This window comes from Gastrolobium bilobum, unplaced genomic scaffold (genome assembly GCF_033153095.1).
Source record: "Gastrolobium bilobum isolate Gb01-03AN ecotype WA unplaced genomic scaffold, APGP_CSIRO_Gbil_v1 utg5066, whole genome shotgun sequence".
Classification (NCBI taxonomy): Eukaryota; Viridiplantae; Streptophyta; class Magnoliopsida; order Fabales; family Fabaceae; genus Gastrolobium; species Gastrolobium bilobum.
Genome location: NW_026896494.1, coordinates 104433 through 173420, shown reverse-complemented (window position 1 = coordinate 173420; position 68988 = coordinate 104433). Strand labels below are relative to the sequence as shown.

Genomic DNA, 68988 nt, shown 5'->3' with positions numbered 1-68988 from the left:
GTGATTGAGTGAAAAAGTCCCACATTGGTTAAGAATGGACTAAGTGAGCACCATATAAGTGGAAGGACCCATGCACCTAATGCCTTAAGGTTTTGGATTTGGTTGTGGTGTTTCGAACCCACTTAATGTTGCTGCTCACTTGGCCTATGGTTGACGGTCTCTCCTCGCCATGAGCTCCCCGTGCATGGCCCAACACCTACCTTTGTTGAAGGATAGAACATTCTATCATTTTAAGGATGTAAAGTTGTGTTATTTTAAGTGGGAGAAAGAGATAGATAAAGGAGGAGAGAAAGTGGACAAAAAAATATAAAGGTATAGGTCTCACCTCTTTGTTAGAGTGAAATGACATAAGTTGTTTCATTTAAAAAGATAAATATTTTTTTCATTAACTAATTGAGTGAAAAATTACTACAGTATGTGAGATGTGGGAGAAGCCCAAGATCTAAATATTTGATTACTCTCCCATTGGGCCGGCCATCCTCGTACAATTATTGCATTTTCACCGGCTTGCTTCTCCATGCTTAACCACCATATTGGCCAAATAATTGGCACTTCATGTTGTTAGTAATTGCTTGTTTTGTAATATGATCATATGCCTCCTACGTTTCAACACACGTAGGGGTTTTCGTACATTATTTCTTGTCATTATTTTCGTACAAAATTTGATTTCAGTGTAGGCATAAATCCACGAGCATAATCAAGATATATAGGAGTTTTTCAGTTTATCAATTGTATATATAAATGAGGGAAAAATTGTTTGTCATTTCAAATGGTATAATTTTGTATAATTTTAAATGAAATGACGTCGTTTTGATGTATATTTGATAATTTTTTATATTCTCTTCCCTCCTTAAGATTAGGAAAAGAGAGAAAATAAAAGAGAAAGAAGATAAATAATACAAACTATGTACCAAAACAATATCATTTAATCTAAAATGAAATAAAATTGTGACATTTAAAATGATAAACATTTTTTTCATAAATGAGTGAGGCTGAGGTGAGTATATAAAAAAAAAATGTTCATATCATAGCAATATAAAATCCATTTTTAAGACTAAAAATAAAAGATAAAGCTTGATATTATTCTTCACATGGAATTCCTCAATTAACTTATCCGGTAAAACTTTTACTAGGACAAGTGGTTGAATTATCTTTCAACAAAGAGGAAAAGATTTTAGTAGAAGAATAATTTTAAATCTCATTATATAACCAAGACTCGTGGATATATAAAAATATATTCGATAATAGTGAATATCCTACGTATTCCGTAAGTACTTTTTAATTTAGGTAAAATTTACTGAAAACATATATTAAAATAAAGAAATTAAATTTAAAAATATTATATACATAGTTAAATTAAAATTTATTTTGAATTTAAAATTTTAAAATATTAAAAATGTAATAATCTAGTTTTATAATTTAAAACTTTATTTTGAATTTTGAAATTTGAAATAAAGTTAAACATGAGTCCATGTGATTAAAAAAATCATAGTACGTGCTACATATTGAACTAAAATAAATATTAATTATATGCTACAAGTAAGTTTTAAACCATAAATTAAGATTAAATGAGATCGAATTGTAGTGTCGTAATTTCCGGCTATTTCCATAAATGTGTTTCTATCCTTCACATTAAAAAAAAAAAAGTTTTGCTACCTAAAAGTATATTCCATCTCGGTCACCAATTGAGAAATCTTTAAAAAAAAAAAAAAAGAGAGTATATTCCACCAAATATCCACAAACGCATTCAATTATAACAGAAAAAAAGTAACGATTTGCTTGCTGAGGCTTCTTATTCTCTGTATCTGCTTCTTCAATTCTTTAGAATGATAATAAAGATGTCCCTCAATATGTGGTTCAAATTTATCGTGCAGCTAGCCATGAATTGTTAAACCAAATCCATGCTTTATATGGGAATGGGCGTAATAGACATGGTTCTTCTGGATTAATAATTTACAAGTTAGTTGTCATGTTGATCTGTTTTTTAAAATGGATGCTAATTAAGGTGTTGCATCCTTGTCTCTTAATGTGATAATAACGGGTTAAGGAAGAGATTTTAGTGCTTTTTTAGGTAGAGTGTAGTCTTCTGAGTAATTTCTCCAATTCTTTAAGGAAAAACATTTTCTCATGGCACACTTGTACCCCACGTTCGTTCCAAAAAACCTAAGTTGAAAGAGATTCAAACCCTCCCTTATAATCTAGGGGAGCGTTAGATGTTGAAACTTGAAAGTCAATAATGAACTGCACCCTTCACTCCAAATGTTAGTCTGTACTCAGAAATTAATCTTCCTTTCATTTTCAAAAAGCATCAGCTCACCATTCACTTTTATTTTCTTTTTGTTACTTTCTATTTATTTCACGTACATAATTCATTTATATTTTACACAGAAATTAGCTTTTCCAAAAAAAATATATAGGTTTTTTAATCTATGAACATGAATTACGCTAGGGAAAATATTCATCTTAATTACTTCCGTAGTTCCGTAAGTATCATTCATTCTGTTTAGTGAAAATGAATTCTGACCATATATTTATCCATATAATTGCAGAAAAAATGCATTATTTAATAATTTAATTATAGATTACATCATATTTAAAAAATTATTTATCAGTAGAATTGCAGAAGAGTAATGTTACTTTGTATATACTAATATAAGGTGAACTCACATAATTCACATGAGGATTTTGCAATAAATTAAGGACATAATTTTATGTCATTTTAGATGAAACGACATAAATATAAATGACGTTGTTTCATTTAAAATAACACAAAATTATATTCTTTAAAATTATAAATATTTTTTCAATAAATAAAATAGAAAAACGAATTGGTGACAAGAGTTAGTAGCATTATTAATTGTAAAATAAACTGTCATACTAGGCAATTCTTTGAGTTGACCTTTTTCTTTTCCTTGAAGATTTTCATGTATGTCACTCGTATCGTAACATATTCAAGCAACTTATTTTTACTACTATTTTCTTTTAAAACTAACTATTATCAATGTTTTTAAAAATGAATCAGTTAATAAACTGGTGAAAACACTACTTTGCGATTTATTATCCAAAGTAATAATATTATATATATATATATATATATATATATATATATATATATATATATATAAATTTATATAATATTAATATATTTTCGTAATCAAGGAATATGATAATTAATATATTCAAATTCAACAATAAACATAATATTATAAATTTACAACATCAAGAATTGTACTTGAAAATAAATTAAACATAACATAATATTTAAAATGACATTGTCTAAGCTTTAAAAAAATTTCTAAAATGGGCGTCATAATGAATTAATGACCTTTTTTTTAAGCTTTAAACGGTTTGACTAGTTTTCACTTTATTGGTTTTTATCAGTTTAACCGATTCTTTGAAGTGTCTGGCTTTTTAAGTACATGATATGAATCGAACACTTAAACAGATTCTCCAATTTTTCAATCGAATTAGCTGGTCCAGTCTGGTTTTAAAATAATGACTCTTACTTCCACATAAAAGAAAAATTAAGTTTCTTTAATTCTGGTAAGGTTACAAGGAGTCCCTACACGTACCTTCAAGACCAACCCACTGTCAGTAGTGGAATTAAACCTAGGCACAAGGTGCATGAAGTTTCCTTCAATTTGATTAAGTGATTGTAAAGTAGTAAGACCACAAGTAATGGAACTATTGACGTTTGTGGTATCAGTTGTATGTTGTGAACTTGAAATGGAATAACCTAAGCTTCTAATAAATTATTTTGTAACAAGAAAAAGGGACCACACACAATGAAACTAGTTAGGTTTCTTGCGATGAAGATCAATTAGAGCAAGCCAACAAAAAACTGAAAGTGGGTCAGGAAGTATGGTCCTGGTTTGCAGGAACTGTGTACCCAAGATTCAGTGGTACACTGGTACATGCAGAGCAGAGACTAATATTATTAGGTTTACGCAGAAAAACCAAAATAGTTTTTTTGTACAACGAGGTTCTCGCTGGTTTGTCTATGGCGGTTCAGATGATGAAGATGAGAGAAAGGAAGCGTTGCCCAGTTAAAATGTGATATAAATATGAATATATATATAATATAAGAAAGATTGATTTTATTATATATTATAATTTAATTTAAGTGCATTACAATAGAAGTACATAGAAGTTTTTTGATTTTGAAGCTGACACTATGATTGCCATTTGGATTCACTTTCCTAGTCTCCTATTTTAATGAATTTGGATGAGAGATATTCTCACTACCAAAATTTTCTACTACCAACTTACTACCTATCTAATCACCATTAGATTAATATTTTCTCTCTCTTCAAAAACTTTTTAACATTCTCTCTCTTTAATCCAATGGTGATGTGATGGGTAGTAAATTAATAGTAAAATTTTTTGGTAGTTAGAATATTCTTACTCTACTTTTACGTGAAAAAGTAATCATGTTATTTGATCCAATCATTCGTTTTCAATGATGAGAAAAGAGGAAAAAAATGCATAATTTTTAATTAAATGATTGTGATCAAATAATATAATCAGATTATTAGTTTTTTACACTAGAGATCCAAATCATATTTTAATAAATCAAGTATTACAATTATAGTTTCCCTTGTCATTTAATTTGGGGAAGAGAATCGGTGGTACTTTCAAGGTTAATACTACCTCGATTGTACGTGGAGGTGGGCATGAGAAGGACACGTGTCATGACATGGTCCAATGCTATAAGGAAATAGGGTTTGGTTTTGGGGACATGTGGGGGGGTTTGTAACTTAAATTGCATTGCTGATTTAGCTTCCAAATCCATCTGAGAAGGCTTGAAGCCTCTCATTTTTTAGTTTGTTTCTGCTATAAGTTTTCGGAATTGGATGCGTTTTGCTCACTTCCTTCCAGAGGAAATGTGTCTCGAGAAATATTGGTTAGCACCTTGCCTCCTAATCCTTGTTATGCGAGGACAAAGTTATCCGGGACCAGTCATGATGCGTTTTTTTTTGTTTTTGTTTTTGTTTTGTCAATCCGGTTATAGAAATTAATACCAGGGGTCTGTTTCAATTTGATTTTTTTTTTAGAATAATTTATGAGATACAATTTAAAATCCAAAAGAAAAAAAAAATTATGATACGAGTTGTTTACAATATGCCAACTCGCCTAACCTATCAACGTGCCGGAAAAAGTTTACATGATACCGGCTCATCTTATTTTTTTCTGGTCCCACTCACAATCAAAAAAAAAATTTGACCATTTTTATCCTTGCTTTTTTTTTATTTTCTTTTTTACTCTTTACATGTGAGAGGGAGCATTTATACATTCTATGAGCCTAGATGGATCATGGAAATATTTCTCCAACCTGCCATTGAGTTGGTTTAGTTTCTCAATCCACTTTCAAAAGCGAGGCGAGACATGTTGGCTCATTTTTATTCAGGTTGATGGTGGGACGAGTTGTCCATTTTGCCACCATGCTCTTGTATCATAAATTTTACTAATATATCATTTACTTTTAATCTTTTATCTCAAAACAATATTATTTTCTGTAACAGGAGAAATGTTAATCCCGTAAAAATTTATGTTAAAAAAATAAAATTAAACTTCAATACATAATATATTATCTGCAATAATTTTTTCTAGTTAAATAGTTTTTCTTAGTCTCCATCCACTGTTTTCCTAAAACATAAAAAAAAAAAAAAAGGTTTCAGTTTTTTATTTAAAAAAAATGGATGAGTAGTCCTATTTTTAAAGATTCAGCAAAAGAAATGCACTCGAGTATATGAGTTTGTTTGATTGTGTTTTTTTTTTTTAATTATTTTGTAGAATAGTTAATGAAATGAATTTTTTTTTTTTTTGTATTTTTGTTTTGAAAGTTAAAAGTTAAAACACAAAATAAAATTAACTTAAATATATTTTTTAAATTTAATTCTAAAAAATTAAAAATAGAGAGAACTTTTAAAAAATCAATTATAAAACAAGACTTATCAAATATTTTTAATTTTTTTCTTTAAAAAATAAAAACTAATTTTAAAAATAGAATTCAAACACGTACTATACTTTTTGTTCTTTAGTTTTTAAAATCACCAACCAAAGTATGTCATGGTTTTATCTTTAGTCTCTTATGTCCTTTAGGCTTTGTTTGGGAGTTTAGAGGAGAGGAAAATGAAGGGGATCCAAGGGAGAGGGAGGGGAAGGAAGGAAAGGAAATTGAAGAATATCCTCTTCCCTTGTTTGGGAGTTAAAAATATGATAAAGAAGAAAAATTGAGGGTTAATGAGATATTTTTACTATTTTACCCGTTTTGTAAAGTAATATAATTATTATATTTTACAAATTAAATTAAATTTAAAATTTCTAACAAAATTATTTATGTACTTTTCACAACACCAAAAAATATCATATTTTCGATGAAATTTTTACGTTGTAAACGATGAAAATTTCATTAAAAAATTATTTTTTTCGTCGGAATACTTTTCGTTGAAAAGCGACGGAATTTTTCAATCGATGAAAATTTTTACAAAAATAAATTTTCTATCGAAATTTTCGACAAAATTTAATTTCTATCAAAAGTTTTGACGAAAATGATTTACTCCATCAATATTTTAAACAAAAATAATTCTATCAAAAATTTTGACGGAACATTTTCCGTTCAAAATTTTGATGGAAATGTGTTCTAACGAAATTTCGACAGAAATTGTTTTGTTAGAAATTTTGAGGAAAATGTTTCATTCGAAACTTTCGACGAAATTTATATTCTTTAAAGAATTTTGACAGAATATTTTTTTCGTCAAAATTTTTTATCGAAATATTTTCCGTCAAAATTTTTTTTTCTGGAAAAATCTTTTGACAAAAATGTGTTCCGTTGAAAATTTTGATGGAAATGTTTTTTATCAAAAAAGTTGACGAAAATAGTTTTCGTTAAAAATTTTGACAGAAATTTTTTTTGCCAAAAAATTTAACGAAAATGTTTCCGTCAAAAATTTTCGGCAAAATTTAAATTTTGTTAAGAAATTTGATGAATTTTTTTTTCGTCAACAATTTTTGATAGAAATGTGTTTCGTTGAAAATTTTGATTTAAATATTTTTCGTCAAAAATTTCAATAAATATGTTTGTTTGTGAAATATTTTGGCAAAATTTAGATCCCGTAAAGAATTTTGACAAAAAAAAATTTCCGTCAAATTTTTTTACAGAAATATTTTAGTCACAAATTTTGATGGAAATATTTTCCGTAAAAAATTTTGACGTAATTGTTTTACGTCGAAATTTTTCGATGGAAATGTGTTTCGTCAAAATTTTGGACGGAAATATTTTCATTAAAAGTTTTGACGGAATTTAGATTCTATCAACAATTTTGACTGAATTTTTTTCCGTAAAAAATTTATGTGAGTGATTATGGCAAAATCTGGTTCCGTCTCTAATTTCGTCTTTAGCTTTGATGGAAATTTTTTGACGTATATAATTTTCATTAAAAATTTCATCACTATTTTTAACGAAATATTGTTCGTCGATAAATTCTATCAGTATTTGAGACTTTTCTAATAATATCGCATTTAAAAATGATTCACAATTATGTAGTTTTCACATTTTAATACTAAGGGAATAAGTAATTTTTAATATTTTCCCTCTCAAACTATCCAAATTGGGGGAACTTTGATTTTAAGAAGAAAAAAGGTTTTGGAGGGTTAAGTAAAAATCCTCAAATTCGTCCCCTCCTTTTTTTAAACTCACAAACAAAAAAAGAGCTTATTAAAATCCTCTATTTTCTTTCCTTCTCCTCTTAAAACCAACTCCCAAACAAAGCCAAAAAAATTAAGGTTGAGATATCTATTTTGGTGACTAATCAGCAAGATGCCAAGATGGTGAATGAAGTGATGTGTGTGGTACTACTAGTGTTGTTTGTTCAGCTAATCTCAACTGCATAATTATAAAGGGTTTTATAAGAGTTATGTTGTAGGAAAAGTGATTATGTTATGTTATAGAGATTCGTTTTGCGTGCCGAAGTTTTTTTTTTTTTGCTGCGGGCCCCACAAAATATTGTGTGTGTAGGAAACTTTTTGTTGTCATGTTAAATGATAGATGATAAACCCAATTATAAAAAGATCTCATGATTCCGTTACAACTCACTCCAATGGAGCCCACCACTGAATTATGGGCCAATCTTGCCTCGTTTTAGCATCCCAAACACAGACATAATTTTAAGCACAAGTTAGCTCAATCAGATCCAGACGAAAAAACATAGTTTATTCATTCAGATTATCTTCTTTTTTTAAAGTTTTAAAATATTATTTTCGTTGTTGTATATTGTCGCTTTAGATAATTTTAGAACTCGCGTTGCTTAGGTTAGCCATGTGGCTCAAAATTAGGACTACCAAATGACAGAGATAAAGGCCATGACGACAAAGCCAAATTCACCATCATTAATTATTAATATTTATAGAGTTAGAACACTTGGGCTGCTTGAATGGGCAAATTAAAACTTCTTTTAATGTTGAAATGCTTGTTTAAGTTTGCTATTAAAATAATTAAATTGAAAATTTAAATTTACAAATATCATAAAGGACAGTTAATTGAAAACATAACTATAAGAATCATTTTAAAATTGTTGTATTCCACTTATTTATATATTGTTAAAATACTTACAATACAAAAAAAAAAAAAAAAACTCACTTTCGCCTCTTGTAATTGTAGAGTGTGTTAGAGGGTCTGATACTACATTATGAACGAGCTCTCTCCAAAAAGTTAATTTGTTAAGGTGCAAATAAAAGAATGAGTATATATACATGGAAAAAAGTATTTGTCATTTCAAATGACATAATTTTATATCATTTTAGGTGAAACAACGTTATTTTAGTGCAAATTTAATAATTTTTTAAAATTATCTCCCGCCAAATTAGGAAGAGAGAGAAAATAGAGGAAAGAGAATATAAAAAATATTAATTATGCAACAAGATGGCATCGTTTGATCTAAAATGATAAAAAAAACTGTCATTTAAAACAATAAATATTTTTTCTATATATATCCAAAAAACTATGTCATTTATATATATAGAGAGAATTTTTTCTATATATATATAAAAGTTCATTTGACACCGGTGTCAAACGAAAAAGTTTGACACCAAATCTTAACCGTTGATTTCCGTCAATCTAATGGTTATAATTTATTGAGAATTAATAATTAATCAATAAGTATGATCCAATAAATTGTAATTGTTAGATTCACGAAATTAATGGTTAAGATTTAATATCAAATTTTTTAGTTTGACACTGATGTCAAAGGATCCCTTCCTATATATATATATATATATATATATATATATATATATATATAGAGAGAGAGAGAGGTAGGATCCTTTGACACCGGTGTCAAATTTGAAATTTGACACCTCATCTGAGAGTCGTTCAATCAAAAAAGATCAATGGTGTTACATGCTTACAAATCAGAGTCGTTGATCTTTTTTGATCTAACGGCTCATAGATGAGGTGTCAAATTTGACACCGGTGTCAAAGGATCCTACCTCATATATATATATATATATATATATATATATATATGGGTTTACATTTCTGTAGCTGTTGTATGTGCAGCAATCAAATACTTGCCATATATATACTTGAAAGCATCGAATGTGGGAAATAATAACCATACAAAGGATGAAAGCACTAAATGTGGGGAATCATAACCATACACCTGTCGTTGTTGTACGTAAAGCGGCAGCAGAAATGATTTTATCATATATATATGTTATAATCATTTTACACCAGTGTAAGTTACATTCAATCATGAGCTTTGATCCTATTTATATTTAACGGTTTAATTTATTAGATATTTGAGCTGTTAGATGCAACTAAATCAATGATTCAGATATGTTGTAAGAATTCTAATTCTTACACCGGTGTAAGAATATCATGCCATATATATATATGGGAAATGTTATATTTACAAATTTTTTGTTTACAAATTACACTGTGTCTGACCGATCATACTTTAATCAAGAGTGTGTGCCAAGTCATACTTAGTGTAATTTAAAAAAAAATTGTAAATGGATCATTTCCTATATATATATATATATATATATATATATATATATATATATATATATATATTTCTAGCTACTTGAGATAAGGTTATTCCAAGCCGCACACTAATAATTATGTACTCCGGGTAGTACATAATTATAATGTTAAATTTACTTTTATCTCTCTCTATGTCAGCTGACAATTTATGAAAAGTATCTAAAGAGAAAGAAAAAAAAATAACTTTAACATTATAACTATGTACTACTGTGGTACATAATTATATAGGGTGGCTTGAAATAAGCTTATCTCAAGTAACTGGAGAAATGTTTGCCCATATATATAGGGCTTTGGTTTCGTCCTGTGGCATCAACAAATTTCGTTTCCTGCAACAAAAAATGACAAGTTAAATAATAATAAAGAATTGAAAGAGACACTCTTTTCAATAAAAAAAATTTGTCGTTGGTGTTGCATTACAGGAATCTTTTTCCTCTAACATTATTGTTATTTATCCCATATATATATATATATATATATATATATATATATATATATATAAGTTAGCATAGTAGATTGTACTTGCATAGCCTTCTAAGAACAATTATTTAATTATTATTATTATTACTCACTTTAATTATCTTTTTGAGGCGAATCGACTACTTAGTATTATTGAAATATTCAAGTGTAATGAGTTCCACATTGGTTGATAATGGGCTAAGTGAAGTGCATATAAGTAGGAGGACCTATAAACCCAATACCTTAAGGTTTTGGGTTAAGATGTGATGTCGGACCCACTTGATATGATGATATAACTTAGTCCATTGATGGTGGTCTCCCGCCACAGGCTTCCCCTAGGACCCACCTGACAAAATCGAGTACCCCAAGTTCGAGTACAAATCGTGGCATACATCAGGCTCCCAACTGCACTAGCATAAAGAACTGACGAAGGATACATTGGTGGGAACAACGCCAAAAACTTGTTGCGATCACAACAATTATATTAGTCGTATGTGGTACTCGGTTGAGTGGGAGTATATCAATGTTGGGTTTCACACTTAAAGAGGAGTGATTGTTAGAATATTCAAGTGTGATAGTACCACATTGGTTGGTAATGAGTTAAGTGAAGTGAATATAAATGGATGGACCTATGAACCCAATGCCTTAAAGTTTTGGGTTGAGATGTGGTGTCAGATCCACTTGATGTATTTGATCTACTTAGCTCATTGATGGTGGTCTCCAACCACAGTCTCCTCCTGAACTCACTTGACAAATATCCCCAGAGGTTTTAACTCTTTGAGTCGCCTTTTCCCAAATATGTATTTAATGGGAATCGATCTCATATTCTTTCATCACGTACTTAGCATATGTTGCTAAATGAGCTATATACTCATTAAGTTATTATTAGGAAAAAGTTCAAAAACACCCCATGGTTTTGCTTTGAATCACTTTCATCCTTATGCATTTTTTTAATCACTTCCATCCAAATTCATTCTTAACACTGTAAAAAAAGTTAATTAATCTACCTATTATACCCTTCTTAGAATAAAAGAATATACTAATATGACCAAAAAAATAATAAAACTTACAATATTTACAAAGAATAAAAAATGACAAAAAATTAAAAATCAATAACACTTCATATATTGAAAATTTATAACAGTATCATAAAAGATTAAAAAAAATGAAAATAGTTGAAAAAATAAATTGAAGACAAAAAAAAGTAGAAGAAAAAATAAGACCAAATATATTTTAAAAAATATAAATTAAGGATAAAAAAAAATAACACTATAGATGTTGAAATTTTTCTTCCATTTCTTTTAACAATTAGAAAAGACTAAAAGTTTTTACCAAAAAAAAGAAAAGACTAAAAGTATATATATATATATATATATATATATATATATATATATATATATATATATATAAAAGAAAAACAAATGAAATATATCTAAATCAAAAAGAAGGAAATAATCTAAGGACAAAAAAAATTAAATAAAAATAAAACTAATTATATTGAAAACTTACATATTTCTTTTTCTTCTATTTCTTTTTTTAGTCTATTTTCTTGTTTATGATTTAGACTATTTTTTTAATTTTTTGTTTTATTATTTTCTATCACTTCAATATATTTGGTCTTATTTTTTATCCTTAATTTATTTTCTTCATTTTGATTTAGACATATTTAATCTTTTTTCTATGTTTTTTTTTTAATTTTTCGTGTTATTTGTAAGTGTTGTAACTTGTAAGTTTCCACAATATTTGATTTTATTTTTTCTTTTTTGTCATTATTTGATTGTCTTATTTTTTGTGTGGAGATATTTCAATTAGTTCATCATTTTGCGATTAGTCCGATTCGGAGTGAATTTTGGGATTAAGGCTTGAAACCTCTCCCAAAGACAGTACTGTGGAGAATCAATTCTCATCGCACCTACTCAGTTCCCTTGCGTCTAGGGGTGTTAGCGAGCCGAGCCGAGCTTTGGTCTTAACGGTCCGAGCCTGTGTTTAAATGTGTCAGACTAGCCTTAGCCTGTTACTTGTTACGAATATAATATCAGTCTGTGGCCTTGCTCATTTACAAAAAACAAAAGCCTGGTTTAGCCTGTTAGCCTGATTTAAAAAAATAAGATAACAAAAATTTATCCAAACAAAATATACAATCAACAGCACTAGTAATTCCATAAATATTCATAAATTTAATGTATATCCAAATAGCATAATATAAAATAAAATCATTCAAAAAATATGTTTAATTAATAAAATGGGATGGAATGAATTAAGAAGAGAGAGAGCTATCACAAGTAGTATAAAAAATAAAAAATAAAATAAAATAAATAATATATTAGGCAAGTCTGAGAGGCTCTAAGGCCGAGCTTTTGAATTGGAGCCTGAGGCCTTTTTATTAAACGAGCTTTTATACAAGTCCAAGCCTGGGTCCAACAATCAATTTTAGACATGTAAGCTCAGGCCTTCACGAGCTGAGACAAAGGTCCCTGGCTAGTTTAGCACCCCTTGCGTCATCTAAGTTACCATCATTTGGGGTCGATTGTCTTATTTTAAGAAGGGAAAAATAGGTAGATTTGGTTTATCAAAAATAAAAATAAAAATTGATAGATTTGTTAAATTTCTAACTGTGTTAAGGATAAACTTGCATTGAAAAAATCATAAAGGAATAGTGATGAAAAAAAAAACCTGTGGGTAAGTAATTCAAAGCAAAATCGTTGGTTTTTTGTTGTTGTTGAACTTTTCCATTATTATTATTATTATTTTGGTTAACTATTATATATGTCATAGCTAACAACAGCGGAGGTAGTTCAAATCCATGGCAATTGACAATGAGGCTTGATCTTACTTGTTCAATCAAAGACTACAATTGTGCCAATGGATAAAAGAAAGTGTGAAACATAAATTTTTTCCAGCATCATCAACTTTGAACCATAATAGCAAATTGCATTATCCTTTACGATTGTCGCAAATTGATTATCCAACAAATTATTAAAAAAAAAAAATTGAGATCAATGCAATAAATTTTTTTACTGACGAGTAACTGAGAAGTCGGACAAAAGATAATTTAGTATCATAATTTAAATATTCCTAATTATTAAAAAAATAAATATTAAATAATTTTTGCGATCCTAATATAATAAATATTTGTTTATTTAAAATTTTCCCTTGTTTTTCAAAAGTTAAAATTTTAACAGTGCACTTCTGTATAATGGAGCATTAACAAGATCACATACGCCGCTTGAGCACTAATACCTTTTTTTTTAACATTTTGTGTGTGTAAATAAATACACAGTTATCTAAATGCAATTCATCTATTCAGATGGCCAGTAACTAAAAAGCTATATAAATGTTGGGTTTTATAAGAGTTATGTTATAGGAAAAGTGATTCTGTAATGTTATAGAGATTCGTTTTGCGAGACGTAATTTTTTTTTTCTTTTTTCTTCAAAAAGTGTGGGCCCCACAAAATATTATGTGTGTAGAAAAGTTTGTTGCATCATGTTAAATAACAAATGCAAACCCCATAAATGTTATCTAGCAAATCTAATTTTTACTAATATTTTTAGATATAATTACGCTTTTCTTATTTGAGGGATAAAAATGTGTGTTTTAATTCATTTAGAAATATATATATATATATATATATATATATATATATATATGTATATATATATATATATATATGTATATGAGAAATATTATATTTACAGACTATACTAGGTATGACCGGTCATATTTAATGTAATTTGTAAGAAAAATTTGTAAACGATTTCTTCATATATATATATAATGGCGGACCTGTTTGGTCGCCCATGTCCGCACTTGCGGACATGAATCCCTGCAATTTTTTTTTAAAACATAGTCGTAAAGCATGATTTCATTAGATTAGGCTTTGCTTGGATATATAACGAGGGATGAAATGGAAATGAATGAAATACGGTGGGATGGAATGTGATACCATATATTTTATTGGATATTTTATGATGCCATATAACAAATCAGCTTGATTAAAAAATAAAATAAAAGGTGTTGAGAATAATTTTTTATGTTAAGTTGAAGTTTTTTTCTTTTATTATTTATGTTTTTTGTTTTTAATACATTTAAATTTTTTTTAAAAAAATATTTTCGGGGACGCTGCCCCCCGAACACCCGTCATTAAATGTGTGGACATAAATAATATTTTATGGATCACCGATGTGTGTGTGTATATATATATATATATATATATATATATATATATATATATATATATATATATATGAGGTAGGATCCTTTGACACCGGTGTCAAATTTCAATTTTGACACCTCCTCTGAGAGCCGTTAGATAAAAAAAATCAATGGTGTCACATGCTTGCAAATCATAGTCGATGATTTTTTTTATCTAACGGCTCCCAGATGAGGTGTCAAAATCGAAATTTGACACTGGTGTTAAAGGATCCTACCTCTATATATATATATATATATATATATACACACGGGAAATAATAGTCTCATGTTGTAGGAGACTACTATCTTATGCCATAGACACTTCGATAAGTGTGCTGCTATTTTTTTTTCTTTTCTTTTCTCTTTTTTAATGGTGGGTCCTATCATTTTGTGTCTTTGCATAAGATATGCTCTCTCCTACAACATGAGAGTAGACAAACCCATATATACGCATATATGATTGACTGTTATTATCAGTGTTTTAAAACCTCACCTCGCCTCCCGGGTTGACCCGGGTCAACCTTGATCCCTCCCCTATGAGGGTTGGGGTCACAAGTTGGACCCTATATGCACATCGACCCCTCTGACCCCCAAAACTCGGCCGGGTTTTAGTGACTCCCGGGTCAGAGGGGTCAAAGGGGGTCACTGCATGTTTTTTTCTTAAAAAAGAATTATCTGAAACAATGTCGTTTTATTAAAAAAATAAAATGAAAATGCTTACAAACCTAAATCTAATCGTTCTCTTTTCTCACAGTGACCTAGACATCTTCAATCTTCACCTCGCTGCCGTGAATCTTCTAGAAAAGGTAAGAATTTTTCCCTATTCAAATGAAATCCTTACATCTGTTGATGGAAAACAAAAACTCATTCTTACCTCTTTAAATTTTTCTTTGTCAGAGACCTTATCAAAAGAGGCTGAACCGGGTTACTGTAGTGACCCCATTAGAATATAAGTTTTGTAATTTGGTATCTTGATATTTTAATTAGGTCGTGTAATATTGACTTGTGGTTGTAATTGGTGAATTATGTTAAGTATATTTTGAATCTTTGATGATTGGTGATTTGTTTTTTAATATTTTCATATATATATATATATATATATATGTAATAAATAAAATCGGATCAGCGTAGAGATCCCGTGACCCCCTGATGGAACCCGTGATCCCATGACTCCTGCGGATTTTTAAACACTGGTTATTATGGATCCAACTATGTAACAGCTATCACGTTCGGTGTCCTGCAGCACCGGTAAATTTCGTTCGACATCTTGATTGCCAAATGAAACACATACCTCATGTTCGAGTGATTATTTATTTAGGGGAATAATAGGAAAATAATAATTTTTCCTGTAGAGATATTATATTGTGGGTTTCATGTATTATTTTTTTTCTTCTCTTTTTGCTATTTTTTTCTATTGCAGGAAAATTTTATTTTCCTTATCATGTGATTGATCGATTACCCTTTATTTATTGGCAAATTTTTGTATCATATTGCAGAAATTTCTAAAATAAAAAAATAAACATACCTTTTAGTTGTCATTTCTTGAACCCCACAAAAGTACACTTTTACGTAGTGATCTTTTTAGATTTGCAATTTAAACCATTCCCAGTTTGTACTTTTGACAAAAAAAAAAAAAAAAGTTTGTACTGATCACAAAAATAATTTGTCCTCTTTAGCTAAACCATGCCAATCATATTACCTTAGCAAGTGGGGACCCTAATAATGTATTATTAATGGTGTCCCCGGATATATAGAGTATCAGATAAACGTTCTTAAAGTCGAAGGTCTTCTAAATTTGTCAATACTTAACTATTCTCCTTCAGTTCTACCCTTAAAAAGCAAGAAATATTTCAAATTAAGAACATACTGAAATGGTGAATATTGTTGAGATTAATATTCATTACGAGTCTCAATTTCTTAGCTTTCTAGCATTGATTATGGCTATTGCTAATCATCTTTCATCCATCTCATTCCAGCTGGTTTAAATTTAAGTGTTTGATGTTTGAGCAAAATGTTTTGAAAAGAACCGAAGCAATCTTTCCATGCACCGGGTGCGCGCTACGCACATTCCTTTTTGGTCGTTGAATTTTGATGCCACGCAACATTCTCAAATTCACTTTTTGTTTTGTTTTAAAACCCAAAGAAAGAAACAAAAAAACTAATTAACGAGAATTTGGTTAAACCTAATTCCAGCCAAGCCCAATAAAGCGCGAATTTGAAAAAAAATAAAAATACTTTACACCTAAATTTAAAGAATCACTGTGCTTAACAATAACATCTCCACGTGTTTTTCCTTTCTTAAAAAAGTGTGAGACCAAATTAATTTTTAAGAATTAACTAAGAATTGTTGATTGAATATGATGGGTTTAAAAAAAATAAATTAACTGATATAATTTAATTATTTTCTTATGATATTTAATCGATCTAGTTTAAAATATAAATATAATCCAATTCAACTCAGTATAAAATAATTTAAATTAGAGCAATTTTTTAATTTTTATTAAAATTTGAGAATAAAAAGATCTATCAAAATAAGTTAAAAATGAGTTTAAATTAATTTGTCAACATACAATAAATTTAAATTTAAATTCTAAACATAAGTCGAATTATTTGTCAATAATATAATTATATAAAAAATAAAAAAATAAAATAAAAGTATAGTAACAACGTTTCTAAATAAAATAGGAACAGTATATAAATTTCTCAAGTAAAGTATTATTTTAAAATGTATATATAAAGTTTTAATTCTTTTGAACTGTATTGATTTCTAAATTTAAATTAAAAATTCGTTGAATTTAAATATTTTAAAATATTTTAATTTATTTAATTTTCAAATTTTAGCTCGATTGTGTAGTTTTAATCACTCTGCCCAAAATCAAAGGGATCTGTAATCCCATATACCACGGTATTGATGGGATAGGTTTTGTTACGCCCATTTTGAATGAAAGGGAGGACACCCCTATAATTCAATGGGATTGGTCACAAATTTAGGTCATTAGTTTTCAAATTAAAATCGATCTATAATTTGTTCTTAGACTAATATCGTATTTGTGTATTGAATTGATTAACAGACACGTCAGTGTATATGTATAGAAAGACAATTATGATAATATTATTTTTAATGACAAAATTAATATCTCTTTATTAAAAAGTAAGGAGTGAATCTTTTTACATCTCATTTCATTATGAATACGTGGAAATTTCAATTATCCAGAATTTTCAACGACAGAGAAACTTTAAACAATTAAAACGGTAACTTTAAATTTTCCGCAAGCTTAATTAAGGATTATAGATTTGTCATTAAGACTCAGCTGTTATAACCTCATATTATAATTTGTCATAAAAAATTATAAAAGGATGAAATCGTCTTACCTGAAAGGATGACATTAAAATGGAACATGTTGATTTGTCATTAACTACGTGACAATAATTGTTAATTTATAATTAAGAATTATGGACAGATCACAGATGTGAAATCTTCTCACATAATTAGCAGAATTTATTATACATAAATCGTAATAATAGTACACAGCCATAATCTATGTCAGTTGAAATTGAGTTGTCAACCTTCCCGTGCGCACTACGCACAGGGTGCACTTTACCAGCAAGGCAATTCGTTTTCAAAAAATAACTTTTTTTTTAAATAAAAAAAAAGATAAAAATAAAATTCCAACAAATTTCCCCTCCAATTTTCTCGTCCTCTTGTCTCTTGTTGTTTCTCTCTCTTGTTTCTCTCTCCTCCTTCCTCCAAAGCTCAGCTCCAGCTTGGAGGGTTCATGGTGGAGCTTCTGGATCTCACCGCCACGAATCCCCAATGCTCCTTCAACTCTCGATCCTCACCATGACTCGCCACCGTGGGAAAACCCTCCCTCTTCACCTTCAATCCTTCGATTTCAAATCTTCCTGAGACTCTTCTTTCTGTTTCGGCCAAAAAAGGGGGGTGAAGCTGAGTTCTAGCGTTCTGCAAAAAAGAAGAAGAAATTCACGACATCGTTGAGTTGGTCGCAGGATGCCAGGACATCGGTCGAAGTCGGAGAAGCATGACGGAGAGAAGCAGCTCCGGCGGGATCCCTACGAGGTCCTCGGCGTTTCCCGCAACTCAACGGATCAAGAAATCAAAACCGCTTACCGGAAAATGGCCCTCAAGTATGTTTCGTTTTGCTTCTCGCGGTGGCTTGCTTTGTTATTATTTTTGAACCGTTCTTCGTAGAGAGTAGGATAGTTTAATAGGGAAAATATAAGGGTTTTACATGGCATTGATTTTTGAGTATGCTGGAGATAATTTATAATATTAGAAGTTAAGTTTGAATATTGTTATGTTTGAAAAGTGTTCTCTTTATAATGTTGCTTGATGCTTTATAAAAAAGAGTATTTTTTTTATTGTAATTCTCAGAGTCTCAGAGAGACTTAACGTGTGAGAAAATAGCACTATGTATGAAGACGCTGCTGCAGCCACTCGGTCAAGACCGGTTACTTAGACACAGAACTGCAGAATCCCTTGCAAAAATCTTCTCCTTCGCTTGTTTTAAGCCTAGGTGAAGTCATGATTCATGAAAACGGTTTTCTTTTTATATATTTCATTCTTTCCCTCCATGCATCGGTTGGTAGGTGTTGCCGAGATTTTTGAGCCAAATTCAATCAAAAGTTTAACCAACTAGATGGATTCCAAATTATACTATATTTTAATATAGATGATTGATGGAAGTAGTCTTCGTAACTACTTATTGTGGCTGGGCGTTCGCAGAAGTACTTAATGCTTGATAATGATATTATACTTAACCTAAAATAGATAAGGATAATGCTAACTATTAAATGATATCTGGCCTAGTGGCCTTTGAATATAAAATTCTCGTATAGGTGGAGGAACTAAGAAGCTGCATAGAAGGTTGTTTTATTTTGTGCTAAAACATTTTTGGTCCTAGAATCAAATAAGATGACATAGGTCATATTAATTTGGAAAAAGAAAAAGAGAAGAGGCTGTTAAAAATAATAAAACTATTACATTGGAAAACATTCATTTTTACCCTCGTTTGATTTTAGCCAGAGCACCTTTTTGTTTTAATTTTTCACACATACTGATTGATCATCCAGATAAGCCCCAATAACCTTCCAAAGATAATGTTGGAATGAAGGCTCTGCTCATGTTGTCAGATTGGTTTCATGCATCTGATATGAGCACTTAACAGTTTAAAATAAAACTTCAAAACTTCATGGAGTTTTACTGAAATAAAGTAATGCTCCTTCAGGGGCACCTGTTTACTCTAATTGACTGTTCTTCCTGTCTTCTTTTCATATGAATAGAGTTGGTTAATTACTTAATTTATTAATTGGCTAAACCTATTCCATTTCAGATATCATCCTGACAAGAATGCTAATGATCCTAAAGCTGCCGATATGTTTAAAGAGGTTACCTTTTCTTATAATATTTTGTCAGACCCTGACAAAAGGCGTCAGTACGACTCAGCTGGCTTTGAGGTGATATAAGTTGTGTTAATATGATGAACCATTAAGACTTTAGGAGGGTCATCAATCCTCCAAGTTTACATTTTCCGTTGCTTTTTACTGATTCCAATTTTGTACCATTTTTTTCCCAAATTTCTTTTTTTCTAAAATAAAATTTTATCTTGAATCTCTTCGCATGGATCATTTAAAAAAAAAAAAACTCCCCGTTAAACCCGACTAGTGGTGAAATATTTCATGTTTTTGTGTAGGCTGTTGAATCAGATAGCCAAGAGTTGGAGTTGGATCTTTCAAGTTTGGGTGCTGTCAATACGATGTTTGCAGCACTTTTTAGGTAAGAAGGCTGAATATGCTTCTCTTTGAATTGACTTTTTAACCCCTTTTCTCTTGTTGAGTGCTTAAACATAGCTACATGTTTCCTTTTGTTTTGAGTTCTTCCTGTCGGTTCTCTAGTTTTCCCTCCTTTTCATGATCAACTTTCCCCATACATGACAGTAAACTTGGTGTGCCAATCAAGACAACTGTATCTGCTACTGTTTTGGAAGAGGCACTCAATGGTTTAGTTTCCATTCGTCCACTTCCATTGGGACAGTTTATATCTAAAAAGGTGAGCTGCTTCTATTTTTAATTCATTGATCCCTATTTAGTCACATTTTTCTTTTGTTTATTTTTTTGGTACCTTCATCTGACAGGTTGAGAAGCAATGTGCACACTTCTATTCAGTTACAATAACAGAAGAGGAAGCACGAGCTGGGTTTGTTTGTCGAGTGCAATCATCAGACAAAAGCAAGTTCAAGGTTGGAATTTAAATCTCTGCCATTCATGTATATAAAGATTGCATGTGAGTTATGATCAACCTGCTGATCTTAAAATATTTGTTCATGCTTCATGGAGTCTTGTTTCTTCTCAGAATTCTATAAAAATATATGATTTCCAGAAAGATTAGTTTTTTGGGGGGTGGGTGTTCTAGATACATCAAATGTTCATTTTATTTTCCTAGAAATAAATTGGTAGTTTGAACTCTTGGTCAACTTTTAAAAGCATTTTGAATTTACTCGAATATCCATCCATTATGCTATTGATCTCCTTCTGTTGAGCAGTTTCACATGTCCTGGATCTGTTTGAATAATTAGGAAGATTATCATTCGTCTTCCTTCCCTTTATGTGAGCACTGATTTCTATAGCTCAAGTTGACGTCTGGTCAATTGCTTTACCAGTAATTGTGATACCAGTCTTGCTATTTTTGTCATGTAGTTTTGCTTCAAAACAAAAATCCAGTCTCTTACAATGGGGATACATAGTATAAATCATAAAACTATTCTTTTGATTTTCATTCCTCATACAATTAAAGTGGTATTAATAGTATATCCCTTGTACTACTCTAGAAATTGGTAAGATAATTTGGTATGATTTGGGCCCTGATTCACTGTTTTGTTGACAAAATGCTACTCCATATATGCAGATGGGCTACCTCTGGACTCTATTATCACCCTTTTCTTGTTTATTGATAGTGATTATGATATGAAGTTCAATCATAATTCATAATGTTATCCAAGAGTTTCATTTTTTTTTTCTCAATGCAACTAGGAGACTAATTGATTTTGGAGTTGTTTCTAATTTACTGCATGTTAGGGAGCCAAACCCAAATTTACTTGAGATCTTAATGCTCACTTGACCTGCTAGATGAGATTGATTCTATTTGACTGTAATGATTTGTTCTTGGGGAACTTTGAACTTGGACTTTCATCAAAGTAATCCTGTATCTTAACTATAAAATAGTGGTTAAACTACCCCTTTAGCTGTGTAATTTATTTGTCTCCTGCTTTTACTGTTTTAAATTTTTTTTTTTTTTTTGTACATTATAAATTATTAATCTGTATATTTTAACTATTGTTCAACTTGATTTCATAAAATTTTAATCATTTCAAAAAAAATACTCTGTTATGTTTGTAAATGATCATTTTTTAATGGGTTTCCACAGTTATTATATTTTGACCGGGAAGACAACGGTGGTTTAAGTCTTGCACTTCAGGTATTTTACATTTTCCCTGTGTGTGTCTGAAAATAATGTATGTTTTCTCTCTCTCTCTCTTTTTTTTTTTCCTTTTTTTCCTGAGGAATTAAATATTTCTTATGTAATGTTTAGTCATTGCACGTTAGTGGCTCTCTTGTAATTACTTCATAATTTTTTTTTCCTCTTCTGACTTCTGAACATTCTAAGACGTTTTAATTATTATTGTAGGAAGACAGTGCCAAAACAGGGAAGGTTACCTCTGCTGGAATGTATTTTCTTGGGTTTCCTGTTTATCGGTTAGATCAGACAATGAACTCTGTGAGTTGCTTCTGGAAACGGATATTATTCACTTTACATTTTTTCTATCTTTTTTCATTTTAAAATTTGGTTCTTGAATTATTTCTCTACAGATAGCTGCTGCTAAGGATCCAGATACATCATTTTTCAGAAAGCTGGATGGATTCCAGCCTTGTGAATTGACAGAATTGAAGGCTGGTACCCATGTATTTGCAGTTTATGGTATTTGCATACTTCGATGCCCAGTGCTGCTTGTTATGTTTATTGACTAAAATTAGGCTCTATAGGAATTGACTATTACATGCTGTCAAATTTCTTCTAGGTGACAACTTTTTCAAAAGTGCAAACTATACAATAGAAGCTCTGTGTGCTGCACCTTTTAGTGAAGAAAAGGAAAATTTAAGAAATGTAGAAGCTCAAATTTTGTCTAAAAGGGCAGAAATGTCGAAGTTTGAGACAGAATATCGAGAGGTGTGCATTTTGTTGCTAGCATTCTATATATTACGTATCTTTTCATCAAATCTCACACTGGCTCTTCGTAGGTTCTGGCACAATTCACAGAGATGACAAGCAGATATGCACATGAAATGCAAGCAGTGAGTTTTTCTTTTCCTTTTCAAAGGGTTTCTATGTTTCATCCGCCCACAAAAAAATAAAAATAAATAAAAAATGAAAAATCAAATGGAAGCTATTGAACTTCTGCTATTTATTGTTTTGCAGATTGACGAGCTACTGAAACAAAGAAATGAAATACATGCATCATACACTATTGCTCCTTTAAAACGGAGTACAAGTAAGAGCAGGAGTAAAAATTCTTCCAAGGAGGCAAAAGAAGATAGTCAAGCAAGAGAGAAGAGGAATATAAGAGATCGGCCAAAGAAGAAGAAATGGTATAACATCCATTTAAGAGTAGATAAGAGAAAGGCTTGCTGAGGTGAGAATTGGAGAATTAACAAGTTCTGTCACTCGTTTATTGTTAAATAATGCTTTATTTTATTGTTTGCTTGTCAAATTTGAATGCCACGGTGAGACTAAAATCAGTTGATCTGCACTCTTAATTGTTCAGCATTTGTTCAAGCTATAAGACGAAGGCTTTGCCAAAGCAACAACCAAATGTCGTTGGAAGTTTTCATTTGTGTCACTGAAGCATGTCAAGGATGACAACAACTCATTGTTTTTGTATAATCCCTTTTGCCCTTTCCTTTTAATGTCTCAGTAGCTCATCCTCATCTTCAGAATCCGTACTTGTAAATTGTTTGATTTATTGATGAAGCATGATCAACTCTCTGCGCGGGTTGTAATTTTGTTTAGAAGCAATGGCAAAGCTTTGGAGGATAGAGCCAAGTATTTTCTTGCTCAATGGTAAATTCAAATTTCAAATAGCTGGAATTTGGCCAAACAGTCTGGTTGCATACTTATTAACTTATAATCTGCTTGTACTTCTCATGTTTTGCCGTTTTTTTTTTCTTTGTCCTCTGCCCTCTTGAATTTGCATTATATTCACGCCGTATATTTAATAAATGCAATCGATTCCTTCTCAGAACCTTGATTTTATGCTGGAAATTATGATTATGAGTGCAGTGATTGGTTGCTGAGTCCTGTGCATTTTATTATTTTATTTATGGGTTTTCGTTTTATCCTTTAACATAACACAACAAACTTTTCTACACTCACAACATTTTGTGGAGCTCACACTTTTTAAAACAAAAAAATAAATAAAAAATTAAGGCACGCAAAACGAATCTCTATAACATTACACAATCACTTTTCCTACAACATAACTTTTATAAAACTCTTTATTTATTCATTTACGTTAATCTTGGTGGAGGGGTGACAAGTTGGAGGGCTGCTTGTTTGATCTCATTAGTCATTAATACAGAAAAATGGCTTGAATTAAATATGGACCTTTACATCGGCATTGCAAGGATCTAATGATATCTCAAGACAGTTTTTGATAATTGGACACTATTTGATAGACAAGTAATGATGTAGCCAAACTGGATGCAACAACAGAAAAGAGACATAGATACTACTGTCCCGCTGCTAAGAGTGCGATAAGCCCATGGGATGTTTTGACACAGCTTCCTCAGCCCCGCTGCCTACTCAGTGTTGTATCATGTATGCAGTGTAAACCCCGAGGTGTTGCTGAAGTTGAAGAGCCTGTTGTTGAAATTTTTACAGTGAGAGAATCCAACTGCATGTGCATCAACCAGACCTACCATTTCTTGCTTGGAGAACCCTTTTGAGTTGGGGTTTGTTATGACATGAAACACTGTCATTGGGAGTGACGAGTGCTTGGATAAAGAAAGATGAAGGTAGTCGAATTTGGCATAAAAAATTTGGCAACATCAACATCAACGATCTTTATCCCAAATTAATTAGGTCGGTAATAGATGAACCCAAGTGAAAGGTACTAAGAGATAAAATAAAAATAATATATATATATATATATATATATATATATATATATATATATATGGGAAATGTTATAGTTACTATCTCTTTTTCTTACTACTAGTTATTACTAAATCGTAACCGTTGATTTCTGTCAATTTAACGGTTATAATTTATTAAAAATTAAAAATTAATTAATAAGTATGACCCAATAAATTATAACCGTTAGATTGAGGAAATCAACAGTTACGATTTAGTAGTAACATGTAGTAAGAAAATGAGATAATAACTATAACCTCTCCCTATATATATAAGTAAAAATAAAAGGGGCGTAAAAAAATAAAAATAAAAGTGGGAGAAGAAGATGGGGAAGAGGAAAAGAGACAAATGAAAAGAAGAGGAAAATAAGAGTGGGGAGATGAAGAGGAAAATGATTAAAATTGGACCATCTAGAATATAGGAATAACAACAGACTAAAAAGGGGATCATCTGAAACATAAGAATAACAACGGGTCTAATATTTCATTATGCTAATAGCTTTTCTCCAATCCATTTTAAGACACACCGTCCGTCAATCTATATGTAAATATTTTATTCTTTATGTAGAAACTATGACTCAAGCCTATGCGAATGATTTGTGGAGTTGTGGAATTGGAGGTTCTGCGAAGCATTGGAGGGTAAAGGACAGTTGTTATTGCGGAACAGAGGAGGAGAGAATTCACAGGTAGTTAGTTATTGAGGTGCAATTCGAATTCCTATTAAACCCTTCTATATGCCTTTGCAATATATGATGCAGATGCAAAAAATAAAATGATGATAAATTCAATAAATTTCGTTACTATCAACACTTGCTGTATGCAATACGGAAGCATCCTCTGCTTATTTTTATTAACTCAAATTATATCAGTTGGTATTTTTGCGGGCTTTAATCACAATTTTTTTGGGGGGTCTTTGTTGAGTACCCAAGTCACTAATTTTGCGGCCATTGGTCCATTGTACCATTAAGAGGTGCTCTAAACAATTGGTAAATTGACAAATTAGTAATCACACTCACTTGTAATTTCCTTCCATTTAATCTAGAACAAAACTGAAAATTATAACTCTTATCATTAGCCAAATCCAAGTTATTTTGCTTAACGACTAACGAGTGACCTCTGTTTCCATCCTTATAAAACCTTGGAAAACGTTTAAATACCTTACTGAAACAACTTGATTGTGTTATCAAAAAAAAAAAAAAAAACAACTTGATTGGAGTATAGATGTAGCAGTAGCAAGCAAGATAAAGATTTGTATTATTACAAAACTTCAAGAACACAACTTAATTGATAGATAAATATAACCAACATATGACACGAAGGGCACAACACGTGACCGAACACAGAAAATAGGAAGCTAAAACAAACTGGAAGTGTAGTTAATTAAATCCTCTCTTTGGCTACAAGAAAGGTAAGCATATAAGGAAGGAGAGTGATTATGAATGCAGGATAACTGAGGCTTCTTGGAGAAGCAGAAGGTGGTGGTGCAGGACCCATTGCCATTCCAGGCATGGTAGAGCCAGAGTTAGACCCACCATCATCTCCTCCATATTGAGCAGCCACAACCACAACCATGACCAAAAGACAAGCTGCGAGCATGTTGAATTTGATTGGTGAAGCCATTTCTATTGTTCCTTTGCTTATTGCAGTTGGAGACTTGTTTTGCTCTTTTGAACCAAAGTGTGTTATATAAATAGTGAAGAATTATGCATTGCTTCTGCCAGTTTGTTCTTGGAGAACAAAGAAAGAGCGAATAAAGGCCTCGGACTTAGCTCCTAAGATGTTTCTTGTTTAAATTAAAAAATATATATTATTAATATTTAAAATAAATTCAACAAAGAAATGCATTGCTTTGATCGTTAAGCTATGCTTATTTTGGATGATACTTCTGTCTTCTTGTTAGGGAAAGAATTGCACTACAAAATTACAGACCCAAGTTCATGATGATGTTTGGCCAATTATACATTATTAGTATTCCGAGCTAATTTACATCTTCCGCTTATACTTGCAAGTCTGGACACAAGCTATAAATGGCCCAGATAAAATAATTAACGACGCACCAATGCACCATCAACAAGTGATTGATAATAACGAGAGAATTTATCATCCTCCGGGATCACTATTTTTTAAGTAATCTCTTAGTGTAAACGAGAGTATAAAATTAGAAAAGAGGAAAAATAATAGGAGTAAAAAAAAAAAAATTAGTGTTGTGAGAAGAACGCCTAATTATTGAGTGATCCTGGAGCATTAAAAATATTTCCGATAATAAGTACACTGACTATAATTTATCAGCTATTACGAAGCACAAATATGTTTACGTGGCAAGAAAATTGCATCATACAATAGGTTACTTGTATCTTTTATAGAGTTAAAAACTTAGCCTTGAATACGGTTTTTAAAAACAATTTTTTGGTTTTTTGAAAAAATAAAATAAAAAACATATATGAGTTGTTTGTATTTTGTCTTTTGTGTTGCGACTTCGACAATGCACCGGTCGTACAAGTATTAAAGTGATAAAATAAGGTCGTCGATCTCACGGTGATTGATTACCAATCACTAATCTATCTATGCAAATAAAGTTGGATCTATTCTAATTGATTTTGTTGAGAGAATTAATTGTAAAAATAAAACAGAAATTTTAAACAACTTATTTTTAATTTTCAATATTTAAGAAATTAATTCAAGAATTAATAATGCGAGAAAATTAGTTTTAACGTTTACTAAAAGACGTAGCTAGGACTCGAATTCCCCAGTATTTTCCTAACAAGTCTACCCATTCTTATAAATAACATTCGAGATCAAGTTATTAACGATTCTTTCTAAATTTGATTAAATCTCAATCCCTTGGTAATTTGATCCTTTACTTCATTCAAAAGCCTAATCCCTTAGTACTTTTTCCTAAAGCAAGTATTAACGCAAGAGTTATAGAATTCGTAAGTCTATACTAGATTATACAAACTCTAGCACTCAATCAATCAGAATCAATACACCAACATCTCTAATGTCATTCAAGATTCATATGTTTATCTACGAGTGATCAATTCATAAACAAAGCTAGTCATGAAGAAACATATTGATTACATAACTTTAAATCATGAATATAAATTATAAGAAAAGATAAACAACGTTTAAGAACTCATTGGTTCCGTCTCGCCCTAACTACTTAAATAAATTTAGCTTAAGATGTTCATAAAATCAAAATAGAAAGATGATAAAAAGTAAAGAGAGTTCATGATAAAACTTGATTAATGATCAATGATGAAGCTTTGATATCCTTCTTCTCCTCTGCAATTATGCTCTAGAATTTCTCCGCTTCTGCCTTCGTCTCTGAGTTTTCGCTTTCTTTCGTCTTCTGAATATATTTTTAAGGCATCGTCTCGTTCTATTTAAAGACTTAAACTGGGCCTTTAATTTTGGGCAAATTCCCTCTCTCGCTTCTGAGCTCGCCTCACGAACTTAATTGAATATCTCGCTCATTGAAGGGAGCTGCAGAGCGAGGAAAACTTAATTTTTATTTTCCTATTTTTCCTCTATATTTAGCCGATGCCAATTGCCTTTTTCTCATCAAATTAGTGGTTTGTTCTTTGAAACAACCTAAAACAATAAAAAAAATTAGAATCTTATCTAGTTGTTGACATTTTAATATTTTTTAAGATTTTATTAATTAACAGTATACTTTTAATCATATTAATTATTATTTGAACTATATTTGACATTAAAAACATAGTGTATTTGATACTTATCATTTTAACTTTTAACTTAAAAAACAAATAAGAAAACATTTATTTCCATAACTATTTTACAAAAACAACTTTAAGAAAAAAAAAACAACACAACAAAAAAAAACCCTCAGTCTGTGCCTACAGTAAATATTCGTAACCAATTATAGCTAAATTTGCTTACGTATCTTATTGACTAATTAGATTCTTAATTAGAAACCACCAATCACATAAATTAATTGGCAGAGATTTTCCAACTTAACCAGGTGATCTTGAGTTTAGTTCTGAATATGCCATTGTATTAAAAATTTACTAAAAAGAGTTTTACTGTTTTTGTGATCTTATTTGACTCGAATTCGATAAATCGATTAATCAATAATCTCGTGGAGAAACAAAAAAAAAAAATCTTCACTATAAAAAAACTCAGACGCACTAATCTTGGAGAATCCATCATTAATGCCATGCAATTAAAATTTACCTTCATCATCAAGCAATTCGGAATAATTGAGAAATTTTTTATAAAGAAATGAAAAGAAAGCTAAGATGTTTGATATAAGGCATTAACAAATTAAGAACAGGATATCAGGTGATTTCCTTTCAAAGTTCGTATTCTATATAAGCCTATTCTAGCTATTGTATTTTGGGTTTAGTATATATCCTGTAAATAGAAATAACTTTCTTTAATAAGTCTAAAATAACGTCTTACTGAAAATTTTGCGCTTACTGAAAATAATTTTATCTACTGAGGAAACGTTTTTTTTTTTTTTATATTTTCTCTTGGTTTTTTTTTTTCATGTTATTTTTTAATGGGTTCTAACAAGGAAAGAGACAAGGAGACAAGTGATTTTATTTTATGTTAACAAGGTAGTAAGAATATATGCAGAGGTTTTACCGACTGTTTGTTATTATTGTATTATTGAGATATTACTGAGGGAAATTACCTAAATTTTTTTGGCATTTAACATCATTGATTGAAGTAATTGGGGTGCAAGTATGGCCTTACAATTCAAGAAATTGCAACGAGTCATTACCGCCTAGTCAGATATTTTATTTTATTTATTTATTTATTTTCAATACATATGTCCTTTTCTTCTGGTTGCTTCCATAAAATTTCAAATAATTAATAGTGGAAAGAAGTCATTGATTGCAAAATGTCATGAGTCAATTCCGTGACAGACTTGCAGCTTCAGCGAAATTGCAATAATACATTATTAGTGGGTTCCATGTTGACTTCGTAAGTCGACGCAAAACGGGTCCTCTCTCATATTAATCTTCTTGCTTGATACTATCACTTCATTTCGCCAATAATATATAATCTCTCTTGAATTTTCACTTAGCGAGTTAGAACAAAAAATGGCCGAGGCTGTCCTTGAACTTGCGCTTAAGAATTTGAACTCATTCATTCAAAATGAGGTGGGACTTTTTCTGGGCTTTGATAAAGAGTTGAACAGGATTTCAACCATACTCAGTGCAATCAAGGCCACTCTTGAAGATGCTGAGGAGAAGCAATTCTCAAACAGAGCTATCAAGGATTGGCTTCAAAAGCTAAAAGATGCAGCTCACATGCTTGATGACCTCTTGGACCAGTGTGCCACTCAAGCTTTGGAGTTGGAGTTCCAAGGACAATCAGAAAAGGTACAAAGCTCTTGCTTATCCTCTTTTCATCCCAAGCATGTTGTTTTTGTTGGGTTTGCTCTTTTACTAAAGCCCAAATGGGTTATTAGTATGAGAAGAGCCCAAGGAACCTAGAGCCCAATGAGCTAGGGTTTCTTGGAACCCATATAAATAGTACCTCTTAAGTCATCAGCCTCCAAGGTCTTTTTTGTGAGAAAGAGGCAAGCTCTGAATCTAATCAGTGCCCACACACTTCCCCTTCCTCCTCGAGAGATAGTTTGGAAGATCTGCTACAGTCCAGCTTCAAGGAGGTTGTTCGTGCTGCGGCGCTGAGGTGAGCTGTTCGTGAAGAGGAATCCTACAAGGGAAGATTCTACACGAGACCTGCGCACCGAGAGGTAATTGTGAAACAATGATGATTCAGTAAGCATACCAATGTACTAGGTCCTAAACCGCTTCCGCATAAATCTAAGATTTCCTACAATTGGTATCAGAGCCTTGGCTGTACATTGGTATGTGAATCTAGTTTCACTATTCATGTAATTAGTTTTGCTTCTTGAAATGTGGCACCTAGGGTTCTAGGATTATGGTATGAATCTAGCATGTGTATTTTATAATTCATTTTCATAAAAGTTTAAATTTTAATCGGTAAAAATGCTTTAATCCATGGTTAGGATCTCTCGTGTATTTCTCGATTTGTAACAAGGAGGCTAATCCCATATGATTAGGTTTCCTCCTTGCTGTTTTTGTTTATTTTTGGAATTTCTGTGTATTTTTCAAATATTTTGTAAAAGTTCAAGATCGAGAAACCGCGAGTAAGATGCGCAGTCAGAACTGTCGGAGACTTTTCGAGGTCTTCCCGATCTCGGAATGAGGCGATCTATATATGGTTGGAAAGAGGACGGAAAGAAGAACGCAACGGTGGGTGGCTTACCGCCATCTGAGTTTACACGCGCCTCCACAAGATTCTGAGAGTGGCCGCCACTCTCCGGCAAAGAATGGGAGAGTGAAGGAGCGTCCGGCCACCTTTTTGGGTGATTCCGGCGGCGGTGCACTCGTCTCTACGTGGCGGTCCTTCCCCTGGAGTTTCAGCTTGATTTGACTTCGGGTGACGGCGCGGCAGACCTGACGGCTAGGGTTTCTCTTTCGCGTCCTAGGGTTTCTCGCCAAAGGATTGGGTCTTTGGGCTTTTGGGCCCATGAAACCCTAAAGGGGCTTGAGACAGATACTATGGGCTAGACGAAAGTCGAATTCCAAAGTTGTATTATTTTATTTTATTTTCTTTAAAATAGGAAGGCCATGGATTAAAGTAATTAGATTTTATTATTTAATGTTTTTATTGATTGGTATAAATTATATGATTGATAACATGCTTTATTGCGATAACATGCCATATAGAATAGGTGGTGCCATATTGTTGCATAACTTGTATGATTGCGTGAGCATAATAGCTATTATGTCTTCAGCGACTAGTATGATAGTTATTATGGGATTATTTTGATTTTAAATCATCCTAAGAAATTAATTAATAATTATTATGATTTTTATTAAAAATCTAGATTAATAATTGAATTAATTAATTTTGGATAATTAACATCAAGACAAATAATCGTTATGGAAATTATTTTGATTTCAAATTATCCTCATAAATGATAATTATTATGATTGTTGCAATCTAGATTAATAATTAAATCAGCTATTTGGATGATTTAAATCTAGAAAAATAATTAGAGAAAATTTCCTAAGAGAATTCTTTTATTTTGCGAGTAATTTGTGGGTTTTCTGAAATGGTCATGGAATAACACACGCTGCATACAACATTCATGTATCATGATTGTTTGGAGCACACGCTGACGTAAAGTGACCGGATTTCAGGACCTTAATGCTTTCAAAATTATGTTAAGCTTAGTGCACGTTTATCGGTGCTCTTACTTATATAGTTTTTTAAATCAAACAAAGGATACTCTCAATTAAATAATTCTTGGAAATTAGAAAATGTTGCTTATGTTGAATGGAAGGAGATTTAAATTAAGAAATTAATTTAACCTTCAAGCGCATTATAAGGACCATTAATAAAATAATCATGTGAAGTCCCATCGAATAAGCATGATTGAATTTTATTAGATTGGACCTAAATAATTATGGGAGGAGATTTAAATTAAGAAATTAATTTAACCTCCAGGCGCATTGAGGGCCTATCAATAAAATAATCATGTGAGGCCCCAACGGATTAGCATGATTGGATTTTATTAGGCCTTAATAAATTCAAAATTTTAATAAAGTATTGTATGGCCCATCGTCGATAATACTAAGTTATTAAAGATAATTTTGAAATTAAACAATGAATTCGACAGGGCTTATGAAAATTCTCAAACAAAAATGCTGAATGAGTGAAGGTTTTAAAAATTAAATAATTTTAAAACCTGCGGGCTCCATTTGTGGGTTTATTAGTGAAATGGTTATCGCTGAAGCCCCATCGGATAAGGATAATCAGATTTCACTAGATTAAATCTTAATAATTTCAAAATTTTAGTAAAGTATTGTACGGCCCATCGTCGGCAATGCTTAGACACTAAGGATAATTTTGAAATTAAACAATGGTTAATTACATTCAACTTTGGTAAAATTGTTAACCCTCCCATCGAGGCTCTGGCAATGGCACTGAAGGCCCAAATAACAATTTTGGTTTTTACAAGTGACTTGCCCATCGTAAGCCTTGTAAAGATAAACTGAAGGATTGTTAACAATAAACAAGAGTAGTTATGAGAATCTACTTGCACTTCGTTTGTTTATTGTATTATTTGTTTGTAATTGTGTGCTTTATATGTTTTTCAGAAAATATCTTAGAAATGATTTTGAGTCGAAAACCTCTAGATGGTACCAACTATGAATAAGTGAAAAGCAAATCTTTGATATTGTTCTAAAACATGGAAGCTAAAATTTGTCCTGACAATGTGAGGGCTATAGCAACCTGCAGAGAAAGCGTTTAAGGAAACTAAGATGCATTTCTCAGATTGAGAAAGGGCAGATATGGTAGTTCGTTGCTATATTATTGTCAATCTTTCCAAATACTTGCAAAAGCAAGTGTACATGATTAAAGGTGGAGTAAAAATGCTTCAGACTCTTAATGACATGTTTGCTGCATCTAGCAGCTCTGCTAGACAGAATGCAGTCGGTGCAGGTTTTGCTAAGAGTCTTGTTAAATCCAAAGGGAAACCCAAGGGTGGTAACAAGAACAAAATGACTTGGTTATCAGTTGTCAAACCAGTTGCTATGAAGAAGCCGCAAGGCAAGTTCTTCAAGTACAGACTAAAGGGACACTGAAAGAAAAATTTCCCAGAGGTGAAAAAGAACCAGACATGGGCATATCAAGGCCTGATCAGTGAATGAATTATTGATTCAGGAATCACTGATTATGTTTGTTACTCTTTGTAGTTGTTCAAACATGGCATACCTGTCAGCAATGGACATAGATATTTTAAGCTTGAAAATGGGAACTTGTGTCTGCATTTGCAGTAAGACAAGTTATTTATAAGACTATGGTTTTGGGTGACTGTTTATTTGTTCCAGATTTCAAGAGGAATTCAATTTTTGTTAGTTGTTTTGGTTAAAACATGGGTTGACAATGCAATTGATTCCTCAGTTACATTTCGAAGTTCATCTTCGTCTTGTTTGTTCTGGTACATTGTTTAAATAGTCTTTATTACCTATGTCCTATAACCTTTTTTAAATTTGTTATGTTGAATGGAAAGGATGATGAACAAGGATTTTCACCAAAGAAATAAAAGTTTCAAATGAAACATAACTTTGGCCTTTGTGATTGAGTCACATTATCTCAAGTAGAAAATATGTTTTAGTTAAAAGAGATACTGAAAGTTCAAGAATCTTTTAACTAACAGCTACATGTTAGTCCTATTTGGAAGGTAAAGTGGCCAAGCAATCCTACAAGGGCCAAAAAGGTTTGCGCAACTATTCAACTGGAACTGGTACATACTAATGTATGTGGACCAATTAGCGTTCAGACCAGAAGAGGTGATGAGTACTTCATTATATGAATGTTTACTCTGGATTTGGACAGATGAACCAAGTGCGCCATAAGTCTAAAGCTTTTGGAAATTCCAAGAGGTTTAGTCTGAGGCAGAAAAGCATGTAGGTGTTCAAATCAAAAACCACTTTGGTCTACTAAAGTGTTTGGCTACCTGTCTGGTAATTTCAGGTCTTACCTGATTTAAGAGGGGATAGTTTTCGTAACTGTCAACTCTAAGAACGCATTAGTTGAATGAAGTTGCAGTATGCAAAAATCAAACATTTCTAGACTTGGTGAAGATCATGTTCAGTTATTCATCTTTGTCAATGTTGTTCAAGGGAGATGCCTAAGAGAAGGAAATGTACCTTCTTAACTTGGTTCTGTCAACGTTTGTTGTAAAGACACCTAAAGAATTATGGAAGGGGTGCAAGCCCAGATCAAACCATATTCGAATTTAGGGTGCTACGACACACGTCCTACAACAGCAGTCAAATGAGATGAAATCTTGTATGGAAGAGTGCATATCTTTTGGCTACCCTAAGAGAACTAGGGATGATTTCTTATTTAGTCTTAAGGACAAGATAATCTAAGTGAGCACTCACATGATTTTCTTAAAGGAGGACTAGATAATAAATTATAAGCTCTTAAGTTAGGTTATTCTTGATGAGATTTATCTCAGATCAAGAATTTCCAGAATCTCTAGAAGCTTCATCCACTGTTCCCTTGATTGTTCAAGAGGGGATAGATATATCTCTAAGTGAACAAACAAGAGAACCATGATTGGAAATTCAACATGATAATATATAAGTGAAACTAGTAGAAATATTAGTATCACATGTAAAGGAACAATATCAAGGATAAGCGGATCGTCAAGAAATTGAAGATCCATCATTTGACCCACTCTTTGTTTTACCTATAAATACACAAAGTCTAGTGCAGTACATTCGTAGTGGGAGAGAACCTTGTTAACTCTCAAGTTGTCTCTTGTTGAGTGATATTGATCCTACTAGTTACGATAATGCACTAGAAGATGTTGGTGATCAAGTGTTGCTCAGGCTATGAACAATGAGATGAAATACTTGTATTTCAACTCTGTTCGGACCTAGTAAAGACACCAAGAGGGGTAAAACCCACAAGGTGCATGTGGACATAAAAGGAAAAGAGAGGATGGACAGGAAGGTGAAAACCTTTAAAGCTAGCTTGGAGGCAATTTTTGCCAGACGCCATGCTTGAGTCTATCCAGATTCTCTTAGTTGCTATAAGTCTCAATTATGAGATTTCATTTTGGGAGTTGGATGTTAGGATATCTACATACAACAACCAAAATGGTTTATAGCAAATGGGTAGGAACACACGGTATGCAAGTTGTGAAAGTCTATTTCATAGACTTAAGCAAGCATCCAGGTCTTGAAACATCAGTTTTGATCAGGTTATCAAAATTTTGATTTTGAGAAAACCTTGATGAATGATGTGTATTTGTATGTAAAGGATACAACGGAAGACAATAGCTTTTCTGGTACTTTATGTAGATGATATGCTCCTTATTAGAAACAATGTGGAGGTAATATCAAGCATAAAGAGTTGACTAAGTTAGTGTTTTGGTATGGAAGTACTGGGGAAGCCAATTATATTCTTGGTATAAAACTCTTATGAGGCCGGAAGAATAAGTTGTTGGCATCACCTCAGGCTACTTACATTGACAAAACTCTTGCCAAAATTCAACATGAGAATTCTAAGAGAAGAATTATAATTCTCAGATGTGGAATTCATCTTCCTAAGGAGTGACCAAAGACTTCTAAGAAGGAAGAATGCATGAGCAAGATATCTTATGCTTTGGCAAAGGTAGACTCACGCATATCATGTTGGGCGTTAAACCAGACATCTGTCACGTAGTGGGAGTAGTGAGATAGTACCATTTTGAACCTAGAGGAATACTAGTTTAAGTTCGGCCAATGTACTCAAGTATCTTTGGAGAACGAGAGATTATATGCTGGTATATTTTAGTGGGAGTCTTGAAAAGCTGAGTTTTCAAATATTCAGTTATTTCAAGTCGATATTGACTCAAGAAAATCAACCTCGAGCTATGAGTTTTTCACTAAACTCAGATAGCATTAGAGGTGGATCTTGCAGACCCAGTTACTAAGAGTTTGCCTGAACTTGTGTTCAAGAGGCATGTTACTTCTTTGGGTCTTAAGAGGATCCCAGACTTGCATTAAGCAAGTGGGAGTTATTGGTTTCATTGTGCTCTTGGAGTAAGACCATGAAACAATAAAATAATTTTCTGAATTTCATAAATAAGGTTTTATTTATTTATTTTGCGCACTATTTACAAACATAAAGGTCCGGATCAAATTGTGGAGTATATGATCATATGGATACGTTCATGGAGGACATGATCATAGGTTCTCACAATTGATGAATGGATTCACAGCTGTTAAATAAAGTTGGGCACTTTATTTAGGCTGCAATATTTTATGAAATGGTTTTGTCCGAATCATTGGAAAATATTGGTGTGAATTAACATTCACATTGAAAGGATCAAGGAGAGATTTGATTAAGGTTGTTTTTCTGTCATAAGGTATCAATTCTCCAGTTAACTATAGTTATGTGATTGCTCTTAACCCTGAGTTTATTATAAATAGGTAATCAAATAGTTTTCATTCTTTGATTTACCAACGGGTGAGGTTCGATCTATTGACGGCCAATAACTCGGTATTTTGGGAGTGAGATTATTTGATTATCGGTATTTATGAGATAAACAACATGGAATTTGTAGGATATGTCCCCTTGATATGTTTCGGTACTTGGATATTAAAGACACTGGCCAGTGCATGTAATCCATTAAAGAAACTATCATAGTCAAGGGAATAAATAATTGATTGAGTTACAGAAAACTTGTCAATCAATTATAGACATTCTACAAAGGGGCGATGCATATTCATGTTATAAGTGTTGTTAATCTTGGAGTTCAAGTTCGGGCTTTTAGTGGAGTAGCACCGAATTAGATAATCATTCGTTGATTATCAGGAGCCTTGATTAATAACAGATGGTAGATCCCCAAGCTAGCTTGAGACAAGGGAAGGGGTATTTTTCGGATAGATGATGACTTATGGGTTACATGATCTTGGGTTTTACGACTCAAGTTTGTATCCAAAAGAGCAAGTGGGAGATTGTTGGGTTTGCTCTTTTACTAAAGCCCAAATGGGTTATTAGTATGAGAAGAGCCCAAGGAACCTAGAGCCCAATGAGCTAGGGTTTCTTGGAACCCATATAAATAGTACCTCTTAAGTCATCAGCCTCCAAGGTCTTTTTTGTGAGAAAGAGGCAAGCTCTGAATCTAATCAGTGCCCACACACTTCCCCTTCCTCCTCGAGAGATAGTTTGGAAGATCTGCCACAGTCCAGCTTCAAGGAGGTTGTTCGTGCTGCGGCGCTGAGGTGAGCTGTTCGTGAAGAGGAATCCTACAAGGGAAGATTCTACACGAGACCTGCGCACCGAGAGGTAATTGTGAAACAATGATGATTCAGTAAGCATACCAATGTACTAGGTCCTAAACCGCTTCCGCATAAATATAAGATTTCCTACAGTTTTCCGTCGCAAAACTGCAATGAAAATGAAAAGTATAAGGGAGAGATTAGATCAAATTGCTGAAGAAAGGACTAAGTTTCATTTGACAGAGATGGTCACGGAGAGAAGAACTGGTGTCATTGACTGGCGCCAAACCACCTCAATCATTACTCAACCTCAAATCTATGGAAGAGAAGAAGATAGGGAGACAATTTTAGACTTCTTGGTTGGTGATGCTTCTGATTTTGAGAATTTGTCAGCATATCCAATAATGGGTCTAGGTGAACTTGGCAAAACAACACTTGCCCAACTCATCTTCAACCATGAGAGGGTAGTCAACCATTTCGAGCTAAGAATTTGGGTATGTGTTTCAGAAGATTTCAGTTTGAAGAGAATGATAAAAGCTATCATGGAATCTGCATCTGGGCATCCCTGTGCGGATATGGATCTAGAGCCACTGCAAAGAAGACTTCGGGATCTACTCCAACAAAAAAGATATTTGCTTGTTTTGGACGACGTGTGGGATGAAGAACAAGAGAATTGGCAGAGGTTGAAATCTGTATTGGCTTGTGGAGCAAAGGGTGCATCAATTTTGGTCACTACTCGTCTTCCCAAGGTTGCAGCAATCATGGGAACAGTGCCTCCTCATGAATTATCATTGCTATCTGACAATGACTGTTGGGAATTGTTTAAACAACGAGCTTTTGGACCAAATGAGGTAGAACGAGAAGACCTTCTGGTCATAGGGAAGGAGATAGTAAATAAGTGTGGTGGAGTGCCCCTTGCAGCAAAAGCACTAGGAGGTCTTTTGCGTTTTAAAAGAGAGGAAAATGAATGGCTCTATGTCAAGGAAAGCCAGCTATGGAGTTTACAAGATGATAATTATGTCATGCCTGCCTTGAGATTAAGTTACACGAACTTGCCAGTAACATTGAGACAATGTTTTGCCTTCTGTGCATTGTTTCCCAAAGATACAGTAATACAAAAGCAGTTTCTAATTGAACTTTGGGTGGCTAATGGATTCGTCTCATCTAATCATACATTGGAGGCAGAAGATATTGGCGATGATGTGTGGAATGAATTATATTGGAGGTCATTTTTTCAAGATGTTGTGACCGATGAATTTGGCAAAATTACAAGTTTCAAGATGCATGATCTTGCTCAATCTATCACAGAAGAGGTTTGTTGCATTGCGGATGGCAGTGGTATAACTTGTCTGTCCAAAAGAATTCGCCATCTCTCAATTTATAGGCGGAAGTCATTTTGGAAAGTGGATACAATCCAGTTGCTCCAAGTCAAAGCCTTGAAGACCTACATAAAGTGGTATTACGATGATGATGGCCAACTTCCATCTCAGGTATTGAAATGTTATTCTTTGCGTGTGCTTCAGTGCAAGCGGCTAAGCAATTTGTCGGCTTCGATTGGTCATTTAAAACATCTAAGGTACTTGGATGTTTCTGATGGTGGCTTCGAAACTCTTCCGGAATCCCTTTGTAGGCTGTGGAATTTGCAGATTTTGAAATTAGACTATTGTCAAGATCTGAAAAAGTTGCCCAACAGTTTGATACAATTGAAAGCTCTGTAACATCTTGGATTGAAGTACTGCAACTCACTATCAAGCTTGCCCTCTCAGATAGGGAAGTTGACTTCGCTAAGGACTTTATGCAAGTACTTTGTTGGCAAGGAAAGAGGGTTTCTTTTGGCAGAATTGGGACGACTGAACCTTAAAGGAGAGCTTCACATCAAGAACCTTGAGAGAGTAAAATGTGTCATGGATGCCAAAGATGCCAACATGTGGAGTAAGCAACTGGACACATTGCTGCTGTCATGGGGCAGAAATGAAGAGTCCGAATTACAAGAAAATGTTGAGCAGATTCTTGAAGTGCTTCAACCTCATACCCAACAACTTCAAGCGTTGGATGTAGGAGGATATCCAGGTGCCCGTTTCCCACAATGGATGTCTTCTCCTTCTCTCGAATATTTAAATTGCTTAGAACTCAGGGATTGCAAAAGCTGTTTGCACCTTCCGCTGCTGGGAAAACTACCTTCTCTAAAGAGTCTATATATATGCAAGATGAGTCGTGTAATGTACCTGCAAGAGAAGTCCTATGATGGTGGAGTTGCGATAAGTTTCATGGCTCTGGAACTTCTGGTACTGGAGGAGCTGCCAAACCTGATAAGGTTATCAAGTGAGGATGGAGAAAACATGTTCCCGCGCCTTTCAACACTTCAAATTACTGAATGTCCTAAATTGTTGGGCTTGCCTTGCCTTCCATCTCTCAATGATCTACGCATAAAAGAGAAATGCAACCAAGATTTACTAAGTTCAATTCATAAACTCGGTGGTCTTAAATCCCTTTATTTCAATAGAAATGAAGAGTTAACTTGCTTCCCTGATAGGATGCTACGAAACCTTACTTCTCTGAAGATACTGGACATTTATTGCCTCTCCAGACTTGAGGTACTCCCAACTGAAATGGCTATCCTTAATGGTCTCCAGGAACTGAATATTGATGGTTGCGACAGCCTCAAATCATTGACAGATGAAGTATTGCAAGGATTGCACTCTCTCAAGATATTATATATTGAGAGGTTCCCTAAGTTCAAATTGTCAGCAGGTTTTCAATATTTAACTTGTCTTGAGCAATTGACGATTGAGAGGTGCCCAGAGGTTGAAGATTTGCAGGAGGCTTTACAACATATGACTGTTCTGCAATCATTAGCATTGCTTGATCTTCCAAACCTAGGATCCCTGCCTGACTGCTTGGGAAACATTGGCCTGCTTCACACATTAGTTATTTCAGAATGTCCCAAGTTGACGTGTCTTCCAATGAGCATTCAACGCCTTAGCTGTCTGAAAACATTGCAAATTTATTCTTGTCATGATGAGTTAGGGAATCGATGTCAGGAGGAAACAGGGGAGGACTGGCCAAAAATAGCTCACGTTCAACATATTCAAATAGTTAAGGGTGGTTTTTCTTGTGCACGAGGTGGTGGATATTACCGCTCCTTAGGAGGTATATACCACCAACTGCCGTTTTATGAATTGAACTTCTCATTTTCCCTTTAATTCTCCCGTTCTTCTGATTCTTCCTCTCCACTTTTCCCATCCTTCTAATTTCTATTGCTGCATTGGTACTTCCATTGAATTCTAAATGGTAGTTTATATATATATATATATATATATATATATATATAAATAATTTTCTCCTTCAATGCAGGAGCTTTAATATATTTTTACAAATCATATCCACATTGGTATCCATAATAAATAGAGAAAGGGAAGATTATATAGAGTTTTACAAAGTGAAGGAATAAAGTTTATTATTTTTATGAAATTTTCTAATGTTGGAGGATTTTAAGCACATCGAAACAAAGATAAAGAATTCATTGTTTAACTTTTCACTTCTCCTCTGTTTCGTTGTCTTTATTTTTATTTGGATTTCATCTCTTTTCTTCCCCTCCCAAGTCCTAACCTCCAAATATAACTTGAATTGCTCAAGTTGTCAGAACTGAACAATCACCGCTATATCAGTTGAGAATTCGAAATGCATTTTGCTGGAATTGAATTCCTTCTGTCTTTTGTAAAAACATTTAGTAATGCTGTAAGAGTATTAACTACTATAATTTAAATTTAAATGAGCATTAAGTTTAAAGTGATCAACGTCTATACGAACGGTCAGAGATTTGGGTCATAAAATCTATATAGATTTATGGTTTTTTTTTTTTTTTTTTTGGAGTTACCCAACCCTAATTATCTCTTTGAGACGAGTTGGCTCCCTCCGGTATCCCCACGAGCTTCGACTCTTTGAGCCGGCTATGGGACTAATCCGGAGTGCGGGGGGACAGTGATGGCTAAAGGTTCAGCCCCTCCCCAAGAATGCATTCAGCGGGAATCGAACACATATCCAACTCCACTAACTCAGCGCCGAGTATAGTTTTTATCTTATTCTTCTTTTGGTACACAATATATTTTATTCTGCAACTGAAAATTTTGTTCATCCTTGTGTTCAGGTTGGTACGGACTTTGAAAATGAAAATCTGATGCTTCCAGCAGTTGGTGTTGAAGATTTCAGTGTTTGTTCCTTTCAGCTAAGTAAGCAATAAAGTTTAGGTTTAAGCTAGACAACATGTATCTGTACAATCTTCAGAGATTTGTATTATTTGCTCCTATGTTTATTTGATCTCTTTTATCTTCGTGTCAATGTATTAAATGTATTGATATCCTGTGTTAGTAGTTCGGTTGGTAGGAGCTATCATAGGCTAAGTCTTAGGCCTCATTTTATTTTTATTTCTTTTAAAATAAAAGAGTATATAGATGGATCCTTTTATGCATTTAGGTTTATAAATCTCTTGTCTGTCATGCCAGTGTTATTCAGGACCAACAAGGGCTCCCCAAGCCAAGTACTGGTTCATAGGTATTATTCTTAGTCAATAGAATCGTAATCAAGATTTCAAAAAGCTGTTTTCTCTTCCAATTTTATGGTTTTTAGAGATACTTGATGAGGTACTCGTGCGAAAATAGTCGTAGAAGCAAACACAATATTAGTCCTTTTCTTTAACGCCGTTATTATTTTGCTTTTTATTGAAAACATATGCTTGAGCTATTCTATTTTTGAATATACCAAATGCCAAGAGTGGAATATACATACTTCTGGTTTTTAATTTATTTTTGAATAATATTTTTAATTTATTAAGTATATATTATTTTTAGTATTCAATAATTTAGTTTTATTTTCACAAAAATATATATTATAAATAATTAATGATTAATATTTAATTATAATCCCATTTTATTCAAATATAATAATGATTTATTATGTTTTATATTTTAAATAAGTGAAATACATTTTTTTTGGTAGACAGTGAAATACATATTTAAATAAAAGCTGTTGTTGAACAAGTTTATATATATATATATATATATATATATATATATATATATATATATATATATTTATATCTTATTCGATAAAATATATTAAAGGAAGGTGTTGTTGCACAGACTCACATTTATTATTATTTTTTAGTACAAAGTTGAAGTTCAATTTTTAGCCCACACTAAATGGTCCTACCCCAGGCCCAATCTCAAATTAAAATGAAACCCTAATTTTATTGTTTCATTGATTGAGAAGTGTAGCCGCCGTCTACCATCATAAGCTCGTGTCACCAAACCAGCGAGAAGGGGCAGCGCAAAGAGCTCGTGTCACCGAACCAGCAAGAAGGGGCGGCGCAGTGGAAAGCAGAGACGAAAGTCGTGGATCTGCAACAGTAAGTTAGAAATGAAGTAAGGCCGAGGGCAACCCGAGGAAGACGAAGAACGAGGCGAGGAAGAAGAACGAAGCACTCTTGGCAACGATGACGGAATGCTTGGCCGTGGTGATTGATTTCAAATTTTTTACTTTTTTGCCACTTGACCGTGTCCGACACGGTCAAAATCGCGTGTCGGAATGGTCAACGTGTCTTAAAATATTGACCACGTGTCGAACGCATGTCGGAGCGTGTCGGTGTCCGACACGTGTCGAAATTCACATTTTTTTAGAATTGACGTGTCAAAGTGTCGTGTCGTGTCACGTGTCGCGTGTCAGTGTCGGTGCAACGCAGGCTAGAAGTGCTAATCCGGTTTCCACAACATGACGGTGTTTTCTCTCAACTACACCATTTTGGTGAGAGGTGTGAGGACAAGTAACTCTATGGGCTATTCCACTCATTTGAAGGTACTGAGTAAAGGCTCTAAACTCACCACCCCAATCAGTTTGTAGAGCTTTTAAAGGTAGTTGGAATTGGTTGGTTATCATGGCATGGAACTATTTGAAGACTGTTATTGCATCTGATTTTTGCTTTAATGGATAGAGCCATGTGTATCTGGTATAAGCATCTACAAATGAGATGTAATAGCTATTACCAAGGGTTGATTTTAGAGGTGAGGGTCTCCATAGGTCACTATAGACAAGAGTAAATGGTTCCTTATATTCAGTATTGGAAGATGTGTAATGCAATCTATGAGCCTTGGCACAACAAGAAGGGGCACAGAATTCTGCCATTTTATTATTGAAATGTATATTACAAGACTTGAGTACACTTTTAAGAGAATCTAAGTGTGGATGCCCCAGACGGCAGTGCCACAAAGTGTACAGGGAATCACTTACAGGGTCAGAAGGTGTATTACTACTATCAATTACATCAATTACAGATTTAGAGGATTGAACACTGAAATCAACAGGTTTACTAGAAAAATTGACAGACTTGCTTGTAGATGAGGGACTGGAACAAAGAGTGGAACAAGGTTTACTTGCAACTGAAATAGAGTCCTTAGCCAACTTGAGATCTGGAAAACGGTACAAGCCATCTGCACCAACAGTACCTTGAAGTAGAATTTTATGTGAATCCTGACATTTCACAAGACAAACATCAGAATGAAATTCAAAGAAAACTGAGTTGTCTTTGGCAAACTTACTAACACTGATGAGATTTTTAGTGATTGAGGGAACTAAAGCAAGTGTTTAAGATGAAGATTGGTGTTAGTATCAAATGGAGATTAAAAGGAAGAAGAACCGATTGCTGTTATAGGCAAACCTTGGCCATTTCCAATCAAAATATGGTCAGTACCACTAAGCTGGTGTCCTTGTGTAATATTCTGAGAAACTCCAGTCACATGGTTTGAAGCACCAGAGTCAGGTAGCCACTCAAGAAGTGGTGTTGAGTTGGAAGAGGACGGTGCTGCCAAGTAAGCTTGTGCTTGTGCCTATGTTTGTGGTCTATTGTACTGGAAAGATCTGACATTCTGAGGTTGTTGATGAACAAAATATTGTGGATAAGAGGTGTTTTGTGGTGGAGGCAGGTTTGGAATGAAGTTCTCTTCAAACCTGTGCCAGCAATCACTTACGTAATGTCCAAAGCTGTAGCACAGTTGGCAGTGGACATTTGTTCTATTTCCACGTCCTCTTCCTCGAGTGAATCTCCCTCCAGATCTTCCTCTTCCTCTGTTTTCACCATTGAAGGTGTTAAAATGTCTAGCAACTGGATGCTCTGTTCGACTCTGTTTTCTGGTTTCAGAAACAGAGTCATCTTCTTCGTCTGCTTCAGTATTCAGAGGGATTTGGTTGCGTTGTGTGAGATTCACTGACGCTCCTTCAGCTAGCAGTTGTTCATTCTGCTTGAGCAGAAGTTGTTCATGAGCCATGAGTTATACTCCAAGATCTGCTACTGAGTATGCTCTGTCTCGGCCGTGTATCATCATTACAAAAGAGTTATATTCAGAAGACAAGCCTTCAAGTATAGTTTCAGTATGTTCCTCAACAGATACTGGACTTCCAATCGATTTGAGAGTGTCACAAATTGTTTTGATACGAGCAAGGTACTCTTTGGCTGATTTCGTCCCTTTCTTCATCGTCTTGAGCTCAGATCTAAGTTGTCTGGCTCGTGATTTCATAATGCCATGAAATAATTTGTGTATGTTCTCCCAAGCTTTGAATGAATGCTTGACTGGAAGGATGTCATTCACTACTTGTTCAGAAATCATTAATAATAACCAGGTCAGAAGCATTTGATCTTGAGTTAACCACTCTGTATATTCGGAAGTGGAGATGTTGCCTTCGCGGTCCTCATCTGACTTGAACTTCAGAGGAATCTTAGGGTTCACCAAGAAACGCTGCAGCTGGTGTGATGTGATGATAGGTTCGATGATCTGGTTCCAGAAGAGGTAGTTGTCTTCTGTAAGCTTCGCTGAGATCGTAAAATTGAAGAGTGTAGATGGATCTTTGGCTTCCATTGTAGATCTGGAAGTTGATCTCTCTGGTTGAGTTGCGCTGGTGTCAGAGTTGGTAGCGGAAGTCATGATTGAGCTTTGTTGAATGGATCAGGCCCTTGGTGAGGGCTCTGATACCATATCAGAGTTCCATCATAAAAGTGATGAGAGATAAGATAGAGAGAGGTGAGAGGTAGAGAAAGGTCAGAGAAGTGAACATTGTAATTAATGTTGAGAAAATGAATGATTGATTGACAATATTTTAAGAAAATAAAAAATAAATTAAATTAATAAAAAAATTGGGAAGCAGCATCAGCAACCTTAGAATTGTGAAATTTAGAAGATGCGATTACTTATAGAAGCTTTCCCTAGGGATGGTTGGCTTAATCATTGGAGAAGGCAACGATGATAACTGCAGATTTGGAGAGAGAAATTCGGAGTTAGAGAAGCAAATTAGCATCAAGAAAGAGAGAGGGGGGACTTACTTAGGTCACTTTAGACTGAACAGAAGGTGTGAAGGAAGCCATTGTTGCAGTAGAAGATCCAGATCTGGAAGAATGAAACCTGAGGAACAAAATTGAAAACTGGAGCTTAATCAAAATCCTACAAAGACATGAAACTTTCGTGATGATGTGAGAGAGAGAAATAGCACAAGGTTCTAAGGAAGGAAAATAACAGGAAAAAAAGAAGAAAAAAGAAAAATAGCGATAAGTGATTCTATTATTCAAATTCCAAACCTTGCCAATTCATCACCCACATTCTAAAAAAATTCAATAAAATGATATTGCCTATGTCCTCTCATCTCAAAAATGGAGGAAAACTTCTTGACATTGGAAATGTATTGAAACATAAAGCATTGAAGAAATCAAGAGAAATAAAAACATATTGTAATTGAACAAATGTAAAGGGAGCACACAGCTATACATACATTAGGAAGAGAAAGCAGACAAAAAAAGGAAGAACAAAATGGAAAATCTGAGATACATGACCAAGAACATTAAAAGCACTCAAATCAAACACAAAAGATACGTAACAGATTAAGACCAAACATCGTAACAAGAATTTTCTACAATCTCTGCTTTATATCACTATGATATGTCATTATGTTTAGACTCCTATTTTCAATTTTATCAACAACTTTAGGAGAATATAGGAGACATATTATGCATTCCATTAGCCAAGCAGACAAGATTCAATTAAAACTTTGCATAGTAATTACTCATGGGTAAAAGATATTTTTTAATCTTGATAAGTCTGATAAAAGCATTTAATTTCACAAAGATATGAAGAGCTCCCCATCAAACTCTGACATGGGGTGAGAAATGAAACTAGAATTTACAATGGATGAAGGTGAACTCAGAAGACTAAGACATATCTTTGAGAAGTATAAGATGCTATATGTTCAGGTTTAGGATAATTTATGACAGAACACTAAAAAAGTCTTGCTTTGGAGTCAAATAGCACATATAGTGAATATAAAATTAACAAATATAGCACACATAAAATTGGCACATATAGCATACATAGTGTGCACCACAGCAGGGCTATTTGAAAGTCAAAATGCTACAAGTAGCATAGTAGCTCGCTATTAATAACAATCCTCGGAGAAAAATAGTTGTCTCTTGAACTTTAAGGTAGCATGGCGGTTGTGGAATTGGCGGACTACAGAGCGTAATATATGTCCAGAAACACACCCAACTGAACCCACCCTCACCACCATCCCAAATATCTCTCTCTCTATATATATATATATATATGAGGTAGGATCTTTTGATACCGGTGTCAAATTTAAAATTTGACACCTCATCTGAGAGTCGTTAGATCAAAAAAGATCAATGGTGTCACATGCTTACAAATCAGAGCCGTTGATCTTTTTTGATTTAACGACTCTCAGATGAGGTGTCAAATTTCAAATTTGGCACTGGTATCAAATGATCCTACCTCTATATATAAGAGAAAAGAAAGAGTGTTAGGAAATCAAAGCACACCAGCCTAGGAAAGACAGGAAAATATCCTTTAGAACTTTACAATATTTTAATTTCTGAAAATAATTTCAAGTGCAAGAAACAAAGAATTTACCATATGAAACCATCCAAAGGTTGGTTTACTGATTCTAGGATTGATGACTCCACAATCTCGACACTTCCTATATTTCCGCATCAGAAACTTCCTTAGAAGTTAGAACAGACATTGCCTCACTAAATTGAAGGAAGGTCCAACTTTCTCCCAGTTGCTCAGCACTACAACACGGGCTCTTGTCACCAACACCCAGATCAATGGATTCATCTGGCCTAATTGAATCCAAATTTTTGGCTCCAACAATATCCCCTTTCATAATGAGCTCCAATTGAGACGTACATGTGTCAAAAGCATTTCAAGTATAAAAACATGTAAATATAGCATGCATATAAACATTCCCCCATGAGGTATGATGGAACCACACAATGGCTAAACCGATGACACGAAAGCTTACCTCTTAAGCAATCTATCCAACAAGAGTCCAACCAAGCTCAAAGTCCACACGCAGCAGAATCACAATCTGTTTTGGACCAACAATCATATCAACAACCAGAATTTAAAGCATATAACATAAAGACAACGCTTTCCTTTACGTTTCATGTCTTTAGGCTTCTCACAAGGCCTTAAGCCCTTAATCACTTAGATTCTGACTTTAGATTAATTATACAGAAGTCCAACTTCATCAATCTAGGGTCCACAAACTCATAGCTCAGTTCTATATGAACAGTACCGCTACTGTTCTCGGAAACCCAGAATATTCGGATATTTGTCGGGGCAATATCCGGATATCAATATCCGGATATCATATCCGGACAGAGGCGGAGACAGGGGGAGGCTAGGGTGGGAGGCCGCCCCCCCCCCCTTCCAAAAAAAATGAAATTTTTTTTAATGCAGTTGAAGGCTAACATGATACTGTTATTACTATTAAATGTGCTTCTTCTAGAAGTTCTGGTTTGACATTCAAGTTGAAATCTACCTCCACTTCACCTAAAGTGTGTGTTATGTTTAACTTTTTCTGCATTTTCTTTTTTATTTCCATATGCTATGTTTTGATTAATGAAAGCTTTGGCCTTTTTGCCACCCTTTGGCTCTCTTTTCATTTGCATGGTTGTGTTTCTCTTTGTACAATGGTTTCATATAAAGAAAAAGAGTTTGCTCTAACTTAAAAGATTCACTTTTTGTGGCAACTTGGTTGCAGTCTTTTAATTTTTTTTTTTTTAAAAAGTTGTAGTTAAAAGCATTGTTTTAGTTAAGGCACTCTTTTTTTTAAAAAAAAATTATTGCCTTAAACTACCTTTGATGTCTGTTGGAACCGGCCAACAGTACATTTTTTCAGTATTTGAAATGTTGTTAAAAGTTAATATTTTGATAAAAAATTACCTAAATGAGTTTCATGAATGTATGAGGTTAATAGGTAAAGAAAATACTGATATTATGCAAGACAAAAAATTAATTTTTGCCCCTCTTCTCCTCCAATCCTGGCTCCGCCACTGTATCCGAATATCATATTCGGATATCCATATGCGGATATCTTAAGACCGCATATCCGGATATTTCGCGACAGAATGCAGTTCTGCATTTCGCGAGATATCCTTCCCAAAGATGGTTCATTTCACGATTGCAGAAGCTTAAACATGCATTTCTAAGTGTGTTTAACCTTATTCAACCTTAAGTTATCAACTTTAGTTTATTACATGCATCAAGGTTCCATTTTTAACTAAAGAAACTCAAGAACAAGAGTGAAGGTCATACCCCAAGCTCAAAACAGAAGCAAATGGTGCTTTTGGAGCTCTCTAACCAGCCTCAAAACTCAGACCAAACAAGAACACGAAAATGAGGATCAAAGGTTGGTTCTTTGCACCAAAGATGGCTTCTTGGATCAACACTAACAAGACACCAACTCTCAAACACTCAAACAATGAAGTCAGCCTCACAACCCCTACACACAAAGGTTGAACACACAGAAAAGGCTCCCACTCTCCCTCACACGACCAACTCTTACTCAACAATGGTGTTTTGGTGAAGGTTCCAAGAAGAAATGGCCTCAAGGCTCACAAAGAAGGGGAAGAAGGGCAATGGAATAGTGTCAAGACTGATCAGCCTCCAAGTCTCACGTAGGATTAGTGTATGACCTAGGGTTTTGGGCAAAAAATGCATATATATATAGTGGTTTAAGTCTTAAAAACACAGTATTAGCACTAATAGCTACACTTAGTATTTTAATCCCAAACTTAGAATTATGAACATACTCATTTTTCTAAGATTTGTCATATTTTTATTTTATTTTTTGCAGCACCTTTCTGGTACGCGCTTTTCCATAGCAAGTATCAGTTCTGGCACCAGTTCTCATTATTTTTACCTGAAACTTGTTTTCCTAGTCCTACATATTATTTTAGGAATATTCATGCACTTATAATAATTTTCTGGAATACTTCATCGATACGTATTTATACCGAGTAGCAAAACCGGTATCTGCACTTTTCGTCCGAAAAGCGACTTTCAGCATTATTAATCACTTACTATAATTATTTAAGTCTCATAATAATTATTAGAGTCAATTATGGAATTATTTCTTAATTCTCACATTCAATGAATACTACAGTTTTCTCTCTAGGGTTCTTGGATCTTGATACAGACACTGACATAAAAAACTACTGGATCTCTCACTTGAGCAGGAAAGTTTACAGCTTTCGAGGGTCAATTAATAAAGACATCACCGAGTTAGTGATCGTCAATATTCCCAGTGGCGGAGCGAGAAGCAAAAATTAGACAGTGCCAAAAAAAAAAATTTGATACATAAAATGGTAACAATGACAGTATCATCAAAAAATGTTCTTCATTATTATTTTTTATTTTTATTTATTGCTTTAAAAAAAATAAAAAAACAACAGAAAGTGAAAATTCCAATAAAACGTTGCAGTGCCATATGTGACCTCTGCTCACCCATTCTCTTTTCTCCCAAATCGAAGTCTTGTAATTTTTTCACATACCCATTTCTCATTTGCCCCACTCTCTATCTTCTTACTCTATCACCACATGGGTCATCTCTATATGCTACTATTTCAGCTATAATAAAGTTTTTTTTGTTGTATTGGGTTCTTTCAATGGAGTTTTCTTGGATTTGAAGAAGAAGAAGAAAAAGAAATACAAGGATATTTTCTAGATTGATACATCCTCCTCGTGAAGGGAATGTTGTTGCTTTGTGAATTTCATTTTCCCTTCCCATATTTTCTCACCCCTCCTTTTATTTTCCAAACTCAACAACCAAACCAACCCTTTCGACCACCTATGTCAAGCGTAAGGGTGAAGATGAGGACAGACAGTGCCAAATTTGCTCTGCCATTGTCACCCACAACAAGCTTCCATCCAAAAAGTTCTTCATTTTTTTAAAACCAGCCAGTGCCGAGGCACTCGCTGGTTTCAACTAGGCTCCTCCATTGAATATTCCTCCCAAGCGGAGAGGTGGTAGAATCAGTCGGTGGGTGTAAGAACTCGCACCGTTAATTAAGGTATTTAATTAATTAATTATGCAAAATTAAGAAATGATTCCACAATTGACTCTAATAATTATTATGAGGCTTTAATAATTATAGTAAGCGAGTAATAATGCTGAAAGTCGCTTTTCGGAAGAAAAGTGCAGATACCGGTTCTGCTAGTCGGTATAAATGCGTACCGAAAAAGTATCCTGGAAAATTAATGTAAGTGCATGATAATTACTAGAATAATATGTAGGACTTGTAAAACGAGTTTCAAGTCAAGATAATGAGAACTTTTGCTAGAAACCGGTACTGGCTTTGAAAAGCGCGTACCGAGAAGGTGCTCAGAAAATTATAAGAAAAATATGATAAATCTTAGAAAATTATGTAGTTTCAGAATCCAAAGTTTGGGATTAAAATGCCAAGCGTAGCAATTAAAGTTAATACTGTGTGTTTAAGTGCGTTTAAGCTATAAATACCCTTTTAAGGGCACATAACCCTAGAAAACTGCCTCTATGCGTGAGTGTCTTGTGGTGGCTGATCAGTTTTACTCTGTGTTGGTGCTCTCTTCCCTTGTGTGAGCCTTGTGACCTTCTACCTCAATATTACCTCTTCCTAAACACTTGGGCTTGAGGGTGTGAGTCTTGTGAGCAGAAAAGAGTCATCTTTCTGAGTTTATGAGTTGCTGTTTGTGAGGTTCTTGCTCTGAGTTGGAGAGTTTGGAGGGGAGTCATCTTGTTCTTGGTGGTTTAGAGCTCCAAGTAGCTTCCTTGGTGAGGAAAGGACTCATCTTGTTGGTCCATTTCGTGCACCTTGTTGAGTCAGTCTTGAGGGGCTGATTGTGAGCTCCAAAGAGCGACCTCTTCTTCTGTTTTGAGCTGGGGTATGTGTACCAACCTTTGATCATGAGTTTAATGCTTAAAAATGAAAGCTTGATGCATGTTAAGGCTTAAAGATGATAACTTGTTGTTGGGTAATGTTGAACACACCTAGAAATGCATGTTTAGGTGCTTTAAATCGTTAAAAACCCAACCTTGGAAGGATATCTTCACGAAATGCATTTTCTGCATTCTGACGTGAAATATCTGAAAATATGTGCCCGATGAATATCCGGATTTGTGATATCCGGATATGGGTTTTGAGTATCCGGATATGGGATTCTGGATATCCGGATATTTCATATCCGGATATGTCCAGTGAGATATCCGGATATTGCATATCCGGATATGGTCCCGAGGAATATCCGGATATTCTGGGATTTCGTAGAACAGTAGCTGTGTTGTGTGTACAGTAGGCTATTGGGGGTTTGTGGACCCTAGATTGATGAAGTTGAACTTCTGTTTTAATTAAACTAAGTCAGAATCAAGTGATTAAGGACTTATGGCTTGGTATGGAGCCTTAAGACGTAAAACGTAAGGAGAGGCGTTGTCTTTAAGTTACATGCTTGTGTTGCATTATTATTGATATAGTATTGGTCCATAACAGATTGTGAATCTGCTGTGTCTGGACTTTGAGCTGTGGACTCTTGGCTTTTGGAGTTAGCTTGCAAGGTAAGCTTTCGTGTCCTCGGTTTAGCCATGTTGTGGTTCCACCATGTCCCATGGGGGTATGGTTTATGCATGCTGTGTACATGCTTTTGGATATTTGATATGTTGACTGAACTTTACATGTAATGGCTTTTAATATCCATGTGTTGTTTCATCTTGACGGGAATCCTGAGTATGTAGCGCCATACAAGACGGTGTACCGGGGTGAATGCAAGTGGTACTTGCACGGTGTGTAGGTGATAGACGTATACCTGCACTGTCTCTGGCCAGTAGATTAGTATTGACACACATGACATGATTATCTGCTGCATTGCATTGTTTTAGAAATGATAAATGATAAACTGTTTTTGAACTTATATTGCACATGTAAGTGAGCTTGGGGTGGAAGATCCTTGAGGACTCACTGACTTACTGAGATTTCTAGATTAGAGATCTTACCCCACGTTTGGGGAATGCTTATTTCAGGATCAGGTAGTATGGGTACTGATGCCTCAGGCGGCGGGAGGCCGGAGCTTAGCTGATTATGTTGTTTCTGCTTATTTGTTAGCATGACTGGATATTGATGCTAATTATGTTTTATGCCTTTTATAATTATGTTGTTGTTGAGATTGATGTTGGACATGTTGCCTTATTTGAGTGAGCATGGGGATTGTCCATGACACTTTCTGTTAGTACTTGTAGTTTGGAGTTGTATAAACTGTTAGATGGTCCGGTCTACGTTGCTGTAGTTCCGTGACTAGAGCCACACTTATATTATCTATGTTATGAGGTATTTCAGTTAGCTGTTTTATTGCAATTACATACAGGCGATGTTTTATTAATTGATTATTAAGCAAGTTGGTAATGTTAATGGCATCATAATTGAAAAGAAAAAGTAATTCCACATTTTAATTAAGCGCGGCTTAATACGATATTATGATAACATTACCGGATATATACGGGGTGTTACATTTATGGTATCAGAGCAATGGTTCGAGGGAAAAGCCTGTATGTATTGCAATTGCTAGGTTGTTTGGTTGTGTCTGTCTTTGTGTTTACTCCGTCGAATTTTTTATGATGATGTATATGTGATCATATTGCGTGGGCCTGATCAACTCATAATTTGTGTAACTTGTGCAGAGTCATGGTAAGGTCCGGGAGAACACGAGAGACTTCTGAGGATCAATCCGATCCTATCCTGACTGCATTGGCTGAGATGCAGGCGGCTAGGGGAGCCGATCAGGATGCCGCTAGAGTGGCCAACGCGGCAATGATGGAAGCTGTTCGCGAGGCGAACCGGATAGCCGCAGCTGAGGTTCGTGAAGCGAACCGGAGGACCACTGAGGAAGTCCTCGAGGCAAACAGGATGGCGAACATGACGATGATGAGAGTCATGTTGGAGGAGATGAGAGCTGGTCCTGCTATTGGCCAGGCTCCACAACCACCGCCACCTCCGCCACCGCCTCCACCTAGTGTTCAGGAGGAGAGCCATAGTCACATCGGCAGTGCTACTCATGCCGCTGAGACGGGGGAGCCCCTTGTGGGGATTGCTGAGGATCGTGATGTGATCGATCGCCGGCTGAATGCTTTCAGGAAGCATAAGCCACCTGTGTTTGAGGGGTCTTTGGATCCTATTGCTGCTGCAAGATGGTTAGAGTCGCTGGACAAGATCTTTCGGGTTATGCAGTATACAGACCCATAGAAGCTGATGTTCTCGACCTACATGCTGGAGGGCGATGCCCATGAGTGGTGGACGCACACCTCTCGTGCTTTTGAGAGGCAGGGCCGTGTCATATCGTGGCCATTCTTTGAGGAGTGCTTTCTGGGCCGATACTTTCCCTATGATGCGCAGGAGAGGAAGCAGGGATAGTTTGATCGTTTGGTACAGGGCTCGATGTCTGTTGATGAGTACCTGGCTAAGTTTAATGAGCTAGTGAAGTTTGCACACTTCCGGATGGTTCCTCCTACTCCGTTATTTCTGGCTGCTAAGTTCCGCAGGGGATTTAGTGAGGTGATTGCTGAGCATCTTGCTGGTGCTGCTTCGAGGGACTTTGGTACACTGGTTCAACAGTGTAAGGACAGCGATGATGTTTGTGTGGCAAGCAAGGCCAAGAGGGCCAAGGTTGAGGAGAGCAAGGGAACAGGTGGTTCCACTCCTGCTCCTACTTCTTGGAAGGACAGGAGGTTTGCTGATAAGAGCAAAGGAAAGCAGTTAGCGACTAGGCAGGTGCCTGGTCAGTTCAAGAGAGCTGTTTCACATCAGGGGAGTTCTGCTAGGCCTCCTACCACTCCGAGATGTTCGGGATGTGGGAAGGAGCATGTGGGACGCTGTGCTACGGGGCAGTTGCTGTGCTTCAAGTGTGGCAAGGAGGGCCACTTCTCTAGAGATTGTCCGTCGTCGACGGCGAGAGCTGCAGCTGTTCAGGCAGTTCCTTTGCAGATGGTTCCGATGGCATCTTCTTCGGCACCTGCAGTGCCACCTTCTGTTGGGAGAGTGTATACACTAGATAGGCAGCAGTCGGACCGCGCTCCGAACCTTGTCAGAGGTACTGTGTCTATTGGTGATTCTTTTGTCGATGCTATCTTTGATTCCAGGGCTACTAATTCGTTTGTTGCTACCCCGATTGCTTTGGGGCTTGAGTTGCCCAGTGCTGTGCTTTCTCCACCGTTGCGGGTGACTACCGCCACCGGAGAGATTTGTGATTCTACCACTGTACATCGCGATGTAGCGTTTCAGTGGGATGGCCGTGAGTTCTCGGTAGATCTGATAGGATTGCCGATGGCCAACCTTGAGATTATTCTGGGCATGGATTAGTTGTCTAGAAACTGTGCATTGATTAATTGCTGTGCAAAGCGCGTGGTGATGTCTCCGTGTGATTCCACAACTAGTTCCTCGCCATACATTTCACTGCTGCAGGCCAGGAGAGTGCTGTGAGCAGGGGCATTGGGTTATGTCATGTTGGGTGGTTTGGTGAGTGTGACACATGAGGATATCACTGGCATTCCTGTGGTGGGGGAGTTTCTTAAGGTGTTTCCTGAGGAGATTCCTGAGTTTCCGCCACAGCGGGAGATAGAGTTCTCCATTGACTTGTTGCCCGATGTGGGGCCGATTTCTTTAGCTCCTTATCGGATGTCGCCACCGGAGTTGGCGGAGCTTAAGAAGCATATTGAGGATCTTTCGGCGAAAGATTTCATTAGACCGAGTGTGTCTCCTTGGGGAGTACCGGTTATCTTTGTGAAGAAGAAGGACGGGACAATGCGATTGTGCACCGACTACAGGCAGTTGAACAAGGTGACAATCAAGAACAAGTATCCCCTTCCTCGGATTGATGATCTGTTGGATCAGCTCAGGGGTGCTTGTGTGTATCCCAAGATTGATCTCCGGTCCGGATACCATCAGATTCAGGTGAAGCCGGAGGATGTCCCGAAGACCGCATTTCGTTCGAGATACGGTCATTTTGAGTATTTGGTTATTCCATTTGGACTCACGAATGCACCGGCAGTGTTCATGGATTACATGAACAGGATTTTCCAGCCGTATCTGGATCAGTTTGTGATTGTCTTCATTGATGATATTCTGATCTACTCCAAGACTAAGGAGGAGCATGCGGAGCATCTGAGGATAGTTCTGCAAGTGCTGAAGGAGAAAAAGCTTTATGCTAAACCTTCTAAGTGTGATTTTTGGCTCAAATCAGTCAAGTTTCTGGGGCATGTGATTTCAGCAGATGGAGTTGCAGTGGATCCCAACAAGATTAAGGCCGTGTTGGATTAGGAGAGACCCAAGACAGCTACGGAGGTGAGGAGCTTCTTAGGTTTGGCAGGTTACTATCGGAGGTTCATCAAGGGTTTTTCCACGATGGTTCTCCCTTTGACTCGCCTTACCCGAAAGGAGACTCCATTTGTGTGGACTCACGAGTGTGAGGCGTGCTTTCAGGAGTTGAAGGAGAGATTGACTTCTTCACCTGTGTTGATCCTTCCTGATCCTGAGGAGCAGTTTGAGCTTTACTGTGATGCTTCTGGAAAGGGGCTGGGTTGTGTGCTGATGCAGTCTGGTAGAGCTGTTGCTTTTGCTTCGAGGCAGTTGAAGCCTCATGAGGAGAACTACCCGACTCATGATTTGGAGTGGGCTGCGATTGTGTTTGCTTTCAAGATTTGGAGGCATTATCTTTTCGGTTTGAGGTTTGTGGTGTTCAATGATCTCAAGAGTTTGAAATACCTGTTCGACCAGAAGGAGTTGAACATGAGGCAGAGGAGATGGATGGAGTTCATAAAGGACTACGACTTTGAGCTAAGGTATCACCCTGGCAAGGCCAATGTGGTAGCCGATGCTTTGAGTCGGAAATCCAGTAGTTCATCCAGTTTGCTACTTGGTAACTTCGATGTGGTTGAGAAGTTCTGCCACTTGGCAGTGACCGCTCCGTGTGCGAGCGTACTTCTCGGGTTGGAAGCATCTGATGTTGTGAACGAGCTGCTAGAAAAGATCAAAGAGGCACAAGTTCAGAGAGAGTGTCCGGATTATGTGAAGAACCAAGACGGTGTGTCTTGGAATGATGATGGATTGCTTTTGTTCCAGCGGAGGATTGTGGTTCCTCGAGGTCCGTTGACAGAAGAGGTTATGGCAGAAGGCCATAAGGGTCAGTTTTCTATCCACCCTGGTGCTACTAAGATGTATCAAGACTTGAAGAAGAATTTCTGGTGGCAGGGAATGAAGAAGGACATAGCTGTGTTTGTGTCCAAGTGTTTGATCTGCCAGAAGGTGAAGATTGAACACCAGAAGCCGTCTGGTAAACTTTAGCCTCTTGAGATTCCAGAGTGGAAATGGGAGAGCATTTCCATGGACTTCGTTGTGGGTTTGCCGAAGACTCAGGTTGGCTGTGACTCGATATGGGTCATTGTGGATAGACTGACGAAGTCTGCCCATTTCCTTCTAGTGAAGGTGAGCTTCACTACAGAGCAGTTGGCCAGATTATATGTTCGCGAGATTGTGAGGCTTCACGGGGTGCCCGTGAGTATCATCAGTGATAGGGACCCGAAGTTCACATCTCGGTTCTGGCAGGCGCTGCAGGGAGCTTTTGGTACACAGTTGAGATTGAGTACCGCATATCACCCTCAGACTGATGGACAGACTGAGCGGACTATCCAGACCTTGGAGGACATGTTGCGGGCTTGCACGTTGGAGCAGGGCTCGACATGGGATAGGTACCTTCCATTGGTAGAGTTTTCTTATAACAACAGTTTCCATGCTAGCCTGGGCATGGCACCCTACGAGGCGCTCTACGGTAGGAGGTGTCGTACACCTACCTGCTGGTCAGAGGTTGGGGATCGTGAGTTGTTTGGCTTGGATTTTGTCCAAGATACCACCCTGCAGATCCAGATGATCAGGGAAAAGCTGAAGCAGGCGCAGAATCGTCAGAAGAGCTACTACGATGTCAAGCATCGACCGCTGGAGTTCAGTGAGGGTGAGCACGTGTTTGTGAGACTTTCACCTATCACCGGTGTTGGACGGGCATTCGGAGTGAGGAAGCTGAGCCCGCGGTTTATTGGGCCATACCAGATTCTTGGTAGAGTAGGACCTGTTGCCTACCGGCTTACCTTGCCTCCGAACCTGGACAACATCCACGACGTGTTTCACGTGTCTCAGCTTCGGAGGTACATAGCAGATCCTTCGCACGTGGTGCAACCGGATGATGTGGAAGTTCGGGAGAACTTAAAGACTCCCGTAGGTCCACTAAAGATTCTCGATCGTGGCGAGAAGCAGCTGAGGAGCAAGATCATTCCGATGGTCAAGGTGCAGTGGACCGGAAGGACTCCTGAGGAGTGTACTTGGGAGCGTGAGGACGAGCTTCTCCGGCAGTACCCCGAGTTTCGACCAGGTATGTTTCTGATTTTGAGGTCAAAATCCTAAAAAGGTGGGGTGAATGTAAGAACCCGCACCGTTAATTAAGGTATTTAATTAATTAATTATGCAAAATTAGGAAATGATTCCATAATTGACTCTAATAATTATTATGAGGCTTTAATAATTATAGTAAGCGAGTAATAATGCTGAAAGTCGCTTTTCGGAAGAAAAGTGCAGATACCGGTTCTGCTAGTCGGTATAAATGCGTACCGAAAAAGTATCCCGGAAAATTAATGTAAGTGCATGATAATTACTAGAATAATATGTAGGACTTGTAAAACGAGTTTCAAGTCAAGATAATGAGAACTTTTGCTAGAAACCGGTACTGGCTTTGAAAAGCGCGTACCGGGAAGGTGCTCAGAAAATTATAAGAAAAATATGATAAACCTTAGAAAATTATGTAGTTTCAGAATCCAAAGTTTGGGATTAAAATGCCAAGCGTAGCAATTAAAGTTAATACTGTGTGTTTAAGTGCGTTTGAGCTATAAATACCCTTTTAAGGGCACATAACCCTAGAAAACTGCCTCTATGCGTGAGTGTCTTGTGGTGGCTGATCAGTTTTACTCTGTGTTGGTGCTCTCTTCCCTTGTGTGAGCCTTGTGACCTTCTACCTCAATATTACCTCTTCCTAAACACTTGGGCTTGAGGGTGTGAGTCTTGTGAGCAGAAAAGAGTCATCTTTCTGAGTTTATGAGTTGCTGTTTGTGAGGTTCTTGCTCTGAGTTGGAGAGTTTGGAGGGGAGTCATCTTGTTCTTGGTGGTTTAGAGCTCCAAGTAGCTTCCTTGGTGAGGAAATGACTCATCTTGTTGGTCCATTTCGTGCACCTTGTTGAGTCAGTCTTGAGGGGCTGATTGTGAGCTCCAAAGAGCGACCTCTTCTTCTGTTTTGAGCTGGGGTATGTGTACCAACCTTTGATCATGAGTTTAATGCTTAAAAATGAAAGCTTGATGCATGTTAAGGCTTAAAGATGATAACTTGTTGTTTGGTAATGTTGAACACACCTAGAAATGCATGTTTAGGTGCTTTAAATCGTTAAAAACCCAACCTTGGAAGGATATCTTCACGAAATGCATTTTCTGCATTCTGTCATGAAACATCTGGATATGTGCCCGATGAATATCCGGATATGTGATATCCGGATATGGGTTTTGAGTATCCGGATATGGGATTCTGGATATCCGGATATTTCATATCCGGATATGTCCAGTGAGATATCCAGATATTGCATATCTGGATATAGTCCCGAGGAATATCCGGATATTCTGGGATTTCGTAGAACAGTAGCTGTGCTGTGTGTACAGTAGGCTATTGGGGGTTTGTGGACCCTAGATTGATGAAGTTGAACTTCTGTTTTAATTAAACTAAGTCAGAATCAAGTGATTAAGGACTTATGGCTTGGTATGGAGCCTTAAGACATAAAACGTAAGGAGAGGCGTTGTCTTTAAGTTATATGCTTGTGTTGCATTATTATTGATATAGTATTGGTCCATAACAGATTGTGAATCTGCTGTGTTTGGACTTTGAGCTGTGGACTCTTAGCTTTTGGAGTTAGCTTGCAAGGTAAGCTTTCGTGTCCTCGGTTTAGCCATGTTGTGGTTCCACCATGTCCCATGGGGGTATGGTTTATGCATGTTGTGTACATGCTTTTGGATATTTGATATGTTGATTGAACTTTATATGTAATGGCTTTTAATATGCATGTGTTGTTTCATCTTGACGGGAAGCCTGAGTATGTAGCGCCATACAAGACGGTGTACCGGGGTTAATGCAAGTGGTACTTGCACGGTGTGTAGGTGATAGACGTATACCTGCACTGTCTCTGGCCAGTAGATTAGTATTGACACACATGGCATGATTATCTGCTGCATTACATTGTTTTAGAAATGATAAATGATAAATGGTTTTTGAACTTATATTGCACATGACTGGATACTGATGCTAATTATGTTTTATGCCTTTTATAATTATGTTGTTGTTGAGATTGATGTTGGGCATGTTGTCTTATTTGAGTGAGCATGAGGATTGTCCATGACACTTTCTGTTAGTACTTGTAGTTTGGAGTTGTATAAACTGTTAGATGGTCCGGTCTACGTTGTTGTAGTTCCGTGACTAGAGCCACACTTATATTATTTATGTTATGAGGTATTTCAGTTAGCTGTTTTATTGCAATTACATACCGGCGATGTTTTATTAATTGATTATTAAGCAAGTTGGTAATGTTAATGGCATCATAATTGAAAAGAAAAAGCAATTCCGCATTTTAATTAAGCGCAGCTTAATACGATATTATGATAAAATTACCGGATATATACGGGGAGTTACAGTGGGCCATGAAGAAGAACAAAAGCTATGCCCAAAAGGGTGTTAAGAGACCTAAACAAAGTGTCACTCATCAAAATAACGAAGTAGTTCCGTTACACCCACCTCGGCACTAGAGAGCGAAAACTGGTCTAGCACGAAAATGGATTTCATGGTTTTGGACCCTGCGAAGTAAGACAAGATAGATAGAGAAGAACTAGGTGATGGGTCAAGCACTTGTTCCTATCAGCAGGAAATTACTCAAAAAGAAGATAAAAAAGAATAAAAAATGCCTCATCAGTCATCAATTAGGTTGTTCTGTCAATATACTGCAATTTGGAATACCCTTATGTTTTGTTTGGAAGTTTGGAGGGGAGGGGAAGGAAGGGGATCCAAGAGGAAGGGAGGGGAAGGTAATTGAAGGGTATTCCCTTCCCGTGTTTGTAAGTTAAAAAAATGGCAAGAGAGAAATTGGAGAATCAATGAGATATTTATACCATTTTACCCCATTTTTAAAATTAATATAATTATTATATTTTACAAATTAAATTAGATTTAAAATTTCTAACAAACTTATTTATGTAATTTTCACAATACAAAAAATGATCATATTTTCGACGAAATTTCTTTATTACAAACAACAAAAATCTTGTCACAAAATTACTTTTTCGTTGGAAAACTTTTCGTCGAAAAGCGACCGAATTTTTTCTCTGATGAAAATTTTTACAAAAACAAATTTTCTACCAAAATTAGTGTCCGTCAAAATTTTTGACGAAAATGATTTCCTCCATTAATGTTTTAAACTAAAAAAGAATTCCAACAAAAAATTTGACGGAATTTTTTTCGTTCAAAATTTTGATAGAAATGTGTTCTGACAAAAATTTCGACGAAAACTGTTTTGACAAAAAATTTGAGGGAAATGTTTCATTCGAAACTTTCGACGAAATTTAGATTCTGTACAGAATTTTGACAAAATATTTTTTTCGTCAAAATTATTTATCGAAATATTTTTCGTCAAAAATTTTTACTAAAATATTTTCTGTCGAATTTTTTGACAAAAATGTGTTGTGTTGAAAAATTTGATGGAAATGTTTTTTATCAAGCAAATTGACGGAAATATTTTCGTCAGAAATTTGTGATGGAAATTTTTTTCGTTAAGAATTTCGACGAAATTTTTTTTGCCAAAAAGTTTAACGAAAATGTTTCCGTCAAAAATTTTCGACGGAAATTGAATTCTGTAAAGGATTTTGATGAAATTTTGTTCCGTACAAAAATTTCGATGAAAAGGTGTATCGTTGAAAATTTTCGATGAATATGTTTTTTTGTAAAATATTTTGAGGGAAATATTTTGACAAAATTTAGATTCCGTAAAATAATTTGACAAATTTTTTTTTTTCCGTGAACTTAATTTATAGAAATGTTTTTAGTCACAAATTTTGTTGGAAATATTTTTCGTCAAAAAGTTTTGTGTAAAATTTTGATGTAAATGTTTTTCGTAAAAAAATTTGTCGTAATTTTTTTACGTCGAAACTTTTCGATGAAAATGTGTTTCGTCAAAAATTTATGGACGCACAATATTTTTCCAAAAATAGTGATGAAATTATTAATTAAAATCATATACGTCAAAAATTTGTCGTAATTGTTTTACGTCGAAACTTTTCGATGAAAATGTGTTTCTTCAAAAATTTATGGACGCACAATATTTCGTCAAAATTATTGATGAAAATCATATACGTCAAAAAACTAAAGACGAAATTAGAGACGGAACAAATTTTGCCATAATCACTGAATTATATTTTTTACGGTAAAAAAATTAACCAAAATTATTTGTAGAATCTAAATTCCGTCAAAACTTTTCACGAAAATATTTTTGTACAAAATTTTGAAGAAACACATTTCCATCGAAAAGTTTTGACGTAAAACAATAACGTCAAAATGATTTTCGAAAAATATTTCCATCAAAATTTGTGACTAAAAACATTTCTGTAAATTTTTTTGAAGGAATCTAAATTTCATCAAAACATTTCCCTCAACATATTTCACAAAAACACATATTCATCAAATTAACGAAAAAAAATTTCATCAAATTTTTCAATGAAACTTTTGTTTTTCACAAATATCATTTGTTTTTCAATAAAATTTCATCAAAACTTTACAGAATTTAAATTTCGTCGAAATTTTTCGACGAAAATATTTTCCTTAAACTTATTTACAAAAAAATATTCTATACAAATTTTTAACGAAAAACATTTTCATCAAAAAATTTTGACGGAAAATATTTCCGTCAAGTTTTTCGATAAAAAAAGTTTCCATCAAAATTTCCAACGGAACACATTTTTGTCAAAATAAAAAAATATTTTCGTAAAAATTTTGACACAAAAAATATTCTGTCAAAATTTAACGAAACATATTTCCATTGAAAAATTTTCAAAAAAAGTTTTGACGGAAACCATTTATGTAAAACCATTTGACGAAGAAAAATTCGTCAAAATTCTTAACAGAATCCAAATTTTGGCAAAAGTTTTCGACGAAAAGATTTTTGTCATAATTTTTGACGAATTTTTTTTCGACGCAACACATTTCGATGGAACACATTATCGTAAAACAATTTCGACAGAAATTATTTCCGTAAAAATATTCGATTAAAAATATTTTTGTAAAAAATTTCGACAAAAAAAATATTCCATCAAAATTCTTTACAGAATCTAAATTTTGTCGAAAGTTTCACAGAAACATTTCTGTCCAAAAATTTGAAAAAATATTTCCGTTGAAATTTTCATTGAGACACATTTTCATCGAAGATTTTGGACGGAAAATTTTTGGTCAAATTTGTTTAAGGAATTCTTTTCTCCATCAAAATTTTGATGAAATTTTTTTTGTCGAAAATATTTAACAAATCATTTTCGTCAAAACTTTTGACGAAAACTAAATTCCGTGGAATATTTTGACTGAAATTTTATTTTTGTAAAATATTTCATCGCCTTCGATGAAAAGTATTCCGACGGAAAAATATTTTTTTGACAGAATTTTTGTCATTTTCAATGTTGAATTTTTGTTGAAAATAGGATTTTTTTTAGTTGTGTGAAAAATACATAAATAATTATTATTTAGCCATTTTAAATTTAATTTTATTTGTATAATATAATAGTTATATTAATTTTAGAAAAAGGGTAAAATTGTAAAATTTCTCATTGATCCTCCAATTTCTCTCTTACCTTTTTTTTAACTCCCGAACATTGAAGAGAATACCCTCCAATTTCCTTCCATTGCTCCCCCTCCCTCCCCCTTTGATCCCTTTCCTCCCCTTCCCCTCCAAACTCCCAAACAAAGCCTTAATCGATTACTATTCCCATGGTTTAATCGATTAAGAGCCACCTAATTTCAGCCATGAATAAAATAATCGGTTCCATGGATCATGTAATTGATTAACTTATCCGGTCAACAATCGAAAAACCAAAAACCGAATTAATCAAAAATTGAAAAATCAAAAACCGATTTTTTTTTTTTGCAAATTTTAATTGGATTAGATAGGTTTTCGGTTTGGTTGGTGAAAACTGATTTAATATATTAATTCTCCTCTACCTACTTGAGCCTTTCCTCAATCACAGCGTAAAAAATTCTAAACCAAAAATCCATTAACCCATTAGCTAAACCCAAGAAAAAATGAAGCCACACCCCATTAGCAAAATTTTGTCTCTATAGAGCTTCATATCTCATTGCCCAAAAAAAAAAATTAGATCATCGTGTACTGATGCTTCTGTATTTAAAAAAGAAACCTTTACTAAGCCAATACATAAAAAGATATCTTATTTGCACAACATTCATCAAATAAAGTTTAGGCTTTTCAAAAAATTGAAAATCGATTTAATCCAAACCGAAAAAAATTGGATTGGATTTGAAAAAAAATTCAAACCGAATGAATGATTACACGATCAAATTAAAGGAATTGAATTAGGTGATTTTTGCTTCCAAAATCGATTCAATCCAGATTGCGTACACCCCTACAATTTGCTATTATATTTTAGCAAAAAGTCAAATTTTTTAAATAGTATAAAAACCAAGCATAATGATAATATTTATTTTTATCAGGTACAAAAGGGTAGAAAAAACCTAATAACATTGTTCCCTTACTTCAAATTTTTAAGTATATGAAAATTTATAATCATGGGTAGATGCTAATTATTTATTTATTTTCCTTGGTACTAGATGAACAATGAAAATGTTGCATATATATTATACATAAATCACACATTTTTAATACAAAATACAAGGCTACAAGAGAAGTCTAAGGTGAACAATGAACACGCTGCATATATCCTATAGATAAACCACAGCTTAATAAAACAACATACCACAAGTCCAAAATGACACATTTGAAGACTAAAACAAGAGCGAAGAAACATCGAGAGCTTAAAGCAAACTGAAAGGGTTCTTAAAGCCTGTCTCTCAAAATTAAAATTGTAAGCAGAAAGGCAAAGAGTCCACCGATCAGTGCATGATTACCGATGCTGCTCGCATTAGTTTTAGGACAGCCTGGACCGCAACCTAAATCAGTGTGAATTTCAGCAGCAACCCCTACAAGCAAAACACCTAATAAAGCCATGAATAATGTGAATTTGAGTGGTGAATCCATCGTTGAAAGACACTCAGCTGATTGAATGTATAGAATTCTTCAACTGCTTTTGGTTTGAATAAAATTGGTTTAGGTGGGTTATATATATAGTAGCATAGCCCGTGGACTTTTTTAAAATATTAGCCATGTCCGTGGCTAGATATGCTGACATCATTGATTGAAACTTTGGAACCTTTATTTTAACACATAAAATAGTGTTGACCAAACAAGAAAAAAAAAATCAACAAAAAAACTACATTGCATGCATGCAATACGTCATAGAAGAGATTCGGTTAATTACATTCAGTGCTACAAACTACAAACTAAGTGCGAATTCCGATCATCTACAAATTTTTTAGAAAGAATAGTCGTAAGTTACGATTTCTTTTCTCTTTTTCCCTTATGTTTTTTTACTTGTTCCAGTTCAATCGGTCAGATACCGGGACATTAAAAATAATGCGAGGCAAAAATCTCTTTGTTCTTCTTCTTATAAATATTAGATCTTCAATTATAACTGTTAAATTTAAAAGAACAGAAGAAATTTCTAGCAAAAAAAAAAAATGACAGAAGAAAGAAAACGAAAAAAAGGGACAAATTAAAATAACAAAATAGAAAAATGATTATTTAACTTATTATAACTATGTCAAGATAGAACGATTGATTCACGCATGTTTGGACTAATTTATATATAAAATTTTTATTTGAAAATTATTTAGCAAAACAAACTAATCCAGCTTGCTAACGATTAACTAATTTATTCTCCCTATGTCAAGAAAACAGAACTGATTCACGGGAGTTTGCACTAATTTATTCATACAAATATTGATTGAAAATTATATAGCAAAATAAATAATCAAGTGGGTTTTCAATTAAAAATATTGATTGAAAATTTTGAGTGTAATCTTATCTATTAACCTAATGTATATATAACCTAACCTGTGAATTATAAATTAGTAAGTTGATTAAGAGTTTAATCGTAGTTTAGTGGGTTAATGATGTGATAATCTTGAGTTTCAAGTTAAAATCACCACTGGGGTAAATTAATAATTTGACAAAAACTGTCTGATTTAGGGTTAATTTTATAAAATATCCTCCACCTAGGTCCATAATATTAGAAAATCAGATTAGAATGAGAAAAATTAGATGGAAAATCTAATTATACGTGTAAAGTCACTTTTTGGAAAAAAGTTTTGCAATTAGAGAAGATACCGGGTAAAAATCCAACTATGCAAAAGTATTGTGTCAATATCTCTCTATATTTATTTTGATTTATTGATTTAAGTTAATTTTTAATTAGCAAATCATTTTTATAAAACTCAATTCACCCAATTCTCGAGTTCATCCATGACCAATATCATATTGCACTCTGTAAAATATATGTTATGATTATTTTGTTTCGTTTATATATGTTTAACTTGATGGAATATATTTCTTTTCTATAAACATAACAACCAAAAATATTAACAATTTAACTATGTTGCTAGAAATCAAAAACAAAAAAAGGCAATGAAGTAGAATGCTTAATGACATTATTCTGTCCTAAAGACAGAGATGTCTAGCTCAATAGGTTAGTGAGTTTCTTTTGAGTCTAGGTGCTCTCTCTAAGGTATCTATGAGTTAGATACCCTTGAGTTTAGCAGATCACTATGAACAAAGGAATAAAAGACATCTTTCGTCAAAGGGGTGGTGTGTGTGCATAATGACAACATAATAGTAGAGAGAATGTCATACCTGTAGGCTTTACCTCTTATTTATAGAGTTTACCTGTGAGTATTAGGATTCTGAACCTTTTGTGATTCCTCTGGAAGCCTAAGCCCAAGCCCAAGTCTAATGCGGTCATTATAGGATTGATATCTTTGATGAATATCTTCCCTTGATTATATCATATTTTATTTGGATTGCTTCTTATTGGGCCATATGATGAATATAACTTATATATAAGTCCATAACAGTTGTCCCTCAGCCAGACAGTCTGGATGTCCGGGCTGCCGAGGTGTATATAAGTTTGAAAAAGTGTCCCGGTTTCTATACATATCCGGGTTTCATTAAGAATTATATGGATTTTCCCATTAAGAAGTATCAGGGTTTATTATATTAATGTATCTATCCCTTATCCGAGCAAATTGAATCTTAAAATTATCCGATATAATCCATATGAACTTAATCCAAATTATGATCAACCTTGGATTATCTTTATTTCCTGTTGATGAGTTGCCAGGTCTAACTTTTAAGTACCCGGTTCAACTGCTCCTTATAGTAATTATCGTCACTTTATTGTGCAAGAAGCATCTTTCTTGAAACTCGGTCCTTAGTCTTTACATAATCTCTTATGTTTTGACTCCATATAATCGAGTTAATTCTTAGTTTTCGTCTGTTTGCAAAACCATGGAACTGAGATAAGGGCTTCATATTTCTCTAGTAATTATTCGATTCGTAACACGTGGTGACCTTTGCTTTTGCTAGCGTGTTGTAGTCAACATACGCTGTCTTCGCATTTCATGCGCATTAAATGCACCTATCCTTTCACCCATCTAATCATTACTTTTAAGGGAAATTGACGTTTATGCCCCTATCATTTGTTATTCGTAACTTCAACTGTTATGTTTTTAGTCTATGTTTCCCTCTTTTTCCTTTTGGTTGTTTAGCATTTGCAGTTTCTGAAGTAATTACTCTGCAAATACTCATTTTCTTTCATCTTCTTCGATAGGAAGGGTCTATTGTGAAGCGCATCTAAAAACTTTTATCCTCTTCAACTCAGGTACCACCATTTATCTTCTGAATCTCTATTTTTCTTTGGTTTAGTTTGAATGTTTAAAGCGATTCATGTTGTTGAATCTTCTCTTCGCAACCAAATCTTTGATTTCTTTGGCTTTTTAAGTTTCTTAATGATTTTGTCTACGCTTTTGAATCTTTGTCGCTTTTCCCCTATATTGTGGTGTATTATGTTAAGTTATTAAATCTTATTGGATTTATGTAGTGTTTCTGGTATTTCTTGGTCATCTCCCTCAGAAATTATAGGGGAATCTTGTTCTGCTGAGTCGGATTCTAAACGTCCTCTAGCTTCTTTAATATCTCAGTATCCTTGGTGTAAGAACCTGCACCGTTAAATTAGGAAATTAATTAATTAATTATGAGCTTAAATGAATAATTTCATAATTGACCTTAAATAATTATGGTAAGGTACGAATAATTAATATAAGGGCTTAATAATGTTGAAAGTCATTTTTCTGATGAAAAGTGCAGATACCGGTTCTGCTCCACGGTTTAAGTGCGTACCGATGAAGTATCTCGAAAAATTACAATAAGTGCATATTCCTATAATAATATATAGGACTAGTATAACAAGTTTGAAGTCAAAATAATGAGAACTGGTGTCAGGACTGATACCGGCTACGTAAAAACGCGTACCGGCAAAGTGCTGCAAAAAATAAAATAAAAATATAAAAAATCCTAGAAAAATGGATAGGTTCAGAATCCAAAGTTTGGGATTAAAATGATAAGCGTATCTATTAATGCTAATACTGTGTGTTTAAACTTAATTGGACTATAAATAAGGTAATACACACAACCCTAGGCTGATCTTCAGCTTC

General features: G+C 34.4%; 1 protein-coding gene and 1 pseudogene across 3 annotated transcripts; both read left to right on the top strand.

Moving 5' to 3' along the window:
* The first annotated feature begins 18384 nt into the window (after window positions 1-18384).
* On the top strand, window positions 18385-23963 carry LOC133300026 (chaperone protein dnaJ 16). Of its 3 annotated transcripts, none has more exons than XM_061499513.1 (13): window positions 18385-18839; window positions 19087-19228; window positions 20045-20168; window positions 20405-20487; window positions 20649-20760; window positions 20846-20950; window positions 22135-22185; window positions 22396-22485; window positions 22578-22662; window positions 22787-22935; window positions 23007-23060; window positions 23185-23398; window positions 23531-23963. In XM_061499513.1, the coding sequence occupies exons 1-12, from the start codon at window positions 18734-18736 to the stop codon at window positions 23395-23397; spliced, it is 1314 nt and encodes a 437-aa protein (XP_061355497.1). In that variant the 5' UTR covers window positions 18385-18733; the 3' UTR covers window position 23398; window positions 23531-23963. The 3 variants fall into 3 exon arrangements, with proteins under 3 accessions (XP_061355497.1, XP_061355496.1, XP_061355498.1); XM_061499512.1 differs by having other exon boundaries at window positions 22578-22686; window positions 23531-23961; XM_061499514.1 differs by lacking the exon at window positions 19087-19228 and having other exon boundaries at window positions 22578-22686; window positions 23531-23961.
* A 5815-nt stretch (window positions 23964-29778) lies between these two features.
* Window positions 29779-42183, top strand: LOC133300029 (putative disease resistance protein RGA1; annotated as a pseudogene).
* The last annotated feature ends 26805 nt before the right edge of the window (window positions 42184-68988 follow it).

What these genes read in the sequence shown, in the direction of transcription:
- LOC133300026 (XM_061499512.1), top strand. Translation starts at nt 18,734, where the DNA reads ATGACGGAGAGAAGCAGCTCCGGCGGGATCCCTACGAGGTCCTCGGCG. An exon ending in TTCGCTTGTTTTAAGCCTAG is followed by an intron (nt 19,229 to 20,044) that starts GTGAAGTCATGA and finishes ATTCCATTTCAG; the next exon opens with ATATCATCCTGACAAGAATG. An exon ending in ATGTTTGCAGCACTTTTTAG is followed by an intron (nt 20,488 to 20,648) that starts GTAAGAAGGCTG and finishes CATACATGACAG; the next exon opens with TAAACTTGGTGTGCCAATCA.